General features: G+C 39.6%; 3 protein-coding genes across 12 annotated transcripts; 1 reads left to right on the top strand and 2 right to left on the bottom strand.

Moving 5' to 3' along the window:
- Positions 1-21,966: 21,966 nt before the first annotated feature.
- LOC115679788 (uncharacterized) lies at positions 21,967-23,862 on the top strand. The gene is made up of 2 exons (XM_030603496.2): positions 21,967-22,689; positions 23,416-23,862. The coding sequence occupies exons 1-2, from the start codon at positions 22,236-22,238 to the stop codon at positions 23,637-23,639; spliced, it is 678 nt and encodes a 225-aa protein (XP_030459356.1). The 5' UTR covers positions 21,967-22,235; the 3' UTR covers positions 23,640-23,862.
- Positions 23,863-28,371: 4,509 nt separating this feature from the next.
- LOC115679830 (uncharacterized) lies at positions 28,372-39,678 on the bottom strand. 10 transcript variants are annotated; one of them, XM_056315224.1, is made up of 19 exons: positions 39,296-39,677; positions 39,085-39,143; positions 38,697-38,778; positions 38,388-38,455; positions 37,238-37,307; positions 36,725-36,806; positions 36,439-36,503; positions 34,502-35,521; positions 34,336-34,398; positions 34,202-34,248; positions 33,498-33,543; positions 33,302-33,381; positions 32,179-32,292; positions 30,941-31,022; positions 30,674-30,781; positions 29,894-30,019; positions 29,535-29,615; positions 28,984-29,109; positions 28,372-28,722 (listed from the first exon to the last, which is right to left on the bottom strand). In XM_056315224.1, the coding sequence occupies exons 1-19, from the start codon at positions 39,623-39,625 to the stop codon at positions 28,645-28,647; spliced, it is 2,727 nt and encodes a 908-aa protein (XP_056171199.1). In that variant the 5' UTR covers positions 39,626-39,677; the 3' UTR covers positions 28,372-28,644. The 10 variants fall into 10 exon arrangements, with proteins under 10 accessions (XP_056171199.1, XP_056171224.1, XP_056171218.1 ...); XM_056315249.1 differs by having other exon boundaries at positions 38,388-38,493; positions 39,052-39,143; positions 39,296-39,322; XM_056315243.1 differs by having other exon boundaries at positions 39,052-39,143; positions 39,296-39,322.
- An 8,115-nt stretch (positions 39,679-47,793) lies between these two features.
- On the bottom strand, positions 47,794-51,106 carry LOC115679831 (beta-amylase 1, chloroplastic). The gene is made up of 4 exons (XM_030603548.2): positions 50,370-51,106; positions 49,112-49,322; positions 48,895-49,005; positions 47,794-48,805 (listed from the first exon to the last, which is right to left on the bottom strand). Exons 1-4 carry the CDS (start codon positions 50,990-50,992, stop codon positions 47,996-47,998), a joined length of 1,755 nt encoding a protein of 584 aa, XP_030459408.1. The 5' UTR covers positions 50,993-51,106; the 3' UTR covers positions 47,794-47,995.
- Between the last annotated feature and the right edge of the window lie 20,983 nt (positions 51,107-72,089).

Below are 72,089 nucleotides of genomic sequence, written 5' to 3'. Positions count from 1 at the left end.
AATCTCACCAAAGCTGCCATTGTTGCTACCTCAGCTGCTGCTGGACATATCTCTCGCCGCCTCTTGCCATCGTCAGCTTTGTGCCAATATTGGCATAGTTGAGCCAGCCATATTGAGTATGAGAGGGAGGAAGGGAGGATAAGCGAATCTTTGGTGGTTGTAGCTAGGAGCTCAAAACCAACATCTATCTCGATCTGTAGCAAGCGTCGGCGCACATATATTCAGGCATGCGATCGCTTGAACCCATTGCAACCGTCGCCACCACAACTAAAGAAAACTGTAATTTTCATTCGATATGTTTTATTGAATTTTCAAAACAAATACTACTTAACTTTTCATTGCATGTATTAATCACGGGTAGCATACTATACTCAATTCACAGGGCTTCATTAATTTTCAACTCATTTTAAGATCATTGAAATTTATAACAGGGGTCGCTCAAAGCATTGTTTTTTAGGCCATTTGAGTCAAAAGTAAATGGGCTTTCAAATCAAGCTTGAAAAAGACCTACTTTACTTCTTCACTTTAGAAGGCAAATATCAATATTGTAGGCATTAACATTATAGGGACGAGATTACGGGCCCCACACTTTCTTTCTCAGTAGATTTCTCTTCTCTATGGACAATAATACTAAGACTGATTTACAAAGTGATTCCACAAACTATAAGCGAGCATTTGAACAAGCAATTCATTTTCAACATCGAATTAAAATATGTTAATCTCAGTACACCTAATATTATTCCATGCGAAAAAGGGGAAGATGCTTAAGAGAATTCATAATTCATTTTACGACCCCTTGATAGGTTCGGTCTATGTTGATTCGAGTGTTTAGATATAATGTTTCTGAGGGATATCCCAAGGTAAGCCAAAACTTCCTTACCCGGTCTTCAAGTTTACTCCTTTATCGCTCAAGAATTGTTCAACAGTCAATACCACCGCAATATATTTACCTGTTTCTTTTTCTCTTTTTTTTAACGTGGGATATCCATATCGTTGGACTTAACTAATCTTCACCATAACAAATGGAGAAAACAAGCTCAGTTCCAATTACTTCTAATAACAAATGGAGAAATAAGCTCACTCCCAAATATTTCATGTCGCTTACGAACAATTCAGTCTCTAGAGTATAAATCTTATCCAGTTTGTTCTATACAATTTAGTTTGTAATCATTTGATATATAAACCATACTATGCACAAGCTACTAATTACCTTTGTCATGCAGAACTTTGTTTTACATAGCACATACAATATTCCGAGCAAAAAAAATAGTACATACAATATTTAGATGTAAGCTTTTCATTGATTGAAGCAATGATGGTGTTAATTTGGAGGAGTTGCACCAATGATATTTTGTTTTGGTCTCCGAACGTGATTCTTGAACTTAGATTTGCAGTCACACATGACATAACCATACATGCAGCCATTGATAAACTTGGTGATTAAGGAGCTCATCTGTGGTTATTGTCGGAACAACAAACCAAAATTTAGGTAGTTTGCTTACTTTGTGTCGTCTAAACCTAATATATGAAAGGCTTGTATGATTAAAAAAAAACTCCTAAAATAGATAATTCATCAATTTATAGACATACTCGTCTATTAGGTAAAGAAAAAAAAAAAGACGGTCTATATACCATGTAAACCAAGCAAATCTCATTCGTTGATCTTGTGCTCCCATAGCCGGGACCCACACGATTAATATTTAAGAAGATATCGGTTCAGATGATTTATAAATCAAGTGATAACTTCTCCAACACAAACAAGAGATCGATCTTATCTATGGACTAAAAAAAAAATTCAATGGACTATAATGAAACTATACCTAAGGTTAATTGCATAACTAATGAGGTCTATCATGACTCTGGCCCATCACGAAGTTATAGAAAGAAAGTGCTAGGTTGAATTTTCTTCTACGGGCGATGTTTTCTTTCATTCCCGCTTTGACGTATATGATTGATGGGTTACAAATATGGATATCATTTTAATGATAGTTCATTTCACCATATACGTGGGTGATATAAGTATTCGCAATTCACTAATTAGAAGACTGGGTAAAGAATCAATGATGGAGGAAAACATAACTATTTATATATATCTCCAAGTGAGCAAGTTGGCAATCTCTCTATTGGGATTTATCATATATTGAAGGAAGTCTCTCTCTCTCTCTCTCTCTCTCTCTCTCTCTCTCTCTCTCTCTCTCTACATCAACTGTTACTTAACCCTCCACTGCCGCCCCCGAGTGCTGAGCAGTACCATCAACATTTCTAGCCACCTCTCTTGTTACTGCTAACCCGTCTCCTCAGTGCACGCAAAGGGTATACGTGTACGTTTGTGTATCACATCTAAGCGGGACGATGGCATCGCTCCTCACCGTCAATGGAGGATGATATCCTCACCATCGATTGAGATCGATGGTGCCTCGAGCTTGGCGCACAAGATCCGTCGAGGGAACGATAGCTCTGGCCTTGCACCCATAACTCACTAAGCTTGCGTGGTGATTAGCCCTATATATCTCTCAAGCTCACCTAATTTGCCAGTGATTCATGTGGTTTCCATGATCCATCGCTGAAAGCATTAGAGGTGCGGTTTTCCATTGTTTTACAGGCTATTTGAGTCCAAAGTAAATGGGCTTCCAAATCAAGCTTGAAAAGGGCCTACGTTACTTCTCCACTTTACGAGGCAAATATCAATCTGCTACACGTAACCTTATTGGGCCGAGATTACGGGCCCCCACTTCTTCTCGGTAGATTTCTCCTCCCCCACATATAACGTCGAGTAATATCAAGACTGGTTTACAAAGTGATTCCGCAAATTATAAGTAAATTTTTAAACAAGCCATTCATTTTCAACACCGAATAAAAATATGTTAATTTTAGTATACCTAGCATCATTCCTCGTGGAAGAGGTGAGGACGCACAAGAGGAAAAAAGATTAGGTAAGCCAGTCTGGCCACGTAGGTGATAAGACACTCCATTTAGCGTTCGCCACGTGTCTAGGTGGGCTTGCTGGCTAGTCTCTTTATCTTCTTCACCGTTTCTTCTTTCTTCTTTTTTCCTTTCTTTTTTTCTTATTTCCTTTCTTTCTCTTTGGCTTGCGACCGGCCACAAGCGAGGGTGGCTCTCGCCGAATTTGGCAGGGTTTGACCTTCGCTGCCTAGGCGAGGGTCGCCCTCGCGGCCTCTGACGAGGGCTCGACCCTTGCGGCTTGGGTGAGGGCGAGGACGAAAAATCAATGAGTGAACTAACGACGGAGAAGAAGCTACCAATGAAGAAGCAATCGGACAGCTGAGTGGTATTGAAGGCATCGATGGAGTTGGTGGTGGAGCTACAATCGATGTGAAAGGAGACATTGCTTGCTCGGAGAAGAAGAAGATGAAGCGAATAGGAGGAGGAGGTGAGAGGGAGAGAGAGAGAGAGAGGAGGAGAGAGATGAAAAGATAAAATATGATATGTGGACCCAATTGGAACACGTGGTGATTAATGAGCTGAGTTTTCTTCCACTTTCGTAGAAAAACTGGTCTACCTAATATTTTCTCGCACAAGAGAATCCAAAATATATTCCATGACGCCTTTGGATTGGTTCGGTCCATGTGGATTCAAGCGTATGTGTAGAATGCTTTCGAGAAATGTTCGGAACAACGTCAAAGGTCTTTCTTACGCCCAAGTCTTCTCGACGAGACTAATCCGAGCCATTAGACAAGTGCGCCTTTGCAAGATTAACATGTTCTGATGGCTCTTATTGATGCGGCCCAAATAAACTTGGATCCATCGAAGAATTTGCCTTCCCAAAACTATAGGACTTTGTAGAGAGGTAAGCTACAACTTGTAGACCTTACTATCTCATTGCTGTTTGGATACCAGTACGACATATTTACTTGTTGTCGAAATGCATTTATTTGTTTTTTTTTCCTTTTTTTTATAGTACGAGGTATCCAAATCTTCCGACTCGAGCAATCATCACGAACATATGCAAACCGCTCGTCCACATGTATCAGATAACACTCGGGTCGCTCACACAGTTACTCCAAACGGGCTTTATTGATACATAGACATTCTTGGGAATTTGTTCAGAAATGCATGTCCTCCCCTTTCAAAGAATCCAATGCTTTTGGCAGTGAAACTTCTAGTCGGTCGTCACAGTCACAAGCATGCATTGTAATTACAACGCGAAGACGCTGACAATGATTATAATAATTATAGAAAAACTCCTTCGAAATAGTAGATAGCCGAAATGATGTCACTCCATCAGTTTCTATCATCCAAATGACGAGCATACCTTCTTTTTCTTCGATAATGGACGTGTAAATCCGATTACCTGAAAATCTATGAATCGGTTTAAGGACGGGTCTTGTCTTGGGCAGATGACGCATACCTAGAGCATTTTGGTCGCAATTGGTGAAATTCGAACGAATGACTTTTCACTTCCCGAGCTGAAAATCTTCCGAAACCTTAACCAGTTGCTCCATTCCTAGGGTTCATGAGAATGCCCATTTTTTTCTTTGTTTTGTAGAAAAAGCAATGACATTTTTTTTTTTGTCTTACTCTAACTCTCAACTCACTCTCAGACTTTTATCCTGCCTATTGCAGAGCTTGAGAGTCGAAATCCACATCTGAAATTACACGTCTCCACCTCTAGCCCTTCTGAGAATGTGAGAAATTGAATTTCTCACCTCCCCCTTCCCAAGTAGGAAGGGTGGCCACTGGGGCAAACTCCAGTGGTTAAGCTACGACATTAAAGAGGAGTAAATACTCCAAGAACAAAAGAAATACTCTCAACTTCGTCGCCGAACAATGTTGTGTGGACTCAAAACTAATTAGGACTAGCATTCAAACCGAAATCATAATTTGACTATAAGCCAATTTGCACATGGATTTCTGTTGCGAAAGACATGCTCGATAGGAACTTGCCAAGACCGATCAAGCAGATCACAAACATTATGGAGTAAAAAATCATAACTTTTTCATAACCCATATGACTGCTGTCTCAAAATACTTCTTAATAAAATGTCACATGGATGAGAAACATGAATTTCTCCAAGTAAGCTCGCCCTTAAACAATTTAGTGGAGCATAGATTTATGTACATTTCTCTGTTTGCACTATCGACAGTAAAGAGCACAATTGAAAGATCAACAGTAGACAAAATGATCATAAATCTGGCAGCTCGCTCACTCTTCAAAGCTCACATTGTCTAACTGTTAAATGGGTATAGTATGAAAAGTGTGTGAATTTATATTACAGCAATGTAGTTGATTACATATGAAATTTACCTACATCATATAACAACAACAATTAAAAAAATGTTTAACCGTCACCGAATCCCAATATTTTACAAGAATATCTGCTATGCACTAAGACTCTAAATTTATTTTGTTGAAAACAGGAAGTTTCAATTGAAATCGGACACAATTTAACAAATAATTTATGCTAAAATACATATTTCAAATTTGCACATATGAAAAAAATTCACGTTTGTGCAACGTACGGATATACTACTAGTTAGTAGGTACTTTGTTAGCCAGTCCTTTCCCATCTGGGCATTGTCTGTAGTACACACTTCACAATTCTTTCTTTCCTGAAGAAATTATTAAGTCAAAGTTCTATCTAAAAACTTGCGACCTAAAAAAGTCCATTCCAAAAGTTTACGACAAAGAAATGGGTCTTAACATATTTAGCATACATTTTCATAATTATACCAGCCAAAGTACATACGTGTTATATGTATGGAAAAGTCATATTTTTCCAGCCTAAGTACATGAGCTTGAGATAAATGATTCTCCTTCTCAAATGTAGAGAAGTCCAATACTTTTGCTAGTGTCATCCTTCATCCATATCAAGAGGGAGCTACTTTCTTGCTCATGAATTCAAATGAATGTCGATGTAGAAAATTTGAATAGTTGTGAAGTTGATAGTAAAGTGAAGATCCCCTTAAATGCAAAAGTTGAACCAAAGACGCGGAAATGAAAACTTACAACAAATGGGGCTCATGTGGAAGTCATAATGACTTCTTAAGAAATTAGGGTTTTGTCCATATTGTAGAATATAAGATGTTCAAAGCATGTTGGGATATATTCGAAATCTCTGATGACATCAGAGACCTAGAGTTAACCTCGCCAGTACAACAGGATTATAATTTATCTAACTATTTACAAAAGTTAGGCATAGAAGGTTTCAAAGAAAAACATATATGGGGATAAAATATATGTACTAAAAAAGTTAAGGGAGAATATTAAAGGTTCAGATAGAATATTCAAGCACTTACCATTTGGAGTACATCTGCTGTAATGCCTTCACCAGAAATCATGAAAATTAGCTTTTTCCCATAGTCCCCTTTCTTGGTATATGAAAAAGCCTAATGATAATATCACTAGGCATCATATTATTGCTTTGCTTTCTTTTCAAATATCATCATTATTCCAAGCTCAGTTCCTTTTTCACTCGCCTCTTGTTATAGGGCCGTGAGTTCAAACTAAAAGGCTATAAGGACTAACTATCGAGTTCTTTTAGTTTTGCCTGCTAAAGTTGGGTCATCTATCATTCATGACCCTTCCCTCTAATGACAGCCTTAATTATAGCACGTGGAATTTCTATAGACTACACTAGTTTTGAAGCTCAGTGGTTTTTCCTCCATTTTGGCTCAAGAAAATTCTCTCCGACGTGCATCTAATTAGTAGATTACAAGTCATATACACCGCCCATATACAAACTTCATGAAAATTAAATGCGGGTGATATTCATATTTGTAACCCACCAATCAGAGGCCTGGTTGGAGGGAGATCGCCCATATCCAAACTCAACTAATGTTAAACATGGATGATTTACATATGTGTCACCACAAAATTGAAGATACAGAAAAATATGACTGTCTTTCTGATACCAAAAGAGGGGGAAAATGAGCTTACTTCGAAATATTTTATGTCACTTATGAACGGTTCAGCCTCATCCAGTTTAATCTTCACACTTTAGTTTGCAACCACTTGATTTGTAAACCATACTAATGGACAAGCTACTAATTATTAATTACCTTCGTCATGCTGAGCTATATTGCGAAGTAAGCTCTTCGGTGATTAAAGCTACGATGACGTTAGATTGAAGGAGTTGCAACAGTAATATTTTCTTTTTTCTTTTAGGGTGCGTTTGTTTCACGGAAAATGTAACATTTTTGGAAAATGTTTTCCGGAAAATCATTTTTCAGGAAAATAGTTAGTTTTCCTTTGTTTGGTGATATGTGATCGAAAACATTTTCTGGTGTTTGGATCTTATTTAGAAAATGTTTGGAAAATGATTTCAATCCCATGATCTTATCTTAGGCAAAATTAAATTTTCGAATTTTAAATATTTTTATTTTTAAAAATAAAAAAGAAAAAGAAAAGAAGAAGAAAAGAAAGAAAAGAATAAAATATTAAAAAAGTAAAGGGAAGCAATTCCGGAAAATGTTTTCACCTTCTTATATTAGGAAATTCACTTTTTAAATTTTATACATGAATATTTTCCTTTACCGGAAAGTGTTTCAGTTGACCAATCATTTTCGGTGAAAAGTCTAAAAAACGGATTCCCGAAAAACACTTTCCTTGAAACAAACGCACCCTTAGTCTCCGAAGGTGATTTTTGAACTTGAATTTGCAGTTACACATGACATAACCATGCATGCATATATGGTTGATGGACCACCTATGTGTGCGTACATTTAAATTTTAGAAATTGTCATGTGATCATGGATGCAGAGAGCTACCATCATGATGCACCATCGATTACGATTCTTGCTAATCCTATAACTGTATTTAAAAATCTTATTATACCGACTTCTGAGTATCGGAGGCAATTTAAAATAATTCTAAGGTCATTAAACACTCGACGTTCTTAGTTATGTGCACTTTTTAGGGTACGAAAACGATAGGATAGCTCTGGCCAAAAGGGGTAGCTTTATTTTTCTCAATCTACCAAGTGGCCAATTGTCTTTTAGGTCTTGGACGTACGTAATATATGCTTTCATATAGTAAGAAATTAAATAGAAAATAAAAGAAAGAAACGATTTCGAGGATGCCTACCACGGGAACACATAGTGGTGCTCGTATACATTGATACGCGTAGTGATTGAAGAGCTCGTATGTGTTTCTTGTCAGAACAACAAACCAAGATTTCGGTAATTTTCATAGTTTTTGTCGAGTAAACCTAATACATTAGAGGCTTCTACGATTGAAAAACAACTCCAAAGTTAATTTTTTTTAATGGAAAATATTCGCCTATCAGCATAAAGGAAAGTTATAGTAAAATTCATATATAATATAGACCAAATGCACCTCAGCCATTGATCATGTACACCCCACGACGGGAACCGGATAATTATTAGTTAAGATAATATCGGTCTACATAATCTAGGGCTGTCAATAAAGCCCAGCCCGCCCCGGACCGGCCCGGACCACCCGGCCCAGCCCCAAAATTTAGGGCTTCTTCGGGGCGGGCCTCCTCTGGGTCGAGAATAGTTTTAAATTTTGAATATTATTTTTATTTCGGGTGGGGTCGGTCCGGGCCGGGCTTTTTTGACAGCCGGCCCGTGACTTAAAAAACCCTAGCGCATCCTCCTCCTCCTCTTCTCTTCCCTCTTCTTCTTCGCTTCGCCTCTTCTTCTTCCTCCTCCTCCTTCACCAGACCATCGCAGCCTCTCTCTCTCTCTCTCTCTCTCTCTCTCTCTCTCTCTCTCTTCTTCTTCCTCCTCCTCCTCCACCAGACCCTAGCGCATCCTTCCCCCGGGTCGGTCCGAGCCGGGGTCGTGGGGCTGTTCCTCACCAAGTCGCTGCACCTCTTCGCCGGCGACACGGCGTCGCACCAGAACGAGGACCCTTCGATCGCGGCTGCCGGATCCCCCACCCCGACGGCGGCAGGAGGGACGCCGCCGCTGCCGCCGAGGAGGGGGGAGCGGATGCGGCGTGGTGGTGGTGGGGATCCCGCCTGAGGCGCATCAGGAGCTTGGCCACCATCCTGTCCTCCGCCATCGGCGTCCTCACCCACCCGTCCTTCGCCGCCATCGCCGCTGGCGGCCGAGAACCCAATTTACCCACCTCCTCTTGCTGCGGGAGGCGCCACCGCCAAGACCGCCGTCCTTTCCCTCCAGCGACTCCCCACCTCCTCCTGCTCCCCCAACTGCAAATCCGAAAACCCGGACTGACCCGACCCGGATTTTCGCTTCGGGTTCTATGCGTTTTGGGTCGGGTCAGGTCAGAGAAAGCATGTGCCCCTCGTGATTCAGGTCGGGTCGGGTATCATAGAAACCCAACCTGACCCGACCCATTGACACCCCTAACATAATCTATAAATCACATAATAGCTTTTCCAGTACAAACAAGGGATCAATCTTTTCAAGAAAAACCTCAAATTGGTAGCTTTAATGGGCCGATATCCACGAACTATGGTGAAACTAATCTTATTGTCTTGTTATGGAGTTATACATAGGGTATGCTTTGAGTAAATCATATTGTGACATGGTCTTCTACGGGGATGGTTAAATATCTCGAACTCCAGATTGAGACTATAGATGGCCCAAAAGAATCTTGCCCTTATTCGACACGATTCGCTTATATGTGTGGGTAGGATTACCATAATGGTTAATTGCACAACTGATAAGGTCCATCTTGACTCTAGCCCATCACAAAGTCATAAAGAGAAGATGCTAGTTGATATTTTTTTCCGGTCCATATTTAACTTCATCTATTTTATGAGTTACAAGTATGGATTTTAGCCATTGGCAATTCATTTTCATATAAATGTGTTTGATGTCCGTATCTGCAATCCACTAATTACTTGGCTGGATAAAGAACTAGGGATTGAGGAAAATACCCAAATTTTTATACGTTCGAGGAAAGCGAGTCATTAGTATTTTAAGTGAGATTTGACATAGATTGGAAAAAGAAACCTCTCTCTCTCTCTCTACTTCGGTTGTTGGTTAGCCCTCCATTGCTTCCCTCGAGTGCGGAGCACTGCTGTCAACTCTACCTCTCTTGTTAATGTTCCCCCGTCTCCTCGGTGCACACGAGCTTATGCATGTACTTGCGTGTATCAAATTTAATCTCAACAGCAGCATCGCTCTTCACCACCGTTGGAGGTCGATGTCCTCGCCATCAATTGAGATCCATGGTGTCTCGAGCTCTGTGCACGAGATCTTATACACAGCTTGCTAAGCTTGTTCTACGATTAGCCCTATATATATCTCAAGCTCTCCTGAGCTGCTAGTGGTTCAAGTGGTTGCCATCAGCCATTGCCATCCTAGATTTGGTCATCCCGACAATGACGACAATCGAGAGCCTAGAGAGAGAGAGAGAGAGAGAGAGAGAGAGAGAGAGAGAGAGAGAGAGAGAGAGAGAGAGAGAGAGAGAGAGGTGGGACTGTTGCAGTCCTGATGGTTGCAATGTGATCCAGTCATAAGAGACAATGGCTCAATGGTTGATCATAAAAGATCAATACAGGATAGGGTCACACGCCGGCCTGCCCTCCAATTTTAGCAAACTCTCTAGTAAAAAACTATGATAGCGCTCATCCAGAACAAGTTATATACCCAGAAGTCTCACTGGAGTCTCATCAAAGCCAGTCATTATTGCTACGTCAGTTGTTGCTGGACATATGAATGTTTTTTACGACCACATATCTCTTGTTGACAAGTGGGCAGCCAAAATTTTGTACGAAAGAGAGGGAGGATAAGCAAATATTTGGTGGTCATAACTAAGAGCTCAATACGAACAACGATCTCTATCTGTAAAACGTATATTCACACGGACATGTAGACATACGAGCGCTTGATCCCCTTGTAACCAACACCGATGCAACAGAAGAAAACTTCAGTTTTCACTCTAGATGTTTTCCTGAATAACAAAATACTACACAATTTACCATTACATATACACATCATGTGTAGCATACTACACAATTCATTTTAAAATCATTGAAATATACAACAGGGCCACTGAAAGCATTAAAGAAGTAACTGGGCTTTCAAATCAAGCCTGAAAAATAGTACTAGAATATGGGCCCATGGAAAGACCTATGTTACTTTTTCACTTTACAAGGCAAATGTCAATATGGTAGACTCAATATTATTGGGCCGAGCTTACAAACCCCGCACTTCCTTCCTCAGTAGATTTCTCTTCTCCATGGAGAATAAGCATGGTTTACCAAGTGATTACACAAACTATAAGCGAGCATTTGAACAAGCAATTCATTTTCAACGCCTAATAAAAATTTGCTAATTTTAGTATACCTAGCATTACTCCATGTGGATTAGGCATAGGTGCTTAAGAGAATCCATAATTCATTCCATGATCCACTCGGTAGGTTCGGTCTATGTTGATTCGAGTGTATATGTACAACGTTTTCAAGGGAGATAGAACTAATCCGAGCCATCATATAAGCGTGCTTTTGTAAGATTAACATGTTATGATGGCTCTTATTGATACGGTCCAAATACACTTGGATCCACGGAAGAATTCGCCTTCCGAAAACTATAGGATTTCATTGAGGGGTAAGGTATGACTCGAATACTTCACTATTTTGTCGCTCTTAAATAGTTTAATACCAATACAACATACTGTTTTCGCCGGAATTTGATCGACAATGACATATTTTTCACTGAAATTCATTCTTCGGTTTTATTAAGAGGAGACGGATTTTGTGGCGATTTTGGACGAGAGTGTTATCAATAGAGTACAAAGAACATGTATGCTTCAATATAATTTAATCAACGATGAAGTGCGATGAAATAAAAGTTTTGTCGAAAATTAATTGATAACAAAGTGCAATGACATAAAGTTGCAACATCGGAATTTAATCGATAATGAAGATCTGAAAACTGCAAATGCCGGAATTTAATCAACTACGAAAAATCTGGAAATTACGACTAGGATACGTGAATTGAAATATAATTAAAAGACAACAGGCTTTTGTTCTGTAGCACGGTTACAAATAATTATTGAATTTAAAAGAAAACTCCCAATTCCTATATTCGAAACAAATAACTTCTTAATCCTATCTATGGTTACAAGAAGTTACATTATCAACAAGTTCCTATTATCTAGTAACACTTATCAAAAAGAGCTTAAATATCTTAAAATATCGCTACTTGGCTGTTAAACGTCAATGTCGATGAGGATGACTAACCTCAAATAACTGATATTTGCTGTCGATAACTTTTTTAGTTGTCGATACTCTTTAAGTTGTCGATTGTTTTTTTCATCAATGACTTCTGCTATTTACAAAATTGCTGTTATGGCTTAAATCTGTTACTTATCGATTATAATCAAAAGATGGTCATTTTTTGGTGTCAACACCTACTTACCTGTTTTTTTTTCTTCTTATCTTTCTAACAACACTAGATAATCCGTATTCGAACTGAATGACTCGACTAATTTTCACCATTACATGCAAACCGCCTGTCCACATTGGGTCGCCTACGCTTTCAATGGGCTGTAATTTTTTTTTTGGTCGAAAATGGGCTGTATTTAAAAGATAAAAAAAGACACATCGATGGGAATCTGTTCAGAAATGCGTACCAGCCGCCTTAAATGCAAAGTCCTCCCCTTTCAAAGAATCCAATGCTTTCGGCAGTGAGACTTCTAGTCCATCATCGTCAGTCGTCACGCTCACAAGCATGCATTGTAATTATAATGCGGGGAGATCTGGGCGCCCTACAAGATTCGTGGGCCTATGATTGATAATAATATAAAATGATAATGATAACAACAATAATGATAGCAAAAGAAGAGCAATTTCAAATAAAATTTTGAATTAATATCACGAAAAATTTCAAATTGATATATTTATAATAAATTTATTTTAAATTAATTTTTTTGATTACGAAAAACTCTAAACTGATACGTATGTGACAATTTTACTCTTTATTAATTTTCGTTAAATTTAACAGTCAAATTTTTTAGTTAAATGAAACGTAGCAGTTGAAGGGTGTACCAGTTTGGAGTTTTACCCTCCGTCTGTCACAGGTGTACCATTTTGTGATTTTTTGTGATATTAATTCAATTTAACGGAGGATTTTTTTGGTCATAAATATACCAATTTGGAGTTTTTGATTGTTAAAAAATTAATTTAGGACAAATCTATCACAGGTATACCAGTTTGGGGTTTTTGATGGTAAAAAAAATAGTTCAGGATAAATTTGTCATATGTATACCGGTTTGAAGTTTTTCGTTATATTAACCCTAAATTTTTATATGAAAGATGAAAAGAATGGCACACACTTGATATACATAAATTTTATAGCGTAATTGATAAAATTGTAGGATTTTTTATCGACACGATTTGATTATGATCGTGACACGAATTGTCAACTTGAGTCATACTTTTGACACTTACTATTATTATTATTCAGCTTGGAATTTATTTTTGATATTAAATACTTGAGCTGTCGTTTTGTCTCTATGCACTCCCTTTTCCAAATGAAGTTAAATGCGCGACATATGAAACTGTAGCCATCAAGCTACTGGTCATGACGGATTGAAGGCAAGGGGGAACTAGTCTATTTCAATAAAATTGCTTGCCAAATTTTTTTCATCTATTAATGTCTCAAATTTTTAACTCATATTCTAAAATTCCATTTCCGAGTTAATTCAACCTTAAAATATTTCAGCGGCTAAAGAGGCGGGGAGGGCCTCGCCGTCTTTGCCCAAGTCAAACAAGGGACGTCAGCTCCTCAGCCGTGCATGGATGCCGGTAGCGGCGGCGCCTCAACTGTGGCTACCCCTCCCCTTCTCTTTCATATATATATTTTTATATTTTCATCTTTTCCAGTTTTTTATTTTTTCTAAAATTTTCAAAACAGCTTCTTATATTTTAATTGTCACATAAGATTTTACGTGACATAACAGGTTGGCATCTCCGTTTATATTTTCAATGAAGGGATCAACACGAACGAAAGAAGCATATAATTTAGGAATCTAATTGAGCATTTTGCAGTACTTCAGAGACCTCTAGTACCTTTATCCCTAAAAGAAATCACGATTCCTCCACATAATTTCTTTCTTTATTAGATTTTACAAATTACTTATTATCTACGGTAATAAAAACCAAAGTTTAGTTATCATATTTAATTAGATTTACATAGTCCAATATTAATTATTGCACTAATCACGGTTAACAAATTAAAACACATAATTAAAGATTGTAGGATTCAATAGATTAACTATGGATAAGTAATTGATAATTGTTACATCAATTTAATTGTATCTTATAATTGGACGTTATTGCTCATTGGCTTTAGGGATTATAACAATTATGTATCGTAATAAATTTAAAATTTTATTCTAACTTTAACATAATAATATAAAAGAAGTATAATATAAAAATAAGTATTTTATTATATGTATCTTACTAATAAAATCATACCAAAATTTATAACATTAGAATAAGTATATTGTAGAATTTTTATCTCATTCCACAAGTTTACAACCAAATATAAGAAGCATCATTTCATTTCATTCCCATAACTTATCATATGAAGATAACAGACTTATTACAATCATTTTCTATTTCATTATGTCATTTCATTCCATTCCATTTCATCGTACCAGATATGATAATCGGATGTTTCGATTGAATTTCACTTTCAATGTGTCGAGATCTTATTTGCCTCTACTTATGCTTCGATATCGCTAGCTTTTGTAATTTGATTTGATATTCTTGCCCACTTCTGGCGTCTTCTGTCCTCTTCTGTCTTATTACCGATCTTCGAGTCCCCTTTCTACTTCTTCTCTTCTTCTCCTTCTACTTGTGCTCTGCGTCAGCATGTTATCTCAACAAAACTCACCAGGAAAAGGATGATTCTTCCCATATAACAATTATCAACTCTTCTTACAAATTCTGTCGATCGAAGAATTGAAGACAAAAGGCTGTGTCGGTCACCATGAAAGGCATCTCCATGAGAGTACATAGCACGTAGTCTATATCTCTCAAAGTAATGTCAAAACCGACATCGAAAGCTCCTCTCACCCTTAGGAATTATGACAGTGTCTTAAATCTTACGTACGAAAAGTAGGATTCCACCGTCTTTTTAGTCCATATCTTGTCCCTTTTCTCTTTTGGCCTATTCCACGCCCTCATTCCCCAAAACATGTGAATGCGTCCTTTTTGTGTGATTTATGACGTCCCCTTCTTTATAGACTAGTAGTTTTGTGACATGTGAGTGTAGAAAGTCTCCCTTATGATTATGACTTTGAACACGTACACCGGCAAATCAGATATCTTTTATTCCAAAACGATCCTCATCAGCTCACTGATGCGACCGATCATGTAACAGATAGTCGTAGAAAAACGGTCATTCGATTACGGCAAAAGAAATTGCTCGTCTCGTCATTGTAGTTTACGTGTCATGTATTTCAGATGGATTATTCGGTAGTCGCTAGATATATTTACCTTCTAAACTACATATGCATTGAGCAGGAATAGTGAAATCTTGTTGGTCATTTAAGCTTCCACGCAGCTTTGCTTGATTCAAAAGAATCTAATAGCAATGATAGTAAGTTGTGTGAATTTAATTTACATGAGGATATTAGGCAATGAGAGCGAGAATAGAACCAAGTGTCACGGCTCACAGAAATGAGTCAATCCTCATCAACTCACAGATGCCATCGATCATGTAATAGAGTCATAGAAAAACAGTCATTCGATTGCTATAAAAGAAAGTGCTCATCTCGTAATTGTAGTTTATGTGTCATACACTTCAGATAAATTAAGGAAAAGTACCAAAAAATTCCTAAACATATTGATACCAATTTAGTTTTAAACTTTTTAATTTGACCAAGTTAGTTCCAAGTTGGCCGGATAGACTGAATTTGTACCAATGTGAAAAGGTTTAGTATTAAATTGGTTCAATTGAAAAGTTTATGACTGAATTGATACAAATGCATTAAATTTAAGATTTTTTTGGTATTTTTCTCGATAAATTGTCCAGTATGCTCTATATATATCTACCCTCTAATAAACTACATATGCATTGGGCAGGAATAGTGAAATCTTGTTGGTCATTTCAGCTTCCACGGGGCTTTGCCTGATTCAAAGGAATCTAAGGGCCCGTTTGGTAACGTGCCAAACAGTGAAAATTTCTGTTCTTTTGTTCCCAGAAATAGTTTGGGAACAGAAATGCGTTTGGTAAACTTTTTGTTCCCGGGCACATTTTTACAAAAATTTATGCCCAGAAACAGTTTTGGAAGAGAAACAAGAAGTAAAAAAAAGTTGCTTCTTGTTTCTCGGCACAATTTTGAGAATCAGTTTTTTTTTTCTTCTTTTTCTTTTTTTTCTTTTCTTCTTTGTGTTGCTCTTTCCTGGGTTGTGGCCGGTCGCTGGCGACCGGCCACAGCCCAGGGCCGGCGGAGGCGAGGGTCCCCCTTGCCGGCGAGGGCGAAGGCTGGGCGAGGCCGAGCCTCGCCGTCGCGACCCACGGCGAGGCTCGGCCTCGCCCGATCCGGGCGAGGCCGACCTCGCCATGATCGGATCGCGAGCCGCCTCGCCCGGGCGGCGAGGGTCCAGCCCTCGCCCTCGCCGGCAAGGGGGACCCTCGCCTCCGCCGGCGGCCGGCGAGGGCCGTGACGCCCTCGCCGGCCCTGGGCTGTGGCCGGTCACCGGCGACCGGCCATGGCCAAAGAAGAAAATGGGTAGAAAGAAAAAAAAAATTAAACAATTCAAAATATTATTAATAAAAAGAAATTTTGTGTAGTTACCGAACGAATTTCTGTTCTTTTCTACTCTAGGAATAGAAATTTTGGACAGTTTATCAAACGCCTTCAAATGCTCAGAAATTATTTCCGGACACAGAATAAAAAAAAATCATTTCTGTTCAGAAATAGTTCCCGGGCACAGAATGGTATTCATGCGCACCCTAATAGTGATGATAGTAAGTTTTGTGAATTTAATCAACATAAGGATATTAGGCAACGGTGGTGAGAATAGAACCAAGTCTTGGAAATTTGGCTAATAGCTTCTTAGGCAACATGTGAGGCTTGTGAGCTTCCTATTTGGAGGTGAGGGCCGAGAGGCATTGGGCATTGGATTCATTTACTGTTCTTAGCCATTAGATTTACATCACGCGTCCATAAAGTCCAAGAAAATCGAATCTTAATTGTAGGTTGTGATGGCTGCGAAGGCTCTCGTCAAGCTTGCCGTTGCTTGCGCGCGTGAGAGAGACCTAACCTGAGGAAAGGCGACGGGGTATGTCGGGGGAGCGGTCCGAGACAGCGGAAGTGGTGGCAGACCTAGTTTGAGAATTTGGATGTTCGCGTGGTGTAAGGTTAGGGTTTTTGGGACTTTTACAGAAAGGAAGGCATTTCAATCCTTCTAGTGATATGATGTATGAAACTTGTATTATTGAAAATAGATATATGCTTTTAGTACTGAAATGAAAAGTCAGGTATACTATTTTCCATTTTCTTATTGATAAGGTTCAAAAGCAAGTTCATAAAGTAGGAAAGGTTTTCGACCAAAAAAAAGTAGGAAAGGAAGAAAAATATTAATAATAAGGTTTTCTATTAATGATAAGGGTTAATACCCTGAAAACCCCCAAACTGGTACATTCATGACAAATTTATCCCAAACTAATTTTTTGACTACCAAAAACCCCAAACTGATACACCAGTGACAATTTTAACTTAAACTAATTTTTTGACCACAAAAAATTCCAAACTAGTACATTTGCGACAAATTTACCCTCCGTTAAAAATCACAAACCGGTACACCAGTGACAAACGGAGGGTAAACCCCCAAACCGGTACACTTGTCATTTGCCACGTGTCATCTAACTCAGAAATTTAACGGAAACTAACGGAGGGTAAAATTGTCACAATTGTACCAGTGTAGGATTTTTGGAGATCAAAAAATTAGTTTGGGATAAATTTATCATAAGTGTATAAGTTTAGGATTTTTCATGGTATTAACCCGAATAATAACCTACAATGGATTTGGAATAGATGTTTTACGTAGAAGGGTTTTAATTTGTAATATGCATTAAAAGTTGTTACGATGACGATAAATGCGTTACTCCTAGTGAATGGAGAATAGAAAATAGAGGAATTACAAGGGGGCTTTTTTTATTTATCCGTCGCATCTCTAACTATTCTCACTTTCTAACTTTTGCTTTGCCTCTTGTAGAACGCGGGAGCTGAACCCCGCACCTGTGACACGTCCCCACCATGGGGGCCTATTGAAAGGCTGGAAAAAGCCTGGGCACATCGTCGAAAAGTGAAAATGGAAGTGGAGCGGTTTCGAGTGAATGGATACTCTGAGATAGAACAAGAAAAGTTAAATATGATCAATCAAAAAAGTCCTAAACTTATTATTTTTTTTATCAATTCAGTCATAAACCTTCTAATTGTACCAATTGAGTTCTAAATTATTTCACGATTTGCCAATTGAGTCCATCGAGCCAATTTTAATTGGAAATCATTGACGTAAACGCCAGTCGTTCTACGTGGTGCGGCCGGAACTGACATAATTTTTTTTTTTTTCTTCTCTTTTCCTTATTTTCTTTTTTTTTCGACCCTTGTTGGGCATTGGCGAGGGCCGTGATGCCCTCGCCTGCGGCCGGCGACCCTTGCCCAGTGGCCAGCGAGGGGTCACCGGAGCCTCGTCGGCCACGGTAAGAAGGGTAAAGAAGGAAAAGCGAAAGAAAAAAAAGGAAAAAATAAAAATAAATAAAAAATTAGATAAAATATTAAAATATTATAAAAATATCAACGTCAATGCCCACGTTAGCATCTGCCATGCCATGTAGGACACCCGGTATATACGTCAGTAATTTCTGGTAAAATTGGCTGAATGAACTTAATTGGCAAAATGTGAAAGGGTTTAGGACTCAATTGGCACAATTAAAAGGTTTATGACAGAATTTGTAAAAGTGTAATATATTTATGACTTTTTGGACAATTTTCCTGAAACTATAAATAGTTGTTTAAATAATGAGTTACATTTACGTACTATCATTACTAATAATGTTTGGGGTTAATCAGTTAGTCCTTCTATTATAGGTATTATTTTTCTTTCTCACAAAGAAGAATTAAGAAATATTGATGGCATTGTAAATGCCTTCATTATTAAGAAGAAAAATAGGATGTATAGGGCTTTTTGCTGGAAAAATTCCAAATAAAAGCCTGAAGTGTGATCATTTTCTTAAAAAAGGGTTCAGAGTGTATATTGTTTCAAATAAAGGCACAAAGTGGCCAATCAATCTCAAATTAAAGCCTAAGCTTGACGGTCGGTCAAATATTCTCCGGCTAGCGAGCAAGTGATATTTCCCACGACCGGAATAAGGGCACTTTTGTTCAAAAAAAATTTAAATAAAAAATTATAATTCCTAAAATTTAAAAAAAAAGCCCAAATTACTTTTTTTTTTCTTCCCATCTTTGACCCCCCACCACATTGTCATTGATTGCCCAACACGCCCGTGGACAAGTTTGAATCAAGTAATTTGGGTTTTTTTAAAAAAATTTACGAATTGTAATTTTTTATTTAATTTTTTTTGGACTAAAGTTCCCTACTCAAGTCGCCGGAAATATCACTTGCTCGCCGGTCGGAGAACAGGCTCTTGTTTGAGACTGATTGGTCACTTTAAGCCCTTATTTAAAATAATGTCCACTCTGAGCCCTTTTTTGAGAAACTGACCCAACTTCATACCCTAATTTAGATTTTTACCGCTGTTTGCCATAATATGGACCATTGAGTGAGTGTGCTATATAAAGAAAGTTAGAAACATTAATTCTTTCGTGAAAAGACCTATTTTATTGAATCTATTCCATGTTTCAAATAGTTCTTCCTCAAGAGAACATAGCAAAAAATAAAATAGATGTTAATGCAATATTTAGATTTCATTTCACACAATAACAACGGATATACAATTAGAGCAGGATCAACGTTGATACCCCAATGAGACTGGCATTGGAGCCGAGCATGATTCGGGTGGTCTGATTCCATGGTTGGAAGGGAAAAATACTAAAAAAATCATAAGTCTATTGTATTGGTAACAATTCAGTTCTAAAACTTTCAATTGGACCAATGTAGTCCTAAACCTTTTCATTTTGATATAAATTAAGTCCATCCAGCCAATTTAAGCCGAATATTGTTAACGTGGACACCGTCCGTCTTACGTGGCATAGCTGGCGGACGACCGGCGCTGACGTAGAAATTTTTAATAATATTTTTAATTTTTATTAATTTTTTCCTTTTTTCTTTTTCCTTTTTTTTGTTCTCTTTCCTTTGGCTTGTGGCCGGTACTCGGCCATGGCTAGCGACTGGCCACAATTGAGGGTCGTCCTCGCCACAGGCCAAAGGAAAGAGAACGAAAAAAAAAAGAAAAGAAAAAAGGAAAAAAAGGAATTTTTTTTAAAAATTAATAAAAAAATAAAAAATAATTTAAAATATCCATGTCAACACTGGCCATGCCACGTAGAATGGCTAGTATCTATGTCAATGATTTCTAGCCTAAATTGGCCGAATGGATTGGATTGTTACTAATGTGAAAATATTTATAACTAAATTGGTCCAATTGAAATATTTGAGACTGAATTAGTATCAATATAATAGGTTTATGATTTTTTTGGTACTTTTCCCAAGGTTGGAATTAGGAATTAAATCAGATCATGAAGGTTTCCAAATAACCTAAAATAGGGAATCAAACTAGTTCACCCTAAAACTGGCCTGGAATTTAACCTGTTTAGTTTATGGGTAAAATATGAAATCCAAATGGTTTTTTTGCAGCTTTTATTTTGTTTGGTGTGAGCTGCGCGTGAGTTTAAATTTGTGGGCTTTTTTATATGACGTTAGACTTTAACTATTAACCTTTTATTTGGTAAAGCAAATTTTTCAAAGAAAGTGTGTCCACCAGTTCAGAGTTCGTTTAAAACCAATTCTACCCAAGAAACTGGCCTATTTGGTTCGATTCACGAGTAAAACCAGCGGATTCAAGGATCAAAGTGGAACTGAACAAAACTTGTTGGTTTCTAAATTTTGGCCCATTGAACCTATTCTCTTCTCCTAAAAACGTCTCCGAACAAGACAGATCGGGCCAGTTCCGGCTGGTTTTTCAGGATCGAATCTGAATCGTTACTCACCCCGAGCAAGCACGATGATTAGATTAACGAACCAATTATTTTGTATGTGTTAGGCGCATGACATGGTTTAGATTCTTCATCATCAGTACCAGCAATTTCACATGTGGGCTACTTACTAAAGTTTTGCATCTTATCTAGTTCACAAAAGTATTGACAATATTTTATAGGCTCAAAATTCACTTTATTCATTTAAAATGAGTTTTCTTACTCGTAGAACAAACAACAAAGGGAAAGCAAATGCGGTCCCGATCGTGCATTACTCTGATACCATGATGGATCTGCTGCCTTCAGAAAATAGAACAGGTCGGTGTTGAAAGTGAGATAAGACTTGAAAGAGCCAAAAAGGAGCAAAAAAGCAGAATAAATAATGCCAGCAAAACCATCCTCCAAGTGCGAGCCAATTGTCTCTGTCGGAGACCTACTAAAACAATGTTAAAAAAGCTGCTAATAATTGAATCAAAAAACATGTATACGTACAAGGATGGTAGCTAGAGGTCCCCACACAAATTTCATAGGCATTAGCCTTTTCTTTTCTCTTCTTTTCTTTTTCTTATCTCTAAAATACAATACTTGAACTCTTACGGCAATTTCAACACCCGCCAAACCATCGAGACACACGTATCTGCGCTCCCTAAGGTTGCCCTAAGAATAATTACTAGGTGTTCTGTCATTCAAATGGGGATGTGAAGACTGAATGGGTATAATGCTGTGTAATCCTTGTCCACACCACATAGCTATTAGCTTATAGCGTGCACACATGCAAGGTGTGCACAGTCTTCTTTTAAGTTAAAACGTAGGCACAGTCAGCTTCACGGGCATCTTTGACTCTTCCATAAATGATTGAAATCACAGAGAGAGAGAGAGAGAGATTTAGTGGGAAATTGCATAATTCCATGTGCATGGGGTTGGAGGAGCCTCTGCTGCAAAAATTTATGCCCGACACATTTTTTTGTTCTCTAGCCCAGTATAAGCCCCACCAACCATTAAAGCATAAGCATACTCCCTTTTCTTTCTCACTTCTTCACTCTTCTCTAGATATCATCGCCATCGCCCGCATAAAAAGAGAGATATAATTTCATATCACTCCATTTGCCCCAGAGAAACTGATAAATCAGAGCGCGCGCGCACTCAACGCCGACATATATACCATATGGGTGCTGCTACTTCCAGCTCCATTAGCAAGAAGGCCATCAGCTCAAACAAAAGCAAGGACTTGAAGGGCCTCTTCGCAGAGAGAGTGAGGCTGCTCCAAGAGGAGATCAATGGGATAGTGCAGGAGAGGGAGAAGGAGGCCAAGTCCTACAAGAGGGAGGTGATGGTGTTTGCACTTAAAGAGGGTGAGTGGAGGAGGGAGAGGAAGAGGCTGAGAGAGGAGGTGAGGAGGCTGAGGAAGGTGGTGGAGGAGAAGGAGGAGAGGATTACAGGGATGATGGAAGGAGGAGGAGGAGGGGGAGAGATGGTGGTGGTGGGTGAGGATTGGGGATTGTTGGTCGAGCAGATGAGGGAGGAGAGGGCAAGGAGGGACGAGGCTGTGGAAAAGTGGAAGCAGCTCTACCTTGCCATCAAGATGGAGCTTGACGATCTCATCCGTACCACTCATTGCGGTCAGCCCCTCTCTCTGTACTACTCGATCTGACCAGCCATCAACATGGTATTATTGTTAGCTTTGCTCGCGACTCACCCGCTCTGGAACTCCTTTGAAGAGTGTGTGCTGACTTCAGGTGGCACAATACTTATCCACAACCCACAAAAACAAAGCGCAAAAGTTCTGATTGAAACTTTTCTCAATGCTGACTGCAAGACTCATGTTTTTCTTCTTTGATGAGTACTACAATGAGTGCTGCTCTTTTTTGCTACTTTGAGTCTGCTCTCTTCACGAATGGTTTCCACTTTTGTGTAGGTTCATTTTGGCGAAAAAAAAATGAAGTTCTTGTGCATGCTTTTATTAAAATAGTGGGTGTACTTTTCGGGTAACATTGTGAATAGCATAGTTTGTTAAAGAAGTTTCTGGGTAGTGAAGATAACGCTCAAAGCGAATATGGTATGATTTCTCAAAGCCTTCTTTCATTAATTAGGGCCGAACAATATTATGGCAGTGAATAAGAAGTTCAGAAATTTATGATCTTGTTCTTTACTTTTCTATCGTTTTATGTTATGACATTATTATTCTATTAACTTCTTAGCAGTGATCCAATAATTCTTATGTTCTTAATTTCCCCTAAAAACCAGAAGGACCCTTTTCTTGAACAGAGCTTCTCTTGAAACGTTTCCTCAGGCAAACATGATTATCTCACCAGAACAAATGATTAACCAAAGGAAATTTTGTGCAGGAGAGGGACTACTGTGTTGGAGACCGGAGGAAGAAGAAATGGTGGAAGAGCTGAAGAGGGAGCTGAGAGCCAAGGAAGAAACCATTGAAGCTCTCAAGTCTCATCTGGCATCCTTGGAACAAGACAAGCACAAGAGTGAGAGAGAGGCAGACATCCTGAGGCAGAGCCTGAGAATCATGAGCAACAAAAATGGTGCTCACACCACCACCAGGAAACTTACTTGATGTTTTGTTGCTAATTAGGAGGAAGAATAAATTTTCTTGCAAGAATTAGAGGATAATGAAAAAGGAGTGAATTTACTTATTTTTTTCTTTCTTTTTTTAGCATTATGTAATCACAGATGGGAAGTTAATGCCATGGACCGACTGGAGAGCTGGGGTGGGTCGTTCCGAATGTATAATTATGGCAAATTGATATAATATGAACGTAGAGAGATTACCTGTCAAATTTGCTATTTCTCTATGTTAACCCTTTTTCTGCAAGTTTTTGGTTTTCAGAGTTTAGCTAATTATGAAGTTTTTCATTCTTTGATAAACCAAAGCTTCCTCAAACATTAACTATGCTTTGTCTTTGCTAAACCTGCAATTTTCGTCCATTTTTAGACAGTGTAAGAAACAAAACTCAATTAGGTATGTTCTGCTTGATTTCTTATTACAACCTCCGGCCATGGACTAGTGTTACAGGTCGATAGTTTGGAAACGATCCATGCAGCGACTTAGGCTTCATTTGGATTGTTGGAGTGTCTAAGCCAAGTCTTTTCTTGATCGCTCACTCGGATCGTAGAGAGATAAAGTCTAGAGAGAAGAGCTCTGGGAGAGAATAAAAATGTTTCAATTGATATGGATGCTCCAAATGAGGGGGAGAATGCCTTTACTTGTAAAAGGACTCGACTCATTACATCCATTAATCGACTCTTGAAAGGGTGGCTGAAATTGCATCTTCCCGTCAACTAACTAGTGTCATTTATGCCGAGAACTCTCTAGAACACGGCACAATTACCATATCGCCCGTCTTTGGAAATGTTTTGGAAGCTCCGTTAGGGTTTGGACGAGTATTCTTTGATTGTGCATGGTCCTTGGTGCATGGAAACCTCGCGACCGTGACACTAGCCTCTTACAATCTTTGGAGTGCACTTTCCAACATTGATTCTTTAAGATTTTACTTTCAAAGTATTTCAATAAAACTTGAAATAAAGATCACAAAAAGATAAGGAAGAAAAACTATTTTAAATAATGGGATATGTTCAATAGAAGTTCTAAAACTTGTTACAAAAGTGTAATTAAGTCCTAAAACTTGCAAAATGTGTATTTGAGTCCTAAACTTTTCAAATTGATTCAATCAAGTCCTAAAATTAACACCGTTTAATTTACTAACGGAAAATGCTGACGTGCCTTATTTTATTAAATTTCTTGAGACATGTGACGTCCACAAGCGCCACGTCAGAAAAAAGTTAAAAAATATAAATTAAACTAGAAAAAGCTAAAAGTCAAACAAAAGGAAAAAAAAAAACAGAGAGCCACAACCAGCAGCTATGGCGGTGGCCAAGCCCTCGCCAGCGGCCATCGCCACAGCTGCCGGGTGGGGTTGGCGGAGGTCGCCTGGGCCTTCTTGAAGCTCGGCGACCCTTGCCAGTCCCAAGCGAGGCCCTGTCGGTTCCCAGCAAGGGCCTGTAGCCCCTGATCTTGGGGAGGGCACGACCCTTGCCCCAGATCTGAGCGAGGGTCACGCCCTCCCCCAAGGCTGCAAGCCCTTGCCCAAAGTCGCTCACCCCAGGTGAGGGTCGCGCCCTCCCCCAAATCGGTGGCTGCAGGCCTTCGCCGAGGCCTCGTTCGAGGCCGGCGAGGGTGGTCGGGCTTTGGGAAGGCCCAAGCGACCTTCGCCGGCCCTTCCCGGCGGCCACTGGCGAGGGCTTGGCAACCACCACAACCGCTGGTTGTGGGTATTTTTTTCTTTTTTTTATAGCTTTTTCTAATTTAATTTATATTTTTTTAACTTTTTTTGATGTGGCGGTTGTTTAATGCCGCATCATCGCACATGTCTTAAGAAAATTAATAAAATAAGACATGTCAGCGCTTCGTCAACATTTTCTTTCATGAAATTAGACGGTGTTAACTTGAGGACTCAATTGAATCAATTCAAAAAATTTTAAGACTCGATTATATATTTTGTAAATTTTAAAATTTAATTATATTTTTGTGATAATGTTTAGAACTTTTAGTTTACCTATCCCTTTAAATAATATGATGACGTGACGACTGGGAAGCTTCACTTTCTTCTCTGCTTTTTTTTATCTTCAGCTTGAATTTAGATAATAAGAATGTAAGAGACAAACTGAAGAGCAGAAGTCAAACCCCTAGAAACCTAGCCTGACAGTTCTTCCGGTGCATAGCTACAGTTTTTCAACAGTGGTTGGATAAAACAACGTCAAGCTTTGAAATCATAGCGATCCCGGGGAAGAAGAAACCAAATGCAAACCTACCCTTTTCCCCTTTTCCAGGTGCAATTGGTATATTACCTAAACTGAGGAGTCTTCTTAACAATTTTTTTTTTGTAATTTCTTTTTTTTGGTCAGACTTTTTTGGTAAGTTAACAAACTGTTTTTTTGGCAAAGACTTCTTTCTGTTTTTCCCTTTTTCTGCGTCCACTAGAAAGACGAAATTTCCCGATTAGATTCTTCGCCCCAAAGTATACAAACATGACGTGATGTTATGGCCTTTTATTCGAAATTTGTCTCGTGTCTTATCTAATTCGTGATATTAAAAACGGATTTCATGGAATCAAAGTTAGGCTTCCCCGCCACCGACAAATATATTTCCCCGTGCTGACAGGTTGACGTTAGTCCATTCAAGCATGAAGCATTGGGACCAAAGTGAGCCCAGGTTTTTTAGGTTTCATTTTAGGGGATAGTACTGCTACGAACTACCCCACAGGGGAAACAATAACCTACCAACATCTGTAGACGTCAGTAGACATTGTTGACTGCCTCAATGTTTTGATATTTATTTTTGGGTCAAGTCGAGTCAGACCGGGCCTTCGGATTTCTTAACTCTGAGCCCTATTCAAAAAATATGAACATATACGGGCCCAAAAACCCAGACCGTCTCGGGTCTGGCATGAAATGGCCTACTTGGGTCGGTTCGACCGTTCGGCCTAAGGGCCGAAGTAAGCACCATTGGCGATAGCAATTCCTCCAGCTGCTTCAGCTGCTCACCAAAAATGGATATGTCGATGCATCATCTGGACCAAATAAAGTAACTGTTTCAGAGGAACGGGCCACGTTGCAATACATGGAAACAATTTGCGATGATCATTTGTAAAAGCCATCGCCGTCAGTTTATGTAAATGTCATTTGTCTATCATGAGTCTTCATGTAGAAAAAAAAGAATCTTTGTGTCCAGCGGTGGCATTAAGCATCTAGGCTATAACATTGTTAACATGTATTGCTTCTTCCGTCACTGACGTCGAATAAGGGTGCGAATGGTAACCATTCTACTCCAGAAATCAAATTCTTGCCAGAAATTGATTTCTGGAGGAGAAATCTGTTTGGTAAAACATGACTAATTCTGCTCCAGAAATTGATTTCTGGAACAGAAATCTGTTTTGATTTGTTGATTTTTTTTTCACATAAAAAAATTTAAATTTTACTTAAAGTGGGTGGCCACAGGTATTATAAGCCATTCTGTAAAGTTTTGAATTTTTTGATTTTTTTAATTTTTTTTGGGCACCTAAAAAAATTTAAATTTCACTCAAAGTGGGTGCCCACGGGTATTTTAAGCCATTTTGTGAAGTTTTGAATGTTTTTATTTTTTTATTTTTTTATTTTTTTGGGCACCTCAAAAAATTTAAATTTTACTCAAAGTGGGTGGCTACAGGTATTCTAAGCCATTCTGTGAAGTTTTGAAATTATTTATTTATTTTTATTTTTTTTGGGCACCTCAAAAAATTTAAATTTCACTCAAAGTGGGTGGCCACAGGTATTTTAAGCCATTTTGTGAAGTTTTGAAAATTTATATATTTTTTTATTTTTCTTTTTTTTGGGCACCTCAAAAAATTTAAATTTCACTCAAAATGGGTGGCCACATGTGTTTTAAGCTATTCTGTGAAGTTTTGAAATTTTTGATTTTTTTTATTTTTTAAAAAAAAATTCACCAAATTTCATATTTTCCCGAAATCTGACTTTTTTTTATTTTCTGGAAATTTTTATGAATTTTTCTAGAATTTTTCAATTTTTATGCATTTTCTAAAAAAAAAAAATTGTGAGAAAATAGGGAGAATGCATCCCGGAATCAATAAGCTACAAAAAGTAGCTTCTCTTTTTCTTGCCAAAAACTCATTCTGAAATCAAGAATGCATTCTGGAATCAAGTATTTTTAACAAAAGCATTTTTATTCCAGAATGCAAAAATCGCTCCAGAATGCAGTCCGGAAATTTTTTAACAAACGCCATTTTGTTTCGAAATGCATTTCGGAATAAAATTTTTATTCCGGAATGCATTCCATGCGCACCCTAATTAGAGCCAACTTTGTGGGATCATCAATTTCACCACCTGACACAGTACACTTACACTGGTGCGCGCTCGCGTGTGCACATAGACGTGCACGAGACGGCCAAAACACGCTTGCGCGAACAGACAGAGGGTATACACGAACACCGACATGTGGATGTGCAGCGCGCAAGAAGTTTCTTCACCTCGTGTTTTGCTTTCTTCAGCCTTCCCTTATCCAATCTCTCAACGAGGATTGACTCCTGGCCGAGGTCGAAACCAAATGACTCTAAAACCTACACTGGCTGGCACCGTCCGGTTCCACGGGAAAATGTTAATCGCACGACACCCACTGTATCCATTCAAAACATACGCATGCACCTGTACATTCTGTTCACCTCGCTCTTCCAGAGAAAATTGAAAGTTGTCATTTCACAGAAGCAAGAATATGGAAATAAATTTCTGATCCTACGTTTTAGAATGTGGAAGTTACTGCCACAATTTTGATCATTTATGATTAGCTAGTGTCCCCAATGTACATTTATTGAAGGGTGCTGACGCCATTCTTCTCGAAGTCTGTACTTGAACCATACACTAAAACAGAATAGCCCAGTATTATGCATGATCTAACGATCTCCATGTGAGATTTACAACAAGGAGATGTGTATTTTTTGGGTAGTAATAAAGTGTGGCTTAAGTAACTCGAACGGACGAGCATATCCCCATTTACCATGACGTGCATGCTGTTAAGCATTTAGTTGTCTGTCTGTTGCTTCGTCACTGGTCTGCAACCTTTCAGCAGATTGGTAATTTGATCTGACACTCTGATGAAAAAGAAGAAGGTACTCAATTGATTCAAAGATGGCTAACAGATAACACAGCACACGGGAACTTCATATTTTTGGGGTGTTTTCCCCTTTTCTCTTAGCTTTTTCAGGATGTATTATTAAAGATGAACAGTAGATACATGAGGCTCTAACTTAACGTACCTCAAGCAGAGTGGTGTTTTCCCCTTTTCTCTTAGCTTTTTCAGGATGTATTATTAAAGATGAACAGTAGATACATGAGGCTCTAACTTAACGTACCTCAAGCAGAGTGATGTAATAGAAATCTTCCATATGTTGCATCAGCGCACTTCCGTCTCTAATTGAACGATATATGTTTATTTCAGTTTCCAATATCTTTTCTATGAGTTCCTTTTCACCTTTCATCTGCAAAAGAAGTTTGAGATCTGTCACTTTGGACCTGTGCACCAGCAATGGGTGTAACTCACCAATTCATTTACAGGTACCCATCTCAACATAAAGACAGTCCTCAGTTGCATAAAATATACAGTAACAGCAAATGGATGAGCTGTTTCTGTCCAACAAAAGCAACTCAAAGGCAAGGTAGTTTGACGCAGACATATAAATGAAGAATCAAAAAACTATCTAACAAATAGACATATATATCGGCAAAATTCATCAAGACTGCTACAATTGTGTGTGTCTGTGTGACTTCACAAAACACAGTTTCAGCAGAACAATAGGTTACTCTATGATGAGATATATAAAAATGTGCTAATGTTAAGCATATGGAAATACTGATTTGTCAATCTAAGGAAATTGCAGTCACCAAGGAAGAAAAGTGAACTTACAAATTCACTAATTAAAACATCTGGCGTGGATTCACCAACGAAGTCACCTTCGTAACCATCAGCCAAAGACTGCACATTTACCTGAATAACATCAACCTATTGTGTAAGTAGTTGATCTGGGAACATCTGTAAAGGTAAAACTTCTGCTTTCTCATATTAGTAACAGAAAAGTAATACTAGTCATGATCCAATTTCCTAATGATGCTTCCCTGGATAAGTTCACAAGCATCACACTCGAACACTTAAAACCATCAGCCAGTTATTAATCCAGAGTTCCTCAAGGGAATGTATTGCAGAGATTAAATAGATGGGGTTCGTTCACTCGTTCTGGTTAAGAAAGGATAAAGCTATTTAGATACCAAGGCATCCTTAATTTCTCCTGCTGCTAGATAGACGGGTTGGGCCACATGGCAATAACCCATCAGGCGTGGAACTGATGGTATGATATCCCTGTGATTCACAACTCTCCAGCTGTCCTTAACTTTCTGCAAAGCAACAGACAATTGCATCACACACACTACGTACAGTACTAGAAAAATGCATCAAAAGATTTTCCACTAATAAAGGGGAGAGCATGCTTAGGCAACCTAAACGTCTGCTGACATGAATCAATTGAATTATAAGATGCCAAAGATTTAAAAAGATAGCAGCAATCATAGCAGAAGCTCAGTTGGAGGAGACATTGGAGTGAGACCACAACATCTGGAAACGAAATCACTTAAATGAACATGAAAAGTGCTCTTTAATGAGTCATGTCTCTAAAAACAAGTTACCGCAATAAGAAAGTTAGAACAATCCTCTCAACTTGGAAGAATAAGTACCTTTCAGGAATAAACAAGAGGGTAGTAATTCACAGAGAATGCTCGAGAAGATTAACAATGATGAAAGGCATGAATAAAAGAACAGAACAACTTCATTTCACGACAATCATCACTGGTGAATACTGATAAGAATACTTGTACCAGCGTATCAGCATGTGAAGAGTTCTCATGAAAGTCGCTGTTAATACAGGACGAGTGCTGAGGTTGTTCACCAAAGAGTACAATATGTTTCATGGAATTTTTTTAGTATTTCTTTATTTGTTGGCTTATACTGTGTTTCAAACCCCGCAAAGAACCCTCAAACCCACCCCACCTTACCGAGAGGACTGAATGCGTGTTGGCATGTTCCATGACTGTTAGTCCTAACAATATTGACGATAAAGGTAGAGCAGCAACTTCCATGCAACAATGCAAATATGCATGGGCCTGTTTATATTTGCACACAGAGAGAAGATTGCACAAACGGATCAGGGAGCGGTAGCCATCACTTAGTTTTCTCAAGGATCAGAGTACAGATGACAAGGCTACATGGTCGTAAGGATCTGAATACAGATGACAGGGCTACATGGTACATATTTCTCTTACCTCATTATAGAGTTCTGCAAATCTCCTGTTACCAACTCTAGGAGATCCGAAGTTGTACATAGTCACATATATTGCTCCGCGCCTAATATAAACAAAATGAATTAGTTACATGCCATAAGGAAAAAAGATTAAAAAATCTACTCCCATGATTCTAATTTAAATTGGCCTAAGACACTTAAGAGTAATAAAAAGAAGCCATTCCGGTCCCTGCTTTCAGATAAACTTACAATTGAAGAACTCAGGTCGCTACTTTACACATTTAGTATCTCGTGTCATTGGCACAATTAAGTTACATAACATGATATAAACTATATTCAAACAGCCTAAGCTTTTGCAGTTAGTCGGTTTGTGCACAGAACTATAACATGGTATAACAGCTAGAGATCTCGAGTTCGAATCCCCACACCTAATCTTTCATCCCTTTCTAGTTTCCCTTCTTTAGATGCCTTGAATTTTAATAATCTTCACCCATGAGCCATGTTTATTGATTTCGCATGCTTCATGCTTTCCTCATCATAGCAGCAGTCTCCATGAGGGGTACTTAGCTATGGAATATAATATGCACCACACTCTGTCAGTTTAAGTTACCGAATTAAACGATTACGCACATCACTATATCAGGCACTAAAATGACCATGTAAAGTCAAGAATCAAATTAGATGAATCTGTGGAATCTCACAAAGAGAATGCAGTCTATTGAGGCTAGAAAAGCATGAAAAGTATTCCACCAAACTTTATCCATGCTATACCAAGAATACCAAGAAGAATGGGCAGGTCCTCACAAGTACCTCAGACAAAAATTCGCCCAGAGTCATCACACAAAATCATTATTTATTAATCTCATGGTTCAAAGCCAATAGATTTTTCTTTGCTGGATTATGTGATACAAACCGTTCAGGTATTTATCAAACAAATAACACAATGTTTTTTCTTTAGTCCATCATGTGTTTACCTTTGAGCTACCTGCAAAAGTGCTAGCGCACACATGCCCAAGTGCGCGCACCCACCCACCCACACACACACACACACACACACAGAGAGTCCAATTCTGCAACTTTGTACACTATTGGTCCATTCAATGTAACAATAAATCTTAATCATTGAAAATCGTCAACATCTGTCAAATACTTGAGAGTATTACTGCAATCAAATGCATGCCAGCATTTTGCGGGTGGACAAATATTTGAGGCAGAAAAGTAAATATAACAGTTATCTTTAGTATGAAAGACAGGACTCACTTTGCTAACTGACTTGATGAAAGCTCAAGAGCAAGGAGAGTAGCTAGAGCACCACCTAAACTATGACCAGTGACATAGACATGCCACTTGTACTGTGGCTCAGAACCATCATCCCTGCGAGAAAACATTTGGCCGTCAAGTTGTCACAAGACAATCAGCTCTTGGTAACAACACAGCATGCTAGCCATTTAGTAATGGAGCAAAACTTGTTTGAATGCATTCATAGAGTTCCTTGACATATGACAAAATGAAAGAAACACTAGCAATTAAGTTTGCACTGAAGTAAGATTATGCCTGGAGGGAAAAAAAACTGTTGAAGAATATTTGTCTAGTGAGACACATGGTTAGTACATGAGAGTTGGGAATTCTAAATAAGGTAGTTAAGGACTTGGGTATTGAGTAGATTGTCTCCCTAGGCTTGGTAAGTGAAGCATCAATATACTTATGCATAAAGTCAAGCAGGTATTTTGTGTTCTCTCCTTTCGTCTCTTCTGCACTCCCTAAATACTAAACATGGAATCAGATCCACCAAGAGAGAGAAAACCAACAAATATCGGACTTCTTTGTTAACTCTCACTCACTAACACAGCTTCCTTATTGAGTTCGGTCATCTCTCATGTGTAGCCACCATGAACAAAGGCTTCCGAAATACTCTCCCTTGGGGCCACCACGTCCGTGCATCAAACCCCCTGACTCTTCATCCTATGCTACTGTATGCCCAACTATCTCTGCACCTTGACGTAGCTTCAAGGAATCCATCCTTTGTTGTCCACTTGCCTCTTTTCCAGCTCTCAATATCCTGAATACTCCGCCCCTGCATCGATTTAACTCGCCCCAGCCAGGTGAGTCCCAATCTGCATGGTTTTATCCTGGGCTCCCTGGTGTCACCCACAACTTGAGGACTGCTAATCCTCGAGGCATTGCAACTCCAAACCCACAAAACTTACTCCGAAGAGCATGATGCAGCTCATGCAAGATACACCTCAACTTGATCACACAGACCTTCTCAAGGAGAATATCAACTGCATAGGATCGATGCCTACAACTCTCTGAATTCTTTTATGGTATTTCATGAGGAGCAAGCATGATTTGTTTATCATAATTTTCTAGGAACAGTGCTTACACAAAACCGATTGCCATTTTGAGGAGTGATAAAATTCTTATTCTCACTGAATCATATGCGCTTAAAAAGCCACTGTGAACCTGGAAAACAAGCAAAAAAAAGTTGTAAGCAAGGAGAAGGATAATGGACGGACTCAGCAAATTATGCATCTCATAATAATCAACAAAAGAAATCAAGATCTAGAATAGCAGTATACTTGAACTTCTTCCTTGAAATCTCCACCAATCCTTTCGGGGTTCAAACTGTAGAAGCATAACAAAATAAACATCAAGAAAAAAAAATATTGACATGTAGTATCAGTGTATTACGTTAGCCCGACTTACATAAAAATTACAGAGAGGATAAGCATATCAAACAACCAAAAGAATTGGTGAATTTCCACAGTCGAAACAAGCAACAAGCAACAACCAAAAGAATTAGTGAATTTGAACAGTTCAAACAAGCAACAAGGATGGACATCTTTTCACATAGAAAAGATGACACCAAAAAGAGCCCTACTCGAAACCTATCTGCAAATATAGATGTAGCAATTGGCATATATCACTCACCAATTCCCAGGTATCATAGGATCATTAACGATAAGCCCTGCTCAATGTAACAGAATTGGTTTCAAGCCTAATCATATGTTCTGGATTATTGCTTAGCACCGCAAACTACAAGGAGACAAAAGACTATAACATCATATCAGACTTGGACGATCTTTGAAGCTACAATTCGTTTTTCTTGGTGAGAAACTAAAGAAGGTTGCAAATTTTGATTTTATACAAGTCAAGGCTAAGAGAGAGATGATGATTTGCTCCTACATGACCAACAAACAAGCAAAATAGTAGAAATAAAACCGGTAATGACATATATGTTGAGAGAAGACAATCCAGTGAATTAATTGATTTTTCACATTACCCAGCAGGGGCGAGCATCAAATCAGTCCGCAAGTCCTTCCATCTTGACTGGGAAAAACAGACAGAAAAGAATAAATATCTACCTCACAACCACATAAATAAGGTTGCTAAGGGAAAGACAGTGAAACTGATTACTTGTTCCGTTCCTCTAAATGCAACAAGTAATCTTCTTCGTGCAGAATCGCGCCAGATTGCTGCCTGCAGTAACCGTACTTCATTCATACATGATTCCATCCCCAATTAAAAATGCATGAGAAAAAGCAGATTAGGAAGCAGCTTCCTCAATACAGGAAGACAATACCTGTGTATCAGTGGATGCGTTATCTAAGAAGCAAATTTTCTCAAATTCGGACTTGACAAAACTAGGATGACCAAGAGAAGTGGCAAGCATCGCCCAAGCTTCCATGGCACTTTCTGCAGAAGAGAAGAGAGCTTTCATCTCCTCGGCTTCCTTGTCATCCAATAATGACACGTCCGATGAGACAGCAAGATTCTCATTCTTAGAATACACAGAACCATCATTTTTCATTTTATTATCATTCTTTTCCATAGAATGCGTGGCTTCCTTATTTAGCCGAGAAACTGCCGCAGTCAAAACCATCAATGCCCCCAAAACAGAATCAGTTTGTTGTAACAAATCTTGTGTCACCTGTTTTATATCCGTAATTGAAGACTGAATTGCACTTCTTGGAAGTGGCCCATCCTCTGTGGAATCATCAATTTCTTGGCTACTTGGCGTTGCAAGCCCAGATTCAACGTAACCTTCTTCTGCAACTTTCCTGGATTGTATGCCAATCTTCTTTAGTACATCAAACCCATCCCATTTTACATTCTCAGGGACAGGAAGACCAAGTTTCTGTACAACCTTCTTATTGATAACATCTGCAAAGTTCTTCCAGAAATGTTTGTCGAACTGTATGGATTCACCAACTAGCATTTTTTCTGCATTGGTATAATCAACTCCAGTTGAATCAGGGGAAGACTCAACAACAATGTTCTCTTCATTCAGGCTCTGCTCATTCAGCAATGGAACACTATCTACAGATGAAAACTTCTCAGGAGCAGCAGTGGCATTGACCGATTCCCCTTCTGCTACATATTTACCACTATTCAAAAGCTTATCCTTCCAAGGATATGTCTCATTAAAGGATTTCAGCTGCCCAAAAGCATATTCAACAAACTGCCGAGCTGGCACACTCTCAGACCCAACAATTGATTTCAAAGTAGACTCGAACCCATTTTGCCTGAGAAATTCTGAAACAAATGGGAGCTTCCACCACTTCTTTCCCTCATCAATTTCATCAAAACTTTTATATCTAACCTGAAACAGCATCATCAGTGAGCTTGCTCATTTTTCCGGCATAACACGCAGAAGGATGAATAACAGGTATCTTAGTAAAGCATGGAAAAAAGTCCACAACACCACAACTAAGGTTAGAATTCTCATATATGGAATTCAGATACTCATCACCCTCCTGAAATTAAATTAATTTTGCCTGGTTCAGATAGAATTCTCTAATATTCCTTCCAAAGTTCAATAGTGGAAATACTTTTTCTCCTCCCAGAGTTTTTGTCTGGTTTCCGAAAGATTGTTACTAAACTTGTTTATTAGTAGTTCCTATGTGAGACGATATACAAACACCGTGTGTTTGTGTCATATCCATCCCAGAATATACCCTATTTTGACATGACAAGATAATGACATGGACAAACAACCCCCGTAATTGACTCAATGTCTTTGAAAAAGATAAGAGGTTTACTTTGTTTTCCAATGTCGTTTTTTCAACCAATATAATAAAGCAAGGAAGTTTAGCCTAATGATAAGGGTTGGACTGGAGCATGTGCAGACTTAGATGTCCGGGGTTCATAGCGTATCGGTGTAAACTGGTTCTTCAAGCATCTAAGATTCACCCAGTGACTGATTTATAATGACAAAAGAGAGAAATGATGCTACACCACCTAGGAGAAAGCTCTTATACAGTAATTTCCAGGTACTTAATAAGCAAACATTAATAGAAAGCTCTCACTAATGCTCAACTATTCACAGATAGAATGCTGGAAGCTGTAGGCCCACATGAAAACTCTACCTTCTAATTGGAACTTCCTTTAATTTGAACAATTACAAAACATATATAGATGCTTACTTCAAGAAGTCAGAGTCTTCAAACAGAAATCCTAATCGTCCTTTCAAAAGAACTTCCTACTATGTGATTAATATCATAATGTTTCCACACTTACCTCTAACTGTATCTTCCCTCCACCACCCATTCCTTCTAATTCCACAACCATCTCATGTGAATCTCCTGGAAACAGACATGCTCGTCAAGAAAAAGTGCAATTTCCATATGGTAATCATTTCATCCATTGCCAAGGTCATAGAGTAGCAAATAATGTTTCACAGGTGAAAAAATGATCTGATATCATTGCTCAATTATTTGACTTCCAAAACACCCAAATAAAACACGAGCAGCACTGCACAAGAAAGTTCAAAATACATATCGACAACGAATTCAATGATTCTCACCATCACACAGAGGCTCCAAACAAATTCCTGCATTACCCATTCGCTTGTGTGGAGTTACCAAGTTTGCATCCCAAGCTGCCACCTAGCATCCACACCACAGTGAATAACGTAAAGATCAACAATGATTCAGCTTCAGTTTACAAATTTAAGGATAGCTGTGTTCATTCGCTGAGTGCCAAAATCAACAAGGTCTTACTCAAAAGAAAAAAGAAAAAAAAAGGAGTAGCTTGCTTCATGTTATATTAATGCAAGATATATGGCACAATCAACTTGGGATAACAACATTAAATAAGGCAACAAATGAGCAATTCTGCTGAGCACATAAAAGAGGAGTCCAAAAATTGATGCAGCAGTTGGTCCCCCTCAGAATGTTGTGCATTCATTTATTACAAAAGTAGCCTCACGTATTTTAGGATAAGTCCTTCCTAAATATGCCAGCAATTCAGTCTCCAATTAGTCCACAAATGCAAATTGGAAAGGAAGTAATGGATATCACTCTGGTAGAGGCTTAACCTGGAGGTTTTTAGTCGGAGGGAGCTTAATGTTAAAAGTGAATTCCTCATTCCAGGTTGGCTTTTTTGTCCTGTCAGCAAATTTGATTGACAAATAAAGTTGCAATAAGTCCATAAATCCAGATTAAACTTAATTTTTCCTCCATATGCATCATATGCTCTCATCGCCTGTATTCTGTATACTGCAGATAAACTAAATTGCAATTAGCCGATTTAAAAAGAACTAAAGATTATTGCTTCAGTAGCTTCAGAAAAATTATTTTGCCGAAACTGATGGGGAATGCTAATAATAAGTTTTATCATTTAGGTCATCATGTGAGAGGCACAAAAAATAATCAGTAGCTGATAAATATTGTATTGCTCATTTTAATAAGTGAAAGTACCCTTTAACATTTTAAGGAGACGCAAACAGAATCTTAATTTGGAACTTCATAGCCTTCACTAACATAGTTCTCCGCTCCTTCAGTATGGCTTTGTCATCTCGGGACATTACATGGGCTGTGTGGGGTATGTTAGAGAGTAACTCCAAGCTAGGTCAGGTTCAAATAGTTGTAAAGGTAGAAGTTCTTTTTTGTTTTCATTCACTTTGGCTCATATGGAAGGAAAGAAATAAACAATAGGAATTTAACAGAAGAGAAAGATTACATACTCTTTTTGAACAATTTAATTCTAATAGAAAACAAAAAAAAATCAATAATTATGAAAAGAGGTAAGTTAGGAGGGCTTTCAGAAATGAGGAAAGTTCTACAGGTGCTACAAAGGCTTTCAAAAACGAGAGAACTTCTACAAGTGCTATGAAAGACAGATGGCTTAGCACTTTTTTTGGGGTAGTACAGGGATAGCTCCTTAGATGTTCAGTGTTTTTTTAAGTAGATCTTTCTAAGTTCTAGGTTGTAAATGGGAGGCACCCTCCCTGTTGCTCCCCAACATACTTGTCCAAAAAATCCACTACAACCATTTATTCCTAAAACTAGAGGCAAAAGCAAAATATCCTCTCTATGTGTGGTTGGAAAGGGGTCATATACCCTAATATTTATAATTTCAGAGATACTGCTAATGCTGCGATACAAAAAAGAACATGTCATCCTTCATTTTTCTATCCTAATAAGAAATGCAATACCACTACGTACTCAATCAAATACATTGCTTACCCCCATTTGACCTTGCTTTTCACAACCTGACCATCCAATTGCATGACTACATATGGATCACTTGTTCCCTACCACACATTCGGAAAAAAATGGGCCTTGTCAATATCTGGAAGGAAAGATTAATTTCCATAAGTCTAACTTAAGATTTATTTAATAGAAGCAAAGATATCAATTCAGGAGAAAAAACACTTCAGTCATTCACGAAAGATGCCACAAAAAGATACAGCGGGAAGTAAAGATGCAACAAATAGACAAGCATAAATTCAAAACATTCAGCATAATGTCTTATCCCACAAGAAACTGACATACCCACAGATCCATGGCAGGAAGATTGATACCCTTCTTGAGCTTTATGAACAGCTGACCATCGTATATTTTGCGGACAAATGACCTAGATATGTAAACTCAATATTTCAATTCTTTGTTTTCCATTGACCAATCCACCTTCATCTATTGTAGAGCAAACACACAATCCCCTGCATATATTACTGGCCAAAAGTGCATATAAACATGTATAAAATACTTGTACGTACAAAGTACGAAAGCCATGCCAAAACATGTAAGCAGCACGAGTGTTCGATGGCAGACCCAAACCGAACCGAACCGAACCGAACCGAACCAAACCGAACCAAACCAACCAAACAAACAGAAAATTAGCTTTTACCCCTCTGATTATTCGGAAGAAATCATCACATACTCTGAAAGATACACTGTCTTACACCCCGCAGCATCCACTTCTCGCCTTCCAATATTTTCCTAATCAGCATGCCCCAAAAGTACAAAGCACACATTAGTCTCGAATAAAAGCATAATCACAACAGGGACTACCCTAAATTAAACTTTTGTAACATTTTTCACTTCTTAAATTGATGCAAACTCCAGAAAGACTAATTCGAGAGTTCGATTACTGGAGGAGTGGTGTAGGCTTCGAAGGCGAAACCGGCGAGGATGACCGCGAGATTGATGTCGAACGGTCGCCGCTCGTTCTCCTCCGAGGCTTCGATCTTCGCGACTTCCGCGCTGGCTTGGCAACAGCACTCGAACGAGCTCCTCCCCCCGTCCCCATCCCCGCCCCGGCAACTTTCCGGGAGCTCCGGAGCTCTAATTCTCCGGGAAAACGAGGCCGGAAAGTGCCGCGAGAGCCCCAGAACCCTCCTTGGGGCGCCGTGTTTCGGAGAGAGCAGAGAGAAACGGCGGTGGAATTGGGGATTGAGCTGGTGAGTCTGGAGAGAAGCCATTGGCGCGCGTGCGGGGAGCGCGAGCGAGAGAGCAAAAGGTTGAGTTCTGGTCTGGCTCAGCGCACTTTTTCAAGATGGTGAGCGAGGTAAGTGGCAGATTCGTAATTTCGGAGGATTTCGAGGGGGATTGTTGAGGTCGTACGGGCGTTTGGCGTCCGTCCACGTCATCCGAGGAGAATATCGGAGAAGGAAACAGATGCCACGTGGCGTGGCAGGCCGTTTTGTTGCGCGCGGGAGATTTGTACGGTAACCATCTAGATTCTTGACCGTTGACAGTTATTCCGACCGGGCGAAGTTTATGTTTTTTTTCTCTTGGTATAATGTGTGTCCTTACGACCAAAAAAGAACAAATGTAAGTCCTTGAACTCGTGTAACTCTCTCAGTGAAATCCTCTCTTAACTAATTCCAGCGAATTGAAGCCGACGGTATCGGTTTTTGCTCGACTAAAAAGTCTCGTTTGATATAATTAGTGCCGCCGTAAAATAAGAAGCCGTTGAAAATATGTTTTCGTTGTCTCTTGGGTTATCATAACTCATGCACTATAGCCGATGCAATTGGTTACGGTAGAGGTGTTTTGTCCATCATAGTTTTGACCGCAATCGATGGACGTGTCTGCTTCAATTTGTCAGAATTAGAAAGTGACGGATTTGATGATTGAAAAAGGGCTTACAAATTCAAGAACTTAGATGCACTTGCACATGATGTTGTACTTACGAGTCGAGTCCTGTTTACACCCAAAATGTGAAGAATCGCCAAGAAATCGACAAAAGTTGGAATCGATAATATCGAATGCAATCGTCAAAAAAGTAATTGCCAACGTAGTGGAATAAAGCAACCATCTCCGTGATGGAATCGAAAAAATCATCAAAGTAACAAAGTCGAAGAAACAATTAATAAAGCGGAGATAACATAACCGTCGATAACCGTTTATAACCTCTGTTGGTAACTTCCCATTGGAACTTTTGTTTTTAACCTCCCTTGTAACATCCTATTATAGCCTTGTTTGTAACCTCATTTTGTAACCTCATTTTGTAACTTCTCTTTACTTCTCGTAACCAGGAAGTTATTTCTTTTTTAGTAAGCGTTTGTAACCTCATTTGCAATCTCTACTGATAACTGTCGATTATAGGATTTAAATAGCCACATCGTACTCTTCGGAAAGCCACCAACAAATCAATCAAAATGTTATATTTCAATTATTTTGACTTTCCTGTACTGCACTTTATTTTTCCATAGTTGTAGCTTTGCTATTCGCGTCGTCAATTAAATTCTAGCGTGTATCTCTATCCCAAATGTTGTGTCATCGATTAAATTTCGGCGTTACATCTTTGCATATTCTCAAGCTTTGTCGTCGATTAAATTGCAACACAGTTTGTGTACGTGTGTTGCTGTGAAGTGGCTGTATTTTCAAGTTTTGTCATCAAATAAATTACGGTACGGTTTGTACGTACAGTTCGGTTTGAAGTTTGAAGTAAAGATTTGCAGTCTGAAATTGCCACAAAACTCGTCTCCTCTCATTAAAAGTCAAAGAACGACTTTCAGTGAAAGATATTTCGTCACGAGAGCAATTTTGGCGAAACAAGTCCAAAATAAAATTTAAGGATGATGAAGTGGGAGTAATTTTGAAATCCCTTTTGGAATTCATCTTAAAAAAGCAAAACCAAACAGTGCTTTGCACCTGACATTTTTTAGAGCGAAAATCTTCACTGGAGAAAGTGATATGATTGTGCCATAGGAGACTATCATTGGGATAAGGACACTAGGAGTGTCATAATTTTCGTACGGCGCTCACTTGAATGCCATAATTCTTTTTTGGCTCACTTAAATGCCATTTCCGGCAAAAAGTAATCACTTGAGTGCTATCGGCCATTTGGCAGCCGAAAAATCTGACATGGACATCGGTCATCCTACATGGCTTCACCGGAGCTGATGTGAAAAATATTTTAATATATTTTTTTGAATTTTTGAATTTTTTTTCCTTTTTTTTTGCAATTTTTTTTTCATTGTCGGAGAGGGTCACCGGCGACCCTCGCCGGCTGCGAAGGCCTTGCCCAGATTGGGCGAGGGCCGCCTTGCCCTCGGCCAAGAAGGCTTTGGGTGAGGCCGTTGCGGCCTCGCCTGCGGCAGGCGAGGCGACGAAGGCTCTCGCTAGATCTGGTGAGAGCCTTCACCACCTCGCTCGAATCGCAAAGGCCGTCGCTAGATCTGGGCGGTCGCGAGCGAGGTGGCCTCGCCAGATTTGGCGATGGCCTTCGCCGCCTCACCCACGACAGCCGAGGCCGTCGCCTGTTCGCGACGGCCTCGCCAAGGGCTTTCGCGGCCGCAAGCGAGGTGGCGAAAGCTCTCGTCAGATCTGGCGAGGCCGCGTCGCTCGTGGTCACCCAGATCTGGAGACGACCTCGCCCAGGGCCTTCGCAGCCGAGGGTAAGGTAGCAGTCGCCCAATCTGGGCAAGGCCTTCATAGCTGACGAGGGTCACTGGTGACCCTCGTTGGCATTGAAAAAGAGAAGGAAAAAAAGAAGGAAAATAAAAAAGAAAAAGAAAAAGAAAAATTCAAAAAAATAAAATAAAAAAATATTTTAAAAATCCACGTCGGATGGAAAATTAATAAAAAAATCCACATAGGATGGTTTGCCGGAAATGGCACTCAAATGATCTAGTTTCGCCGAAAGTGACACTCAAGTGATCTTTTTTTGCCGGAAGTAGCACTTAAGTGAGCAAAAAAAAAGTTATGGCACTCAAATGAGCATCGTACGAAAATTATGGCACTCCTAGTGTCCTTATTCCGACTATCATTGCAACAAATAGCGATTCCCTTTTCTCAAACTTTAGGAACCAAAATTGATATTGTTTTAGAGGAAGGTTAAATGGCCTAGTTTTCTTGTTGGGAGATTTAGGACTCTCTAAAACATCCGAATCATGTCGTGCGATGCATGATCGCCACTCAAATGCATTGGGCGATTTGTTTTCAACTGTTTTTGCTTGGGTTTCATGATGAATACCAAATTTCTAGTGCTGTCAATGTGGGCAATAAGGACTAATCTATATTTAATATGCGCCTATTTGCTCGAAAAAATGAAAAATTACTTTAGCTGTTAATTGCTGGTTAACCATCAATTTTTCTTTTTAAAAAAGTCACCCCATTTATGTCTTGTCCATAACAGAATTCGATCAATTAGAGGTCTCTATTTTCCTCATCCTTGATTAGACCAAACATCCTCTAACTTTTCTATTTAGTGGAGTTCTCCCTCCAACCAGAGATGACGAAAAACATGGTCGTAAATTTTATGCCTATTCAATACATGATTGGGCTCGATTATGGCATCTTCACCATTCTATTTATAAGGCATCAATGTAAGTCAGGACTACATCCAGCAAAAGTGATACCCCACGATCAAATAGAAGTAACTTTGCAGTTTCCTCAGTCAAAGAGGTGCACAAAATGGTTAGTCTGCATAGATCATACGTTCACCCGGTGAGAAGTAAAATGACAATTCATCCCTTGGATGGTAAAGCTCTAAGGTTGTGTTTGACCATCTGGATTTTTAGTAAGGATAGGATAGGATATGAAATCTAGAAATTTTGCTATATTTTATTCACTGTTTGGTGAGTCCCTCTCTTTGTAACTTCTCGTAACCGCTAGGAAGTTATTTCTTTTTTAGTAACTATTTGTAACCACATTTATAGCATTCGTTGATAACTGTCGATTGTAGGCTTTAAATAGCCACATTGTACTCTTCGGAGAGCCCTCGACAAATCAATCAAAATTTTATATTTCAATTATTTTGACTTTCCTGTACTGCACTTTATTTTTCCATAGTTGTAGCTTTGCAATTCTCGTCATCAATTAAATTATGGCGTCTATCCCTATCTTGGATGTTGTGTCGTTGATTAAATTCCGGCATTACATCTTTGCACATTCTCAAGCTTTGTCGTCAATTAAATTGCGACACAGTTTTTGTGCGTGTGTTGCTATGAAAGTGACTGCATTTTCAAGTTTTGTCGTCGATTAAATTACGGCACGGTTTATATGTAAAGTTCGGTTCGAAGTTTGAAGTAAAGATTTGCAGTTATTTGTTATCTACCTAGATATTTCCTGTCCAAAATAGCTACAGGACCTGTCTCCTTTCGTTAAAGCTGGAAAACGACTTTAGGTGAAAGATATTTCGTTTCGGGAGCAATTTTAGCAAAACAAGTCCAAAATAAGATTTCTGGATGACAAAGTGGGAGTAATTTTGAAATCCCTTTTGGAATTTGTCTTCAAAAAGCAAAACCAAATAGTGCTTTGCACCTGACATTTTTTATGGCGAAAATCTTCACTAGAGAAAGTAATATGATTGTGCCATAAGAGACTATCATTGAAACAAATAGAGATTCCCTTTTCTCAAACTTTGGGAACCAAAATCGATATTGTTTTAGAGGAAGGTTAAATGGCCTAGTTTTCTCGTTGGGAAATTTGGGACTCTTTAAAACATCTGAATCACGCCGTGCAATGCATGATCGCCTCTCAAATGCATCGGGCAATTTGTTTTCGAACGTTTTTGCTTGGGTTTTGTGGTGAATACTCAATTTCTAGTGCGATCAATGTGGGCAACAACGACTAATCTATATATATATATATTTTTTGGTCGAAGACTAATCTATATTTAGTATGCGCCTGTTTGCTCGAAATAATGAAAAATTGCTTTAACTGTTAATTGCTGGTTAACCATTAATTTTTCTTTTGAAAAAAGTCACCTCATTTATGTCTTGTCCAAAACGGAATTCGATCAATTACAGGTCTCTATTTTCTTCATCCCTGATTAGACTAAACATCCTCTAACCAGTTTTCTATTTAATGGAGTTCTCCCTCCAACCAGAGAAGGAGAAAAACATGGTCGTAAATTTTATGCCTATTCAATACATGATTGGGCTTGATTAGGTCATCTTCACCATTGTGTTTATAAGGTATCAGTGTCAGTTAGGACTACATCCAGCAAAAGCGATACTCCACGATCAAATAGAAGTAACTTTGCAGTTTCCTTAGTCAAAGAGGAGCACAAAACGGTTAGTCTGCATAAATCATGCGTTCACCCTGTGAGAAGTAAAATGACAATTCATCCCTTGGATTGTAAAGCTCTAAGGTTGTGTTTGATCATCTGGATTTTTAGTTAGGATATGACTGAACAAATATGATATGTAATCTAGGGATTTTGCTATATTATATCCACTGTTTGGTGAATCCCTCTCTTTGTAATTTCTTGTAACCGCTAAGAAGTTATTTATTTTTTAGTAATCGTTTGTAATCTCATTTGTAACCTCCGTTGATAACTGTCGATTATGAGCTTTAAATAGCCACATCATACTCTTCACAGAGCCCCCAACAAATCAATCAAAATGTTATATTTCAATTATTTTGACTTTCCTTTACTGCACTTTATTTTTCCATAGTTGTAGCTTTGCTATTCGCGTCGTCGATTAAATTTCGGCATTACATCTTTGCACATTCACAAGCTTTGTCGTTGATTAAATTGCGGCACAGTTTGTGTGCGTGTGTTGCTGTGGAAGTGGCTATATTTTCAAGTTTTGTCGTCGATTAAATTACGATATGGTTTGTATGTACAGTTTGGTTCGAAGTTCGAAGTAAAGGTTTGCAATTATTTCTTGTCTGCTTGGATATTTCCTATTCGAAATCGTCGCAGAACCCGTCTCCTCCTATCAAAAGTCGAAAAATGACTTTCAATGAAAGATATTTCGTCGCGGAAGCAATTTTGGCTAAACAAGTCCAAAAATAAGATTTAAGGATGACGAAGTGGGAGTAATTTTGAAACCCCTTTTGGAATTCGTCTTCAAAAAGCAAAACCAAAGAGTGCTTTGCACCTGATATTTTTTAAGGAGAAAATCTTTACCGGAGAAAGTAATATGATTATGCCATAAGATACTATCATTGAAACAAATAGCGATTCCCTTTTCTCAAACTTTAGGAACCAAAATTGATATTGTTTTAGAGGAAGGTTAAATGGCCTAGTTTTCTCGTTGGGAGATTTAGGACTCTCTAAAACATCCGAATCACGTCGTACGATGCATGATCGCCCCTCAAATGCATCAATTGATTTGTTTTCGACTTTTTTTGCTTGGGTTTTGTGGTGAATACTCAATTTCTAGTGCGATCAACGTGGGCAACAAGGACTAATCTATATTTAGTATGCGCCTGTTTGCTCGAAATAATGACAAATTGCTTTAGCTGTTAATTGCTGGTTAACCATTAGTTTTTCTTTTGAAAAAAGTCACCTCATTTATGTCTTGTCCAAAACGGAATTCGATCAATTATAGGTCTATTTTCTTCATCCCATTTGACCAAACATCCTCTAACCAGTTTTCTATTTAGTGGAGTTCTCCCTCCAACCAGAGATGGAGAAAAACATGGTCGTAAATTTTATGCCTATTCAATACATGATTGGGCTCGATTAGGGCATCTTCACCATTCTGTTTATAAGGCATCAGTGTAAGTTAGGACTACATCCAGCAAAAGCGATACTCCACGATCAAATAGAAGTAACTTTGCAATTTCCTCAGTCAAAGAGGTGCACAAAATGGTTAGTCTGCATTGATCATATATTCACCCTGTGAGAAGTAAAACGACAAATTCATCCATTGGATGGTAAAGCTCTAAGGTTGTGTTTGATTATATGGATTTTTAGTTATGATATGACTGAATAGAATATGATATGAAATCTAGGAATTTTGCTATATTATATCCACTTGGTGAATCTCGGTGATAAAACTAGATATTTTCACTTTCTATTCTGTTCATTGTTTGGTATGAAATGCATATCAATGCAAATGAATCTAAAAATTGCTCAAATAAAAGATGGTAAGAATCTCTCACGGGACTCTTGCCCACTTCATTTTTATTTGCTTTTTTTATTTTTATTTTTCTCTCTCTCTATTTTTTATTTCTTTCATCCGCTTCCATCATTCTCTAATAAAACTTTGTTAAATAGTAAACTATACTAAAATACCTAAAATATGTAATAAGTATAAATACTAATTATATATGTATATTTATATATATTGAATTTATATTATAAGATAGAAAGAAATTCGAATATGTAAATAAAATAGGAATAGATAAAAACAAATTGTTTTTATTTTTTGTTATTTTGAATTTTTTATATTAGAATTCAAATACTATTACAATTTTATTAATTTAAGAAGATTGTTATTCGAGAAAAATAAATTTTATATTATGAATATTAAAAATCCTATCCAATTTTATCCCACCTCCCTATATGATAATTTTATCTAGACAATATCCATCTTATATCCGATTTTATTCTGTATAGGGCAGGAACCAAACACAGGATATCCTTACTACCAAACATAGCCTAATAGATTGATGCATTTTCGTTGTCATTATACCAACGAATCTCAGACCGTCTGTTTCGTATGCTTATCTAATTCAATAGTGCAAATCGATACCTATTCAAGGCTCTGCGATCTGCACTAAGAAATAGATCCAAAAGTACTAACAAAAGCCATTATGTCATAACCATAATGTTCTCATCCGGAGAATAAGGAGGATATCAGCGTCGCTGCCAAGATCGCTCCCTACAATGAATCACCAGAAGCCAAATCAGCTCTTTGCTTAAATAAGCACGTATCAGAAGATGAGGCCAGACGAACAAGGAAGGTGCACGGTGCTGGAACAAGTATAGGTCAGAAACCAAAACGTTTGAAAATTCAATCACAGAGCACAAGACAATGAAAAGATAAATGGTAACTACAAAACCCAGCGGGTAATACCAGTAAAACAAACAAAGAACTTGAATCTTCAGCCAGATACACCGGCCTATCATCCTCCATTTTTGGATCCGACATCCTACAATACACTCAAATGTGGCTACTTCCCCAATTGTCTGCACTGTTGCTACTGACGTCACTCGATTACCTAGATCAAGAAAACCAAGTAGGATCCCTCTCCCGACGTCACTCGATTACCCGAAAGGCCAACAGATGAACCCCATCACAAGATACTCGTACCACTATCCGACACCAGTGGACTAGCTCATCGAGAGAGCAATGGTTCACGCCTGTCGTACTCAAGATGACACTCAAGGTTGCCAGGGTAATAGTACATGCATCTGTGGCCAACGAGGGGACGAGAGGAAAGGATTAAGGCAAGGAAATACCAGAAACGTTTCGCACGCAAAAGGTTGGAGAATAATAAGAGTATCGTATATATTATGGAAATGAACAGTGTTTGGGTATCCTTAATTCCTACATATGACTTTGAAGTTTTCTACGCCCATCCTACCTTAAAAAAGGGATGGGACCGCATCAAACCATGGTGTCTATTATACACCTTGTGACACACCTATAGACATATTATCAATGCTTAAGTGCGACGGCTGCTTCTTGAACTAGAGGCTGAGTGACATGAACAAAGTGCTCAGCTTCCCTCTCGACCTGCTCCAAACATCTGTGCAGGTCCCTCCCTTCTTTCATCTTCTTGACAAACGCCACGAACCGCCTCCAGTTGTCGGGTTGGAACAAGTCTGGGTTCATCCTCAGATATGTGAATGCGCACATCTCCCTGTCCTCCTGAGGATAGCCATCGATGTTCAGCAATGCGGACCGCAAAATTTGTTCCTGCGCATAATCATCATAGCGCTGCAGTGCGTTTTCCCCAGCAAGAGGAACTTCTGCCTCCCGGGTAGCCAAAGCTACTTGCTTCACCAGCTTCTCGGGTGCGCAGAGCGCGTCTTGGGGTTGCTCATGGTCACGCATTTCGATGCAAGTGAAATTGAAAATAGCACCATGACGTGCCAACATCTGGGCAATGGGAAGGTAACCATCCCGAAAACGCGTGTTATAGTATCCTGCTGTCAGCTCAGGAGCATGCGAACGTGTCCCATAGTGCCAGTGAATTCCTGCAACCTTGACTGAAATCTTCACGCCTGTATTCTCAAAGACAGATTTGGCAGATGAGAGTATCCTCTCACCATGGTCCAGTAGCATCTGAGAATACCACGATAAGAAGAATTCACCATATTGACTGTTCCAACCTCCACCTTCCTTCTTAAAGAATGTGGTATCCTCTGGCCAGTTGTTATATTCACCAGCATCAGTTGGACCGGTGTGGCCCCATTCTGGTTTGCCAGCAGCCTCGGCTGCAGCTTTCAAGCTACTCAGCATGTACTGCATCAAGAATTTGAAGAAATCAGAACGCAATGCAATAGAGAAGCAGAAAAGAAAACTTACTCAAGAAAGAAAATGACAGCACCTACCTTGTCATAACATTGAAAGGCCCCAATTCCTGGAAATTTCCATGTCCCATTTTGCTCAGGGTATGATGGGTAACGAAGTTCACCTGCTGGCCCCATGCCTACTTGAATTTCCTGCAGATTATGCAAGACAATTCAGCATATGCTCCACTAAAGCGGCTCACGGCACTACCTATATGACATGTCAAATGACAAAATGTATTTCGAGATGAGAACTCACCACAATGGTTTCACCTAAAAGGTGCTGGAAGTTGTCTCTAAATGCGCACATGAAGTCAGCATAACACTGTACAGGTGTTCGCCCTTTGAGAACAGGGAGGGTGTCACAACCAAGCGATATGTATTCATAGTTTCTCCTTCCCCACTGGTCTGTATATGCAAGATTAGGATCTTTATCAACTTCTTCCACAGCCCACTTTGGTAGAGGGATGCTGAGAGGAGGAAAACACAGCCCAGTTACAAGAAAAATCAAACACCACAGGTGGAGAAAAGGACAATCAGTTCCTATTACACACCAGTTCAAATGGAAGATGGTGACATTGAAACATACGAAAAACCCTCATTACTAAAGCTTAATGACACAATAGTAGTGACACTCATGGTCATCCTGAGCAATGTCAAGCCACCTTAATTTGTAGGTGCAACAACACAGGCATCAACTTATATCACCAAGTCTAAAAAAAAACGTTAGATCCCAACAAGAATGGGTGCGTGCAAGAACCAATTCAAGATCAGCTCCCCATTTTATTTGGTCCAGAAGATCAGGTCCCAATTTAAAAACCAAGGATTTATTATGTTCAAAGCGCAGAATCTGTATAGATCTCTAAGGATCTAATCCTCGGGGATGTGGTGGTTGTTGGAACAAACAAGACTGCATCTCATCCATTGATTGTAAACTGTTTGTGTGTATTGACACACTTTATCTATAGGGGCCATGACATAATGCGTGTGTTTAGGACCGGGGAGATCGGTCTCTCCTGGACAATAGAAGGCCCATCAAAGCAGATAATACAAACAGTGGAGTTTTGCACAGTAACAATCAGTATGTCACTATTATCATGTCAACGTCTAAGATATCCTGGAGTCCTCTCAATTGGACAGATGAAATCGAGAAGGCAGCTCTATATTATATTATCGACGTTTCAGCATCCTCAATATCTGTTTCAACATGATCCTATCCCTTCCAAAAATATTAGAGTGATATTTATCTTCACATCCAAAAGTTTTTGGAAATGGAAAAATTTGCACAAAATTACGCATCCTGCAACCCTTTATCTAGGCCAATTATACCAAACCCTTACACAAAAGCAAAATTTGCAACCTACCAAAGCACCACATCCAGATATTACCCCAAATTCCCAATGTCTACCTCTCTAAATCATCCCCCTATGCCGATATTCGAAAGCACAGCAAGCTAAATCAGATTGAAGATGCAATTACAATCACTCAGATGAAAAAAAGGAAAAGAGAGAACTTACAAGCAAGAGTCACCAACGTTTCCACCGCACTGGTGAAACGACATCACAGCCTGCACTTTCAACCCATGCTTCTTAGCCATCTCCAAAAGTTCCGCATAACCACCCCAATTGTAGCTCCCAGGCTCTCTCTCCACCAATCCCCACCACACGTCCATCATAATCCCCTCCACGCCGGCACTCTTCAACGCCTGCAGACTCGCGTTCATCGCCTTCCTCCGGTTCACCGTGTTATTCATCGTCACGCTGTCCAGCGGCATCATCACGAACACCGGCACTCCTCCGCTCCCCTTCTCGCCGGCCTCGGCCGGCGCCACCTCCCTGTGCTCCCTCACCGCCGCCTCCGGCAGCGCCTCCATCTCCGCCGCGAAGGCCTGGCACGCGACGGACAGATCCGGGCGGATCCCCCCCAGGACCGGCGACCTGCACGGGCTCGGCGGCGACGACAGAGCGTCCACCGCTTCCGGCTTCTGCGCCCGGCACCGGACGCTGGGCGCCGGCGACTTCCATACCGCGGCCGCGCTCACCGTCGCCGTCGACGGCTCCCCGGAGCCGCTCCCGGACTCCGCCGCCTGGATCGGCGTCCCGGCGAGCGTCCCGATCTGGTGAGCCATGCTCAACGCCATGCTCGCTGCTAATTTTCTCCGGAAAATCCAATCGAATGACGGAAAACGATCTCTCTCTCTCGGTATCGAGTTACGTTGTTCAGTGGAATACGTGCTTAGAGATTTGAACGAGAGGTGGAGGGAGGTCTGACCTCAATATATATAGGGACGAGAATTCAGATAAGATTTTCTTTTTAAAAGCGATAAAATGGAAATTAAATAATCTCGAGCCATTAATATCGCGCCACGTGTGATCTCCACCTCGTGGCGGAACGAGGGGCGTGGGAGGGGGCGACGGCTGCGATAGGGCGACGCACGTGACGATGGGCGGTGGAGATCCGGGAGCGCGTGAAGGTTTCCGGCTAAAGTGGCACGGCGTATCAGGCGTGTTCACGAATAGAAAAATCTACGCGCCGCACCCAATGGGGACGCGACACGTGCGGCGGGAGGGGTTCACGTGTCAGGGCCCTTTGGATGTAAGCCAAGGGTTTGCGCTTCTCGTCGTTTTGCTTCATCAGACTCGTTTTGGCGTCCAGGGGAAGGATGGGGGAGGACACGTGTCGCGAGGAGGGGAGAGTCAAGACGGCGAGTCGGTGCCGCGTCTGGTGGGGATAAGGACACGGACGGCCCGGCTGATGAGCAGGTTGGGTGTCGGCCTTCGCGACGATCGAACGGTCGTGATTGGAGCGTGATCTGCGGCCGCGATTGGCCCAAAGTGGGGCCCGCCTCGTCGGGTCGGGTTTTAGCATTGGGCTTTTGATTCGAGCGATCGACGTTTGTGATCCGAGCCGTGCCCACGTGTCCAATTGATTTGGACAGTGGGACCCACGCGAACCACACCTTTTTATTTAAAATGACAAAAACATTTTTTTTTGGTTAATACACAATAAAGTAGTAATAAATCACATTACTTGCAATAAGCGATGTCTCTCTAATTCCCTCCCCCCTCCACCCTCTTATATCTGTCACTTCTCTCTGCGATTTCATTTTCCTTTTCTATTAAGGAAATTATTTTTGCCTTCGTCCAATATTAGGTCAAGGTATTTTCATTATTCGTGTTATTATGTCAACTAGCAATAAATTTGTATCTTGGGCAACGATATAAGTAATAACACACATATTTTTGTTTCATTCAAAATATTTAGACGAAAAAAGGAATCATTTCGATTGCCCAAATTTATGTATAACTTAGTATCTATATAGATCATAATTCCATGATATTTTTGGTTAATTATATTAAATGATTCCAAATTATTATACGGTAACTCGAGCACGTATTCATCATTTATTTTTTTTAATCGAGCTTGCATGGTTTTTCACTTGAACTTGATTGAGATGGACAAATTTTATTAGCTTCTTGTTAAGATTAAGTGTGTGTGTATGTCAGATATTACAACATAGAAGTTTATAAATTTTTATTTAATTGTATATTGAATCATGAATATGATTTATATTTCTTATTCTCTAATTTCATTTCAAGATTAAGTGAGATTCTTATAGCAAATTTGGTGTGTCGTGCGATGTCATAGATGCGTGGCATGATAATTTTCATTTTTAGATGGTTAAATAAAATTGAAAAACAAAATAAATATTGGAATTGTTGAGAAGGGAAAACGAAATAAATTGAACAGTTGATAGTACAATTGAAATTGAGAATTTGAGAGTAAAACTGCAATCATACTCTCTCATTTGTGAGAATCAATAGAAAATTCAATTATGAGAAAGTTCCATGAATGAAACGAGACACTTTGTTTTAAACAAAAAATCGATATTTATTGTCGGATCACACTTTTTTTATCCAGGAATTATAACGGTCAATGGATAAATCAAAGAAAAAGGATTTGGGGGTAATTTCCATCCCCATTTTGAATTGAAAGTAAGTGAATTTTTTAAGTGATGTTATTTATTACTTAATTAATAATTTATGGCAATAGGGTATTAGACATGTTATTATTATAAAAAAATTTATAAACAGTACCCCAAGGCATTTGATAGGAAGTATTGATCATACTTTGGAAATTGTAATTTATCCATAACATGCTAAAAAGAAAATATAATATTTATTTAACTTTCAACGATCTTTAATGTGCATTGAAATTTTACTCTTTCTATGCTTAGGTTTTTATCATTCTTAGAACAGTCGTTAACAAGAACCATTATGATGAACCATTTGGTCGCGATAAAATGTTGCCTAGTCTATCACGGAAGAGGTAACTCGTATTGTACCATCCAAAGCCTTTTCCAACAGCGGTTGTATGACACTTGGTGCACAAATCTTAAGTCCATGTAATGCACGGTATAGTATTACACGGAAAAAATACATATTAACATATATGATTCAGTTCATATAACAAAAAACATAATAATATAGAAAAAGAATGTCACAAGTGTCATAATTTTAGTACGGCTCTTACATGAGTGTTATAACTTTTTTTATCTATCACTTGAATGCCATAATTTTTGTATGATGCTCACTTGAATGCTATAACTTTTTTTTTCAAATTACTTAAGTGCTGAGAAAATTGCCCAAAAAAAACCTAAACCTATTGTACTTTTGTCAATTTAGTCATAGACATTTTGATTTTACCAATTGAGTCATAAACCTTTTGACATTCTGCCAATTGAGTCTATCCGGTCAATTTTGGCTGGAATTCACTGACATAGACACCAGCTGCCTCACGTGGTACAGCCGGCACTAACGTGGATAATTTTTAATAACATTTTAATAATTTTTTCAAAATTTTTCACAATTTTTTCCAATTTCTTTTATTTCTTGTTTTTTTTTTCTCTTTTCTTCTTCCTTGCACAAGCACCACTGTGACACCAGCAACCTTCCAGCTTCTTCCCGGCGCCGTTGCCTAGATCTGTAGCTCTAGACGAAGCTAGCGGCTTGAAGGTACGCGACCAGATCAGCCAGAGCTCCACCGCAGCCTATTCTCATCATCAGCCACAACAATACCAAAGCCAAACCTCCAATCAGAGATGACACATTGGACGAATCGAATGGCGATACGTGTCCACTCAGCAATGGTTGGTGATGGTGTCCAGGGCCTGTCTCGCTGATTTTAGCTCTGCGATCGGGTATTTTTTCCATTATAAATTTAATGTGATCATAATTATTATAATAGTTTATAAACATGGTAATTGAATGTTGAATGGTTCCCACATATAATCTTGATTAGTGATAAAATGCTATAATCTCTCTCTGAGGAGTCACTCTCGCCTTGGGTACACATGAATCTAGGTCTATACGCTTTGTTTGAATCCGATGATAAGTCCTAACGGATAATTGATTATATTGAACTTGAATTTAACGTTTCATATGGATGTCAATTGGGTGTACCGGTATCAATTTAATGGGAAATTACCAGAAAAGTCATAAATCTTTTGTGCGGATGCCAATTAAGAGGTTTCCTTTTCCTTTTTACTTGATCTCAGTTAGCCTATTAGTTCTGCTTGTTTTTACTAAGCTCTTGTTCTCTGGACTGCACCTTCTCAGGGGACGTGGGTTTCCATGGGGGTGTTTTCTGATGGTTCTTACAATGTGCCTAAGGACCTCATCTTTTCCTTCCCGGTAACTTCTCCCAATGGGGAGTTGACCATCGTGCAAGGTATAGAAAATTCTGTTTTCCCATTAAAATCAATTACAATCTTCATTATTGGTACTTTCCGCTAGCAAATTCTGTCTCGAAACTGCTGTTAGTCAGAGATATTTATCTTGCACTTCATCTTTTTGCATTGCAATATAGCATGGCACTCCAATCTTTTCATCGAATTGGTTTTTCAAAACTTGCCTTTGTCTTTTGGTTAGTCGCCTACTTAGTCATCTTGGGTTTTGGTCATGACCATCTTATTCTGTGGGCCTGATATAGGTCTCACGCTTGATGATGAGTTCTCAAGGAAGAAGATGGATTCAACAGTAGAACTTATGAAAGAGCACTTGTTGACTCTTGCCTCTATTGAACGTCATCTTCGTGGGTAGTATAGTGCTTGAAGCCCTCACCACCACCGTACACAGTCCGCTTCCCCTCTCTTCTATGATCCGTTTGTTTAATTTCACAATCTAATGTTGATATTTAAACACTACTTTTCCTATCATATGTGCTTATTATGAGTATTCCTCGTGTTGCGTAGTTCAAACAAGTCGTGTTCATTATTGCTATCCCTATTGCCATGGAGAGCATGATCAGTCCTAAAGAAGTGGGATTGAAACTTATTTTGAATGTTTCCTTTTTCATTTCTTATCAAATTCTGAGTCTCGATGTGTCGTCTGCTTGCAAAGCAGGCAGGTGCGAATTACAACTAGAGGTCCATCCAGAAGAACCCGGCCTTCTCCTCATCCAAAGAATTGCTTCCAGGGCTGGATGAGCTCACTTCCCGCTTCCTCTGATTAGGTTGCATAGATTGATAATATTTAGAAATATGCTCGGCAGTTCTAAGATGCAAGCCGACGTGCACCACTACTTAAATGGAAAAGTTCGGAAGGGTGACCTAACCTTCAGAGCATCTTACTGTTGAGCGATTCGCCTAGCGGGTGATGTTTCTTCGAGCGTACCAGGCTCGGGATAAGTCCAGATAGTAGGGTTTAAATCTTGTTACTCCAAGGGAGATGTGCGCAGAAACTCCCGGTTACACCCAAAGAGAGGTTTTTCAAGAAAAGAAAAGTTGAATTGGCAACCTAAAAGGACAAATAGAAAAGAAACTTGATGTATCATGTATGGTGGACGAGAAAGGTATCATATCTGCCGGAGATGTATATGGAGTGAATGATCAGAAACAATTTGATAGTAACCTTACTGATGCTATGTAATCAATTTATAAAGATTTGATACACACTTGATCGCAGGTGGTGACAGGTAACCTTAATTCCTGCCTCATCGGTTCTTTGGAACTGTAAGGAGTAAAGTGAAGCTACTCAATTGACTTCACCATCCAGTAGCCAAAGTTCACATTTCTAAATACATCTAAGAGAAGAAATCAGTGGGAGCATGATCCTGAGAATCAAATTATGAGAGAATGAGACCGAGCTGTGAAACAATTGAAACATTTGGCAGCCATCATACTCAACCACAATTACTCATCAAGACGGCATTCCATGAGGAGCATCAATCCGGCCTTCACCGCGATTGGCATCCGGGCCCCCGCCGGGCATTCGATAAATCGGCATCGTCTCGTGTAAAACGCTTCAAGACAGGTTAAATTCCCGCGTAAGACGCTTCAGGACATTATGTGATCACACGAGCATTCAAGCACTCAACTCAATTCTCATCTTTTCGATTAGTCAAATGCCACTAAACCCATATTCATCTAACAACAAGCCACGCCTCTCACATGCAACAATAACATCGAATAGTCCCCAAGAGAGAGAAAACCGAACTTGCACAGACCGGGACTAATCTGGGCGGCTGCACAGCAACCAAAATCCTTTCGAATTAAATAGTAATTCAACTCCAAAAATTCTAAATTTCGGATATGTCATAGAAAACATCTTGATAAACATTTTTCATGAAAAACACGAAACCCAGTTCCCACCGTAAACACCTCGTTTTGTCACCAAAGTCAGACGGAAATCAGTTCATTCAGACAGGCCACTCAGTCTTCCAAATGCATCTCAATCAGTACCCAAATCTCTTTATGAAGATTTAAAATTTTTATATGTTATAGAAATAAGTGTTCTCAACAATTTTTGTGAAGGAAGTTTGTTGAAAAGAGACCTGGAAAAACTTATAAAAATTCGGAAAGACACGAAGGTCAGGTGAACAATGATTCCGGCAGCTTTGAGACGGTCCGAAAATGGCCCTCCGAATGCCCCCAAATGATCTCCAAAAAATTCAGATTTAATTTATGTTGTATTTCAAGATGTTAGGGACAACTTTCATGCGGAACACCACCTCAGATTCGGCCTAACAAAGTCTCCAAAAAAATAACAAAACATAAAAGCACAACAGCAACCAAACCGAGAATCAACCAAGCAAGAACCAACAAACAACCAAACACATTCAGCCACTAAACCATCTCTAAATAGCTCTTAATCAGTCCTTACACATGTCATTAGTGACCCATTGTCCTAACCAAGATTTAGGGAGCACTTACACTACAAAAAAACACCGGATTAGCGACGAAATTTGCGACGGAAAATTTGGAAAAATCCGTCGCAAATCGAATTTGCGACTGAAAAAATTTCGTCGCAAAATTCGTCCCAAATTTCGTCGCAATTTCGTCGCAAATTTCGTCGCAATTTCGTCACAAATTTCGTCGCAAAATTCGTCGCAAATTCGTCGCAAAATTCGTCGCAAAATGTATTCGTCGCAAATTAGCGACGAACTGCAATGATCGCAAAATTCGGCTTAAAATATTCGTCGCTATTTTTACGTCATTTCGGCCATAAATTCTTGTCCATATCAAACAAAGGAGACAATGACATATAATTGAAACAGAAAAACGAACAAACCATAGATTCTGACAAACCAGCCACAATGACATATAATTGAAACAAATAACTCAAGGAAAGTTGCGAGTCGACATGATGCTATTTGATATCCAATCTTACAATACATTCAAAACATGAACTAAGAGACGGGACAACCATAGAAGACGAGAAAAATCATACACAAGAAGACGCAGCTTTTGGTACGATGGCAGGACACCAAAAGTAGTCACTTTTGTCGAGACCTGAGGAAATGTCGATACATAAATCAGTCCAGAATATAAAAGAAGCGTTTATGCATGGATGTGGAACTAGGTGTAAAATAACAAGAGGGTTAACAAAAATACGTTTCAGGACGAATATAAATGTTCTTACATATGAATATGAGTGAAATTATGAAAAACCAAGATTATGAAGCAAGCTTACCCCTGATTTTGAGAATTTTAACTAGAAAGTCCGGAGAAAATCATCATCATCATCATCATCATTAGCATTCTCGGCATCAATGTGTTGGTCATCATTGTGCCCATCACCTATTGGATTGGCTGGAGGTACAGGAGGATCGTCATAGCGATTGAGGTTAAGGTGCCGCATAACGAGTCTCATTTGTTGTTCCAAGTTATTTATTTGTTATTCCTTCTGAACAAGTAAATTATTCAGACGATGCACTTCTTGGGTCAATTGCTCGTCTTGTCGTGACCTCCTTCGACCAGTCGCAGTGGATAATGAACTTCCAGGATTATTCGGTATGTACATCCTTGACAACGATCCCATCCCAAATATTTTCCCTTTTTTCACCCCACCCGTTGCCTCCATCCATAATGCCATATTATCAACTGATGGCTCAGGACAATTATCACTACCACTAGCACTGCTCATTAAAAGTTCATCATATTTTTTCTACATTAACAATGTAGATGAAAATAAAATCACTATATATATATCTACCATAAATATTGAAAGCATTCACGGTTTTCATTATAGTTTACATATAAGCCAAAGTATAACCTTACATACGTTAACAGCTTTTGCTCGATCGCCAGTCCATGTCTTATCTTTCTTTTGAAATGTGCATTCAAAAGTAGCTGCAAATGTCGGTTCCGTCCCCAATTCTTGTGCCTACAAAATGTAAACATGAGTAATTGAATTAAATTAACTTATAATTCATTTAACAGACTTACCAGTCGTTTGCGATGCTCCGCAATGTTGATAGAGCCCCCAGCATATGTGGCTGACCAATCACTAGAACTAGAAGATCGATTCTTCTTATTCTGCTCACAGAGTTGCCGACTCTGTTCAGATGCCCAAAATCTGTTAATTGCCGCCCAATTGTCAGCTGTAAAGAAAGACGGCTTCACTTGCTTGATCTTCGCTCTATTCATGACATTTCGCATAAAATCACTGTTTTTCTTATCGAAAATTCTTCTCATTTCATTGTCTTCCGCTTCCTCCCACTTGAACTTCCGCTGCAATGAATAAAAACACAAATTGAAAGTTATTATGATGATCACATATCCATAACCATGCACCAGACAAATATAGACAGATTTTGTAAAGTTCATGTCGGGAAAAATATCTGGTCCTTTAGGTATCGAAAACTACAGAGTTGTTCTGGTCCCTTTACATCATTCTTGACCATCAATATACTACACCAAACTTAATTGGTGAGAAAATAAAATATGTAAAACTTATCTTGAACTCTTTCCACCACATTTCTTTCACTTCTTGTGGAACACTTCTGTAAGTAATATACTCTCCCATCCAAAAGTTTCTTACTATTTTGTTCAATTCCCTCACAACAGACGGAGCATCCGTGAATCTGCAATCATACGAATATTGTGCAACATCGACAATTCAGTTGACATCAATATCTAAAGCCCTAAATATTACATATACTAAAATAAAAATGAAGTACTTACGAATCTCCAAATGGGCATATGAAGAATCGGTTATCTTCTTGACCTGTGTTTCCATCAATATTCGATTGTTCCGCCGAATAATGGGGTGGAACGGAAGGAGAGGGAGCTGAAGGAGATTGAACTGGAGGAGATTCAGTTCGCATGTGGCCAAGTCCCGTAACATGTTGTTGAGTGTTGGAGGAAGGGCCAATGTGTCCATATTGTGACGGACCATATTGTGGTTGAGGGTTAGATGACGGGACAGGGGAAGAGGAAAGGGCCGGGGACGAGGACGAGGAAGAGGCTTGTCTTCTATACGAATGACCTCCACGTTTATACTGACAAGTAGGAAGGTTATGCGAATATGTAAAGAACTATTGACACGTATTACGGACACATAATGATGTACATGACGAAGCTTACCATTTTGATGGAAAGACTGAGAAAATGTTTCTTTGAAATGAGCCAATGTCGAGTGCTTATGACGTGCAATTTCCTACGAACAAATATACTATGAATTCCATTCATTTTGATATGAAACATCAATATATGAGCACGATATGGGTGGCCACAGGTATCAAACATCACTATATGAATCGCATTCATTTTGAATAAAATTTTTTTGACCACGTACAAAAATTTAAATTTCACTGAAAGTGGGTGGCCACAGGTATTCTAAGTCATTCTGTAAAGTTTTGTAAGAGAAAAATTGTTATTATTGTTAAATTTTATTTGGGACCTAAAAAAAAAAAATTCACTAAAAGTTGGTGGCCACCGATATTCTAAAAAATTCTGTAAAGTTTTGAAATTTAAAAATTTTTAGAATTTTTAAATTATTATTTTTTAATATAAAATTTTTTCCGTGAAATAAAAAAAATTTTCCATACTAAAATTAGGTGGCCACATGTAGTCTAAGCTATTAGGTAAAGTTTCCAAAATTTTTGTCCTTCTTTATTTTAATAATTTTTAGGGCACGTTAAAAAAATTAAATATAACTAAAAGTGGGTGGCCACATGTATTATAAGCCATTCCGTGAAGTTTTTTTAAATTCTAATTTTTTTTTGGCCACCTAACAAAATTTAAATTTCACTGCAAGTTGATGGCCACATGTTTTCTAGGCAATTCTATGCAGTTTTGAAATTTTATATTTTTTTAATTTTTTTTTTCACCCAAAAAAATAAAAATTTCCCTCACAATGGGTGACCACATTTATTTTAAACCATTTTATAAGGTTATGAAAATTTTTAATATTTTAATATTTTTTGTCCTGGAACGTTAAAAAATCTAAATTTCACTAAAAATGGGTGGTTACTATTAATTTTTGCCATTTTGTGATATTATGAAATTTTAGTTTTTTAAAAATTTTAAAAAACTTTTACGGTCAAATTTCATATTTGTTGCCAACATATACCGTTTTTTTTATTTTCCATAATTTTTCATGATTTTTTATAGAATTGTTCAATTTTCAAGCATTTTCTGTGAAAACGCTTAATCAATCACCCTATCGTCATTTAACGCTTAATCATCCACATAATAGACAAATTAACCAGTCGACCATCGATTAAAGCCACATGCAATCCTGAAATCGACCCGTAACTTAGCCAACGAAAAATGATCATAAATAATCCCTAAACAAGTCAGACTAATTACCTAATTATATTAACTAGGGTTTAGGGAGTTGCTTACTTGGTTCAAGGACAACAAAAACCGGCCGATCGAACAGTGGCGGTCCCGGCGCAGGTGTGGGCCCAAATGGTGACTAGTTGGCCAAGTGCTCGACCACGACCGGGTGAACGACGGCGGAGTTCGGCGGCGACGGTGTCGGTCGGCGGCGACGGCGTCGGGCGGCGGCGATTGGCGTTGGCCCGACGGGGAGGCGGGTGGCCGGGCTGCCTGCCGGGCGGCGGCGACGGTGATTTACGACGGCGTCGGCGGCGGCCGGCCGGCGGCGACGGTGGCCGTGCCTCCGGCGAGGGCGGCAACGGGCGGGGGCTCAAGCCCGCGGCGAGCCTCGGCCTCGGCCGTGATGGTGGGCGGCGACGGCGACGGCGGCGGGCCGCGGGCCGACGGCGTGGGCGGCTCTTGGCGGGCGGGCGAGGCGGCGAGGCTAGGGGCGACAGCGTCGGTCGGTCTCGCAGTAGGCGGCGGCGAGGCTCGGGCCGCCTCCGGACGCGGCGAGGCGGCGAGCGAGGCGGGGGGGCAAGGGCGCGGCCGTGAGGGCGGGCGACGGGCGGGGGTTGCGGGCGGGCGGCCCGCGACCTTCGACGGGCGGGGGCCTGCGGGTCGACCGGCGACGAACGGGGAGGCTGCGGGGTGGCTGCGAGGTTGGGCGGCGACGGCGACGGCTGCGACGGCGAGGCGCGCGACCGCCGGGGGTGGGCGGGCGACGGGCGGGGGTGCGGGGGAGGCGGCCCGCGACCGCCGGCAGGGAGGGGCTCTGTGGGGCGACCGGCGACGGGCGCGGGAGGCTGCGGGCGGGCTGCGAGGCTGGGCGGCGACGGCGACGGCTGCGACGGCGGCGGGGGAGCTGCTCAGATAGGGCTTGGTAAGCGTCGGGGAAGCGGGGGAGGAGGAGGGGGTAATAATGTCGCAAATTTGCGACGGACTTTCTATGTCGGTCGCAAATTTTCGACCGACAAAAAATTTCCGACGGAAATAAAAATTCGTCACAAATTTGCGAAGTAAAAAAAAATCCGTTGCAAATTTGTGACGAAAATAAAAATCCGTCGCAAATTTTCGACGGATTAAATTATCCGTCGCAAATTTCAAGCGGTAAAAATTCCGTCGCAAAATTTGCGACGGACCAGTATTGTCCGTCGCAAATTTGCGACGGATAGGTTGAGTCCGTCGCAAATTTGCGATGGACTATACTGGTCCGTCCCAAATTTGCGACGGAACTCCACTTTCCGTCGCAAATTTGCGACGGATTAAATTATGTCAGTCGTAAATTTTTGACCGACAAAAAATTTCCGAAGGAAATAAAAATCCGTGGCAAATTTGCGACGGAAATAAAAATCCGTCGCAAATTTGCGACGGATTAAATTATCCGTCACAAATTTCGAACTGTAAAAATTGCCTCGCAAAATTTGCGACGGACCACTATAGTCCGTCACAAATTTGCGACGGACAGGTTGAGTCCGTCGCCAATTTGCGACGGACTATTCTGGTCCGTCGCAAATTTGCGACGGACTTCACTTTCCGTCGTAAATTTGCGACGGACTTTCTATATCCGTCGCAAATTTTCGACCGACAAAAATATTTCCGACGGAAATAAAAATCCGTCGCAAATTTGCGCCGTAAAAAAAAATCCGTTGCAAATTTGCGACGGAAATAAAAATCCGTCGCAAATTTGCGACGGACTATACTGGTCCGTCGCAAATATGGACATACTACATGATCGTTGTAAATTTGTGACGTCTTTTTTTCGGTCAAAAATTTAGCATCTCATTTATTTGGGTCCTAAATTTGCTACGTCTTTTTTTTAGATCAAAATTTTGGCATCTCAAATTTTGCAATGGAAATTAGAATATCGGAAATGTTAGGGCACGTTAATAATATTTGACTTGTCCGCATTTAGGGACAAAATTTCGGACGATCAATTAAAATAAAAAGAATAATCGACAATAACAATAATAAAAAAGCACAATAACAATAATAACAAGAACAATAATGATAACAACCAAAATATCACTTGTAGCATTAATAATTACACATCTGTAGTGTTTTGTGACAAAAATTTTAATCTTCATCTTCATCTTCGTCTTCGTCTTCGTCCTCGTCTTCGTCATCTGTCTGAAAATCAGATTCTGAACATTCTTGTACATTTAATTCGCAAATTTCAGTTGGATCCACATCTATCATTGCTCCACACGGATCTCGTAAAGTTGGTATGTTATATTCCTCAATTTCAACCGTGTTATACACTTCCTCTTGTTGGTAGGCTCATCCTTCCAGTGTTCCTCGATTTTCCTCCGTGCTTTAATTTTACATACAGCCCACCAATCAGTTTTGTCACGTTTCAAACTAGGATATGATGCATAACATACTTGAATTGCTTGTTGTGCCAAGACAAATGGTTCATACTTCATATACCTTTTCTTGTGATTTATTTCAACCAAATTGAACTTCGTATGCACCTTCATTCCTTTGACGGGGTCGAACCACGTGCACTTAAATAACACAACCCGCATCATTAATGGTCCATGGTACTTTATCTCTATGATTTCATCCAACAAGCCATAAAAATCATCTTCTGAACTGCCACCATTGAATGACCGAACAGACATACCACTATTCATTGTGGATTTTCCCATTCCATATTCTTGAGTACGAAAATTATATCCATTTATGAAATATGCTGGCCAACTTCGAACTCTTAACTGTGGACCCCATGACAGATGATATAGCAATCCTTGCCCTTCAATTTCATCATAATTACTGTGAACCTAAGGTTATACATGCAAAGTCAATAATATATATTATACTAAATGATGTATATAATTTTAATAACTTGGTTTTGGTCCATAGGCAACTTACATATGTTTTGAACCATGCTGCAAATTGTTCATCGCACAAACGGTCAAACTCATTTGGTTGTAGTCCAAACATTGAAGTTTGGAAAATCCTAATATTAAAAACCATATAAATATTAGCAAATATTTGACACACAAAACATATATTTACAAATTTACACTTACTTGAAGTATGGCTCGACTTCTGGGCAGTTCAGTAAAATATAAGTACGGGCTGCATGAAATTCTTCGCCTGATAAGTAACGAAACCGACATGCACCGCTTGGTCGACCCAGATAATTGAAAATAGAAAATGCTGTGCAATTGGGATCAATGGGGCCCTCATCATTTCTGCCTGCTCTCCGCCTCTTGCACTGAACATGCGGCTCAAAATAATATGATGCAAATGTTATCACTTTTTCCACAATATATGCATTACAAATTGAAGCTTCAACACGTACCTTATTCTTCACTTTTTTCTTCAAATGATATAAGAATCTAGTTGAAATAGAAAGAAACTTATCGGAACATATTATATGATAAACTAATTTGAACTGTATTTTAAAAAAAACATTACCTCTTAAATGGATACATTCATCGAAATTGGACGGGACCTGCAACTTTGGCCTCATAAGGCAAGTGAACTAAGAGATGCTCCATCGAATAAAAAAACGCCGGAGGAAATATCCTTTCTAAGTTGCAAAGAATAATTTGAATATCTCTCTCTAGTTTTTCCATGTGCGATGCTTTTAACTCTGTCGAGCAAATATCATGGAGGAAATTGCTTAAATCTGTAACAGCGTCCCATACAAAGTTCGGTAGAACTTCCTTCAAAACTATTGGAATTAGTCTTTCCATCAGGATGTGACAATCATGACTCTTCAAACCTGTGAACTTGCATTCATTCAAATCAACACATCTCCCGAGGTTCGAAGCATATCCATCAGGAAACCGCACAGATTTCAACCATTGACAAACAACTCGCCTCTGCTCCTTATCCAATGTATAAACTGCTTTCGATTTTGGTCCCCTGCTGCTTGCATCCACAGCTAGTATTGGCCGATCGCAAATATCTCTCATATCTTTTCTTGCGTTCAAGTTGTCTTTTGTTTTTCCGGCGACATCCATCACAGTATTTATGACATTGTCGAAAATATTCTTTTCTATGTGCATGACGTCAAGATTATGATGAATAAGATGGGCCTTCTAATATGGTAGATCCCAAAATATACCGCGTTTTGTCCACTTATGTGTACTTTCGTACGCAAAAGTCCTGCCGTGCGGGTTCTCAACAACAGTTGGAAAGTCCTGCACACGCTCCCAAATTTGATCGCCGGTCAACCTCAATGGTGGACGCGTTCTTTCGGTCCTATTCTTGGTGAACTCTTTCTTATTCCTTCTGAAAGGAGACTTGGCGGTAAAAATTGTCTGTGACAGTCAAAATAGCTGGGCTTCTTTCCATATTTTAATCTAAATGACTTTGACCTCTCCAAACATATCGGACATCCTAAGATCCCGGCTGTACTCCATCCAGATAACATTCCGTAAGCTGGAAAGTCATTTATCGTCCAAAGAAGGGCAGCCTTCATTACAAATGTTTGATCGGTAGAAACGTCATACGTAGGGACACCTTCAACCCATAGCCATTGTAACTCCTCAATCAATGGTTGCATATAAACATCTATCAACTTTTTCGGATTTTGCGGCCCTGTCACGATCAATGTCAAAAACATATAAGGTGTCTTCATGCACATACCAGGTGGAAGATTGTACGGCGTTAAGATAACTGGCCAACATGAATAACTTTTTCCTGTTTTCCCAAATGGAGCAAATCCATCGGCACAGAGACCTAACCTGATATTCCGAGGCTCCATCGCAAACTCAGGGTATGTTCTATCAAAATATTGCCATGCCTCCGCATCTGAAGGATGACATATTAGACTCTCTTCTGTTTCATGATTTGCATGCTAAGTCATGTGTTCAGCAGTGGCTTTAGACGCATAAAGCCTTTGCAATCTGGGGATTAAGGGCAGATAAAACATTTGCTTGCATGGTCTACGCTTCTGATTACGACCCGGCCTCCTGTTAATCTTGTACCTAGGTTGGCTACAGAATTTGCAAGATTCTGTATTTTCATCATCTCTCCAATATATCATACAACCCCTACTCATGATGTTATCACGAGGCAATGATTCCCGCATTACTTTAACAAAAGAGTTGAAGCAATCCGCAGACACATTATGATCTGCCTTGATATTTAATAGTCGGGCTGTCACCAATAACTTAGTGTGGTCCTCACAACTTGCCCATAAAGGTTCATCTGCTGCTTTCAACACATCCCAAAACTGATTAGATTGAAAAGTTTCATTATAGACATTCTCATCAAAACCCGTTACTCCTATATCTTCCAATTGTGAAGCATGACTAGTACCCACTTATTCACGTGTAGGAGTAAAACTAGTACTTGCATGATTTGATTCTGTGACAAAATTATAACTAGCTGCATCAATCACCATCCTCTCGTATGGGTTCAATTGCTCATAATAGCCACATTCTTCCCTAACTGAAAATTGGTCACTTCTTCCATATCCTTCATCAGATATAAATGGTTCACCATGGGAAGTTCAATTATAATAGTTCGGACTAAACCCAAATCTAGTAAGGTGTTCTCTAACTTGATCACACACAAGAAATTTACCATTACCGCACTTTTTACACGGACACCTTAACTTATTTCCATCCATGAACTCATATTTACTACTAGCAAAGTCTAAAAATAGTTCCAACCCAGTACGAAACTCATCTGTCAATCCTTGACGTCCAGGTAAGTTCTTATTATACATCCAAGCCCTTTCTCTTTGCATTGTGTCTGTATTAAAATAAAAAATTCTTGTAAAATATTTAAAATATCATATCTATTGTTCTTAATTAAAACCATAAAATTTTGGAAATTATAATTTTTGTTATTCACGCAACAATTAATATGAAATTGCAAAAATAGAAAAAATTACCATGTAAAGAAGACTTACCCAAATATTTGATTGAAATATTTGTAGGAGAAAGTGGTCAATTTGATGAGAATTGCAACGTCCACTTGGATTGCGAGACCTTCAATTAGACACATACCCAAAAAGAATAATCACTTAAGAATCATTTTTTAATAATTTTTAATGTGCGATGGAAACGGAATTCATCCCTCGCAAATTTGCGACGGAATCCTTGATTCCGTCGCAAATTTGCGACGGAAAGTTAATTCCATCGCAAATTTGCGACGGAATCAAGGAAATTCGTCGCAAAATTTGCGACGGAATTTTCATTTATTCGTCGCAAATTTGCGACGGAAACTATTTCCGTCGCAAAACGGCGTGGCTGTTCGGCCTCATCCAAAGGCCGGCGAGGTGTTGCAGGTCGTTAAACCGGTGATGCAGATACGTAAAAAAAAAACATATATAAAATAAAAGAAATTACAATTCAACGATGAATAGTCACGAAGCTAGCTATGATACTTACCGGTACAAAAGCTTCACCGAGATTAATATGTGCGTGCGCGGATTTTGCTGATTTTAGACATATGAAAGAGGGAGAAAAGCGAGAGAGAGCGAGAGAGAGAGATAGGGTTGGAATATCACGGGCTGATAAACTACAAATTTGCGACGGACGTTCGTTTTCGTCGTAAATTTGTGACGGATTTGGCGACGTTTTTTTTTCCGTCGGAAATTTGCGACGAACTTTTTGCGATGGATTTATTTTCTGTTGCAAATTTGCGACGAACTTCTTTCCGTCGCAAATTTGCGACTGCGACGGATTTGGCGACGGTTTTTTTTTCGGTCGGAAATTTACGACGAACTTTTTTCCGTCGCAAATTTGCGACGGTTTTTTTATTTCCGTCGTAAATTTGCGACGGATAAAAATTCCGTCGCAAATTTCCGACGGATTTTTCATCCATCGCAAATTCTGTCACAAATTTGCGATGGAAATAAACCGTCGCTAATTTGCCACGAAAAATATAATCCGTCGCAAATTTCGTCGCAAATTTCCGTCGCAAATTACATGTTTTTTTGTAGTGTTACAAGGAATCCTAAGCAAAGCCAAGCCAAGCAAGCGGTTGCTCCGGCGGACGGACAGGTGGCTCGGCGGCGGTGCTGGTCATGGGCAGACCATGGCTAGGACAAGCATGGGGTGGTGGTGACGATGAGGGGTGGTGCTGGTCTCGGTTAGGGGTGGTAGTGATGGAAAATGAGAAGGAAGGAGGGAGAGAGAGAGAGAGAGGGTGGTGACGGTGAGCAGCGGCGGCCGGCGGCTGTTCCAGTGTGTCTCCGGCAGCTGAACGGTGGCTGGAGCGGCTCAGCTGGTCTGGCAAGGTGGAGGGGGAGAGGGTCGGCCGAATTAGCAAGGGAGGAGAGAGTGAGGTAGTGAGACTTGATCACAATGAGAGGGAGAGACAAGAGTGATTGACTATCTACTAACCCCACTAACTCACAAAACCCTAATACCAATCCTACTATCATCTAAGGGTCTAGAATCCTTCCCCTTCCCCAAGCCAAGATCTAATGGCTCTCAAATTTCCTCTCCACCAATTACCCAAAAATAACAAATGGCAAGAAAATAAATAAGCAATGAGAGGAGGGGCACAATGGTCCATAATTTCCGCCAATGGAGGGAAAACACCAAAGTCCAAGTTGCCCTTCAATGTCTCAAATGAATTCAAATATCCTGGGAGGTAAAATGGTCTTTTCCAATACTCGGTCCAAATTACACTTTTCCGATAATTCCGAGCGATCCAGTAGTTGGCCACGCCTGGTAAGACGACGTCCGATAAATTTTTGTGGAATCTTGAAAGTTCAACATTCATTTCGGATTTTAATTCATGACTAAAATCAATCAATCGCGACTTTAGTGTATTTCAAACCAACTAGCGGCTTTTAGGAGTTACGCGTATCGACTCGTGGCCGATTCAATATTGAGCCACATCTAAGCTTACTTGAGCCATGGCGACCTTGGTTGTCATGTAATTGCGAGGGTCAATCACTAGTTACAATTGATGCGGTCATTCGGATTAGGTTTGGGATCGTTCAAAATTCATACGATGGTCAAGCGGAATCACTCACGATTCTACTGTATAACATTTGCGAATCGTTCCATAACCATCTTTGGATCGGTCTATAATGGCCCAAAATATCTCGTCAATCCTTATGGTCGAAGTGTCGATCCATGGCCAAGTTCTTAGGTCCATGTACTTGATTCCTAGCTAGCCATTCCCTAAAGGTTAGTCTTCTCAAGAGTGATCAATTCCGAGTGAGATTTAATTAAAAGTGCATCGAAAATATATATTCATTTTATAAATCCCAAAAATGGGTCGAATTTCATAATGTCACATGTCTCATGATGTCTGGACATCGATTGAGAAACTTTATGGTACTCAATCTCAAGCTTGCATAATGCAATTGGAGTATGAACTTTGATATCTAAAGAAGGGCTCTCTTTCCATAGAAGCCTTTGTTCAAAAGGCAAAGAACATTGCAGATCATCTTTCTATGGCTACTTATCCGATTTTGGAAAGGGACGAAGTGAGTGAAAGGCAGCTAAGGGAACAAGAGTGTCACGCCCCGCACCCTACGAGCTCGTAATATCCCGCTTGGTCATTAAGTATGCGACTTCCCAGGACTAGTCGCCGACCCGATTCAAACGAACTAAGAGCAACACATGTGGAAGCAACTCGAACACTCCATTCATCATTCGATTAAATGGGATAGTAAAGAGACAAATGAAACAGAACAATAAGCTACTTTATAAACATAACATTACTTACAACGGCACAACAAACAAGCCTTACTATGGGCCTCCACTACAAACCACACACGTACTCAAAAAGGATCGGATGGTCGATCTACTTAACTTCTCTACTCAAAAGAGGACATCCAAAAGACATGATCCCTATCTTCATCTATTGGAAACTCCGCCAACATATGCTCCATATCCATTGGGATCCCAAAACGTTGCGGAGGGCCGTTCATGTTCATGGTCGAGGGTCTGAAAGGTTTGAATTGCAACAATGAGAATAAATCTCAATAAGTAAACTCCCTAAGCCTTGCTTAGGGTAACACGTACCTCCGGATCACCCTAATCATGCAATCCTACTAACATAGCAACTCAATAGCAAAAACCTTTCCTTGGCACAACCAACTTACAAAACATGATATATGTTCTAACAAACACTCAACGGTATCACCATACCATACGTGGTCACCAAACACAAATAAATCATGTCATTGCATAAAAATGTATATCGACAGTTAATAATCCAGACATACTCAAATATCACTCTTGAACACAAAGCATTCCCCGATGCAATTAACACTCGTAGTTGTCCAGATTATTAACGACCCCTCGGGCCACACCGAACCCCTGCCGGTCTTCCGGTCTAGCCGGGCATCGCCCCTCTACTTCGGGCACGGCAACGTTGGGGATCGAACCCCCCTCGGGAAGTCGGGTACCCAACGGCATTCCAATAAGGAGTATCGATTGATCCGGCCTCCACCGCGATCGGCAACGTCTAGAACCCCTGCCTAGACAGCATCCGTACTCTCGTCGGACATCATCTAGAACTCCCGCCTAGACGGAACTTGTCATGGCCATGCACACAAATAATCACTCATTGCCAATTTTCATCTTTCTTAATTAGCCAATGCAGAGTGTTTATGACGTGCATTTTCCTACGAACGAACATGTCATAAATTGCACTCAGAACCATATCAAACATCATTATCTAGTTACAAATTGCCACGATACACCAAGATTAGCCATGATTAACCACACGATTCATTATCAAGCCACAAGATCAATGTTCAAGCATAAGATCCACCATTGATAATCCATTTCGGCCACATGATTGTCATCACAACCACACGATCAAACATTGATCACTTAATCAGCCATGATTAAACTAATTAACCACATGATCAAATAATTAGGACATGATCAACCATTCTAGGCCACACGATTAACTATAATCACATGATCAGCTAATCCAAACCACATAATCAAATAATTAAACCACATGATCAATAATCAACACATGATCAGCCATGATCAAACCATTCTAGCTACATGATTATTTATTAGCACAAGATCAATCAATCTAAGCCACATGACTACCCTAATCATATGATCAGCCACATAAGCCATATGATTAATATCAAACCACATGATTAACCACTAATCAGTCATATACTAATCAGCCCTAAATCAGCCCACAATTAACCACTAATTAGCCCATAATTAATCACTAATCAGCCCCTAAACTAGTCCATTAGTCACCCATTAACCTAATCAAGGTTTAGAAAGTTACTTACCACTAATCCTAAGCCCAAAGACCAACTAAACCAGCAGCAACAGCCCCCGGTGTGCAGCAACTCCAGCAAACGGCGAGCAGCGAAACGGCGAAACGACGAAAGGTGGCTAACACGGCGGCTGGTCACGGCTTGAACGGCGGCTAGGGGCGGTGGTTTACGGCAAGAGGAGGGCTAGATGGTGGCATGATGGTGGTTGAGGTGGCTTGGCCGAACTAAAAAGAAAAGGGAGAGTGAGAGACTGAGTGAGTAATAGAAATGGCTGATCTGAAAAATGATGGGGGAGAGAGAGAATGGCTGAATAATATCCTCCAAATGAAGGGTTGAGATCACTTCTTGGTCCCAAAGTCAAGATCCAAAGGCTAGGGTTGATTCTTGAAAAGGTTTCCAGAAGGGACAATTAGGAAAATAACCAAAGCAAGAAGGGCAAATATGTCCATGAAATTCGGAATCACTGGGTACAAAGACCAACATGCCCTCCCACTCAACCAAGATGTTCTAGAACACTAAGGGGTGAAAGGGTCTTTTCCAATTCCCGAGCTAAAATTCACTTTTCTAAGAATTTCCGAGCAAATCGATAACTACCCGAGCTTAATGAGGCAACGTCCAATATAATAGTTTTGATATCCTTGAAAGTTTGATATCCAAGTTCGGATTCCAATTCATGGCCAAAATCGATCAATTGCGACTTTAGTGTATCTCAAACCAACATGCGGCTTTTAGATGTTACTCGTATTCAACCCGTGGTTGATTCAATATCAAGCCACGTTTAAGTTTACTCAACCATGGTGACATCGGTTGTCATGTAATTGCAAGGTTCAATCATTAGCTTCGAAGGTCACGATCGTTAAAAATTGGTTTAGGAATGTTCGTAATTCAAATAATGGCCAAACAGAATCACCCGCGACCCAATTATATAACATTGGCAAATCA

This window comes from Syzygium oleosum, unplaced genomic scaffold (assembly GCF_021117445.2).
Source record: "Syzygium oleosum isolate NSW1041296 unplaced genomic scaffold, Sole_v2.1 Sole_v2.01, whole genome shotgun sequence".
Lineage (NCBI taxonomy): Eukaryota > Viridiplantae > Streptophyta > Magnoliopsida > Myrtales > Myrtaceae > Syzygium > Syzygium oleosum.
Note: the sequence above shows the minus strand (reverse complement) of the source record. Positions and strands in the feature narration are given on the sequence as shown.

Excerpts from the sequence above, each read along its gene's own strand:
- LOC115679831 (XM_030603548.2), bottom strand. The coding sequence starts at position 50,992 with ATGGCGTTGAGCATGGCTCACCAGATCGGGACGCTCGCCGGGACGCCG. Across the intron at positions 49,323-50,369 it reads AACGTTGGTGACTCTTGCTT|CATCCCTCTACCAAAGTGGG; the intron begins GTAAGTTCTCTC and ends TCCTCCTCTCAG. Across the intron at positions 49,006-49,111 it reads TTTTAGGTGAAACCATTGTG|GAAATTCAAGTAGGCATGGG; the intron begins GTGAGTTCTCAT and ends CATAATCTGCAG.
- LOC115679788 (XM_030603496.2), top strand. The coding sequence starts at position 22,236 with ATGGGTGCTGCTACTTCCAGCTCCATTAGCAAGAAGGCCATCAGCTCA. Across the intron at positions 22,690-23,415 it reads CATCCGTACCACTCATTGCG|GAGAGGGACTACTGTGTTGG; the intron begins GTCAGCCCCTCT and ends AATTTTGTGCAG.
- LOC115679830 (XM_056315224.1), bottom strand. The coding sequence starts at position 39,625 with ATGGCTTCTCTCCAGACTCACCAGCTCAATCCCCAATTCCACCGCCGT. Across the intron at positions 38,779-39,084 it reads AAGACAGTGTATCTTTCAGA|GTCATTTGTCCGCAAAATAT; the intron begins GTATGTGATGAT and ends TTACATATCTAG. Across the intron at positions 33,544-34,201 it reads TTGATGCTCGCCCCTGCTGG|TTTGAACCCCGAAAGGATTG; the intron begins GTAATGTGAAAA and ends ATGCTTCTACAG.